General features: G+C 41.3%; 1 protein-coding gene and 1 long non-coding RNA gene across 2 annotated transcripts; both read left to right on the top strand.

Annotated features, from left to right (window-relative positions):
- Positions 1-377: 377 nt before the first annotated feature.
- On the top strand, positions 378-44,453 carry LOC309797633 (centrosomal protein of 78 kDa-like; the record flags this gene model as incomplete). The annotated part of the gene is made up of 9 exons (XM_082646097.1): positions 378-416; positions 28,044-28,358; positions 32,026-32,085; positions 35,482-35,665; positions 37,671-37,777; positions 39,959-40,168; positions 40,686-40,725; positions 43,606-43,719; positions 44,380-44,453. 9 exons carry the CDS (start codon positions 378-380, stop codon positions 44,451-44,453), a joined length of 1,143 nt encoding a protein of 380 aa, XP_082502223.1.
- On the top strand, positions 28,401-31,788 carry LOC309797635. The gene is made up of 3 exons (XR_014292741.1): positions 28,401-28,420; positions 30,557-30,653; positions 31,756-31,788. It is a non-coding gene; the product is annotated as an uncharacterized lncRNA (long non-coding RNA).
- Positions 44,454-60,948: the final 16,495 nt, after the last annotated feature.

Genomic DNA, 60,948 nt, shown 5'->3' with positions numbered 1-60,948 from the left:
ATCATGTGATCAGGTTTGTTGCCAGCTGCATAATGCTCCCACATGTGTAGATAGAGCCGCTCTAGTTCCATTGTGTATTGTTTGGTGTTGAACAGAGGGCTAGATGTTCTCTGCTTCCAGACTTTGCCACGAATTTTCTCCAGGTATTCGAGATCAGTTCCCAGTTTCACAGCTATCTCTTCATATTCTTGCCTATTTTTAGCAATCAGCTCAAGACAGCCTAAACAAGTGAGCTGGGAACCTGCAACTCGGGAAGCAAGAGTCTCTCCTGGCATAGTCACCATGGGGGTCCCTGCCCAAAGGACATCCATCCCTGTGGTGTGGCCATTACAGAGTGGAGTGTCCAAGCAGACATCAGCCAGCTGGCCTCTCCGAACATGTTCCTCTTTAGGAGCAACAGCGGAAAAAATGATACGGTTCAGGGGAAGGCCCACATTTTGTGTGTACTGTTGAATATTAGCTTCTCCTGCTGCTGGAAAACGCAACAGCCACAGTACACTATTGGGAACACGCTTCAGAATATTTGCCCACATCTGCAAAGTAGGTGGGTCAATTTTGTATAACTGATTAAAGTTACAGTACACAATGGCATCTTCCGGTAACCCGTACTGAGAACATGTGGTTGCAATAATGGTACGGGGAACCTCCTCTCCAGTGGCAGCCTTATTGTTGATCAGGGTAGTTGCCAGTCCATTGCTAATACTGAATCTATTCATTGTAATCTGAATTTGTCTTCTGTTAATCATTTCAATAACTGCTTCTGCAACAGTATTCATAGGAATGACAGGCATATTAAGAGCTGTATTACTGCTGTCTGCGTTGTCTTCTCCATCAGGACATTTCATCTTGACTATTTGCACATCTGATAGACTATCAAGAAATGCTTGGAGGTCGATGCCATTCAGCACAATCCGATTGTCATAAAGGTGCCCATTGGACTTAAAATCGATGACGGCTTTTTTCTTCAGGTGAGGGAACATATTAGCATGATCACCAATAAAGAATGTATGGGGCATATAAGCCAGTTTCTCAGAATACTGCTCAGCAACTTCAGCAGGTGACGTTTCCTGATCAGTGATGATATAATCCATGAAAAGCGCGCCACTAGTCCCAGGGTAACCCAGCCACATTGCCTGAATAGGAGCTGGCCTGAGAGCAAAGAGTTCATTTCGAGCACCCCTGGTATAACCATTCATATTTACAAGGATGTGTATACCATCTTGATGGATGCGATCGGCTGCTTTCCCATTGCATGGAATCTGAGAAAGATCAGTGAAATGATTGGCTTCTGCCATCACCTTCGCTCGGAAGTTTGTGCCATCATGTGGGCTCAGGGCATAACAGAATATCTCAAATTTATCAGAATTGTGCATGCCTGGAATAGACTGCATAAGGTGAGAAGTAGGATGATTCCCAAAGTCAGAACTCACGTATCCTACACGCAGTCGACCATCACTGAGCTTCAAGTCTTTTGGATGTTCATACGGTGGTTTATGAAGGACACTTATATTAGCCAAGCAGAGGTTCCCATGCCTCTCAGCAATAGCCTTCCTGAAGCCATGAGGAAGAGGATAGAGCATACTATGATGAGGCTGCACAGAAGGCAACCTATTCTTCTCCAACTGGTCAGCCACAATGCTGACCAACTTCTTCATTCGCTCATCATAGTCTGTCCAATCACAGACAACCTGCAGGCAATGAGCCAAATTACAATAAGCGTCAGGAAAATCAGGTTGAAGCTTCAGAACAGTGCGATAAGAAGCAATTGCTTCTGGAATATTCCCTGAATCCTGGTGAATGGAAGCCAGATTGCTGTGGGCATCCGCAAATGCAGGGTTGATCTGAACGGCACGAGTATAACACTGCAAGGCTCCCTGAACATCCTGCATCTCCCATAGAGTGTTTCCCATATAACAGTACGCATCAGCAAAGGTAGGACTGATTCGGATAGCCTCCTTATAATGCATCAGAGCTTCGTGCAGTTTTCCCTGCTGCTTCAATACACTTGTTAAATTTGAATGGGCATCAGCAAAGTCTGGGCAGAGCTCTAATGCTTTACGATACAAGCGAACTGCCTCTTCACTGTTTCCCTGTTCTCCTTTGATATTGGCTAGGTTATTCAGAGAGTCTGCATGGGTGGGACACAGCCGGAGAGCTGTATGATAACAATCTTCTGCTTCAGCAACACTGCCCTTCTCTTTGAGAGGGTTGGCTAGGTTGCAGTAAGCATCAGGGAAATGTGGTTGCAATTCAATAGCTCGCCTGTAGGTGTCTATTGCCAGATCCATCAGGCCTTGCTCATAGTATACACAAGCCAGGTTGCCATGTACCACTGCATGATTTGGACTCAAGCTTAGGGCACGAAGGTAAGCTGCCACAGCTCGGTCAAAAATCCGTGCCTCGTTGAAGACATTTCCTAAATTGATATAAGCATCCAGAAAATTGGGGTCAAGGGTGACAGCCTTTTCAAAGTGATGAATTGCAAGCCAAATCTCCCCTTGTGCATTGAAAACACAGCCAAGATTACTCCAAGCTACTGCAAAGTTCGGTTGCACCTCAGTTGCTTTCAAATAACATGCCTTGGCTTCTTCTAAGCCACCCAGGGCTTTGAGCAGGTTCCCCAGGTCACTGCGAACACAGTACCAAGAAGAGCAGAGACGTAAGCTTGTACTGCCCCTTCCATGTCGCCTGCTGCTACCAAAGCGGCTGCCAGGTTAATATAACCATCGATGAAATCTGGTTTGAGACGCAATGCATGCCGGTAATGCTCAGTTGCTTCCTGCAACTGCCCTCTTTCCTTGTACACATTCCCCAAATTCGAATAGGCTTCTGCCAGAAGAGGGTTCTGTTTAATTGCCAGAGTACTAAAGTGGGCAGATCTGTCCAGCCTTCGACACTGGAAGTGTATAGATGAAAGTAATAAAAGTACACCAGTATTGCCTGGCTCTTGTCTCCAGAGCTGCATGCAGTGTCTCTCAGCTGTCTCAAAATCTCCTGCCTGATATTCTCGATGTGCCAGCTCAGCTAACCCTTGGAAGGAAAGCATACGTTTCGTTGGTTCTGTGCTGTCGGCCACGTTGCCCACGGAAGACGCCATCTGGAGCTTCTGGAGAGAGTGAAAAAAGGGAGTAATTGAGTCCCGCTGCCGCCACTACTGGCAAGAATGTTTCTAGTGGTAGCAAACACGAGCGCAGCAGCCGTACCACTGCTTTGGCACGCTTAAGCAGCGGCAACAGTTACAGGCACCGAACCTTAGGAACTATGGTTGGCCATCTACCTCTCATGCTCTTGAAATCTTAATCCTTAACCCTGCCCTCTTCCACCATTTTTCTCCCAATCAGGGAATAAAAATTACCTATCCATTTGCCTTAGAAGAAATCAAAAGTCAGTAGGCCAAACACTTTTTAAAATATTGTTTTCTGTCCAGTTGGAAATGAAATACATGATTGACTTTTCTTCATCATTCATATAGTCAACGTGGAAAACATTAGGGTCGTGAATTTCAATACAGTAAGATGAGAAAATTTTAAATTGGCCTTCCCAAACCACTAATAAGTAACCGATGTTGTATAGAATGCTAAAATCTTAGAGACTGAGTTTGATATTTTAAAAGTTCTGCAAACATTAGCTAATTTCTCCTCATCAAATTTCTCATGCCTCAAACCTGAGTATTACTTTTTAAAAGATAAATTTATTTATTTTTATTTATTTATTTTTATCTTGGCTGCGTTGGGTCTTCAGTGCTGCGTGCAGGCTTCCTCTAGTTGTGGTGAGCGGGGGCTACTCTTTGTTGCAGTGCCCGGGCTTCTCATCACAGTAGCTACTATTGTTGTTCCACAACTCTATGGGTTCCTTTTGAGGTCCTACGAAGAACCCTAGAAATTAGTTCATGTAATTATAGGTTTTTGCAAAATTGTCAAAAGTGAGATATTTTAATTTCCATCAGGTAAGTCCAGCGTCTATTTCTTTGTCAATTTTCCTTCTATCATATTCTGCTATGTTGGATCATATTGGATTGGTCACAGGCTTTTTTGAAATCTGGATAAGGAGATGTTTTAAGTGAGGCTATTATGTGATTTTCAGACACCACCATATGTAATTGACTATATAATATCCCATTACAGGAATAACTTTCAGTACTCTTACTGACTACTCTACTGACTTAACTAGCACAAGACACAGAAGCATAAGGACAAAAACCACCTTACAATATAGCCATGTCTTGCACTTCACAGCTCTCAAAGCATGTGCGTGTGAAGAAGAAAAAAGAACTGAAAAGTATAAAACCAGAAGTTATTCTGTGGAAAATTATTTCAATCATCAGGCATGTGAAAGATAAGTCAAAGATTCAGTTTTCTTCAATGCTTAGTCAAAACGGAAATTTCCTTCTGTCAAGAATATACTCCAGGGCTTCCCTGGTGGTGCAGTGGTTGAGAGTCTGCCTGCCGATGCAGGGGACATGGGTTCGTGCCCCAGTCTGGGAAGATCCCAAATGCCACGTAGCGGCTAGGCCCGTGAGCCATGGCCACTGAGCCTGCATGTCCGGAGCCTTTGCCCCACAACGGGGAGAGGCCACAACAGTGAGAGGCCAGCATACTGCAAAAAAAAAAAAAAACCCAATATACTCCAGGGGCTTCCCTGATGGCACAGTGGTTAGGAAGCCACCTGCCAATGCAGGGGACACGGGTTCGAGCCCTGGTCCGGGAAGATCCCACATGGTGCAGAGCAACTAAGACCGTGTGCCACGACTATAGAGCCTTTGCTCTAGAGCCCGTGAGCCACAACTACTGAGCCTGCGAGCCACAACTACTGAAGCTTGTGTGCCTAGAGCCTGTGCTTTGCAACAAGAGAAGCCACCGCAATAAGAAGGCTGCACACCGCAACAAAGAGTATCCCCCGGTCGCTGCAACTAGAGAAAGCCTGCGCACAGCAACGAAGACACAACACAGTCAAAAATAAATAAAGAAAGAAATAAAAGAATATACCCCATCAATAATGTGTGTAATGGAATGGTGTCAATGAGTATTTTATCAGAATTCCTGTAATGCACAAACCTATAGCAGTACTGAAATCAGTAATGCATTTATAATAGTAAATACTTATGAGGAAGTAATCCATAGAGGTTTTCTCAAAGTTAACATTGAACATTAATGCGACATTATCAATAATAAATTGTGACGCTGAAATAAACTTTTCTAAACTATTAATAACTAAAAGCAAACTCTAATCAACCATGTGAAAAGAAATCTATGTCTATAAACTACAAAGTTTATTTCTTAAAATTTTATTTCTAAAACACATAAACTGTCATATGAGGAGGCAGTTAAAGAATATATAGCTACAAGAGTGGGGAAAAAGTTTTATAGAGACACATCTGGCAGTAGTTAATTTTCAAATGTCATTTTTCTAGATTTTGTGACACCTATAGTATTGATATTTGAAAGCATTAAAAAAATTGTAATTTGAAGATTAGCTACTTCCAGGTAAAGTAAAATATTTTGAAGCAAAACAACATTTCCACTGAGAAAAATTTAAAAAGCCAAATAAAATAGTCAGCATTCAATCAAAAAGTTCTAGACATACCAAGAGATAGAATCATATGACTAAAATTCTAAGAAAAGAACAGATAATACACAAATATTTATATAAGATATTGTGTATATTTATCAGGAAAAGTCTTTATCAAGAAAAGACTTTAAAATCATCAGAATTAATATTACATTTTATTTATTTGTATATTTTATTTATATATAGATATTTATATATTTATATAAAGAACTTAAAGATAAAGCCCTAGTTAAGGCAGTGACAAAAGCAGTAGCAGTGGCAGTGAAAAGAAATGGTTATATTCAAGGATATTTTGTCAGTAAAAGTCCAAGATCAAATGTCTGACTGCATACATGGGATGGATAGACGGAGTGGGAAAAATCAAAGTTAACTATAGAGGTTCTAGTGAAGATGGGGTTGCCATCACCCAACCCAAGGGGTTGCGATCATCCCCAATGTCTAGGAGACTCAAAGGGAAGGTCATGGTCGAGGAAAAGTTAATTGCTGGGAAAATAAGACTCCCAGTCTCTCCATCTCCTTATACTAGTTTTTTTTTAAAAACATCTTTATTGGAGTATAATTGCTTTACAATGGTGCATTAGTTTCCACTTTAAAACAAAGTAAATCAGTTATACATATACATATGTCCCCATATCTCTTCCCTTTTGCATCTCCCTCCCTCCCACCCTCCCTATGTCACCCCTCTAGGTGGTCACAAAGCACAGAGCTGATCTTCCTGGGCTATGTGGCTGCTTCCCACTAGCTATCTATTCCTTATACCAGTTTTGTTTTTCTGCTCATATACGTAGCAGCATTTCATTCAAGGGGAAAGTCATTGATCTGACTGGTCAAATTAAACACCATAGTTCAAGGCACATTTACAGTGGTTAGTTCCTCCACAATTTAGAAAGTAACGTTCACAGTTTCCCTCTTCCTACACTGTGGAACACATTGGCCATTCCTCCAAAGTTTCCACTCCATAGAGTGGACCAGAGATGACGTCAGCCCAGAACTGAGAGCTTGGCATGAGATGGTGTCAACCCCACCTAGAGCTCTGGCATAAGTTATGACCCAACCCAGCTCTACAGAGAGTTCTGCATGGAATCTTGTCTCAGCCATAATAATGTGATTCTGTTTTTCATTTGGTTTTCTTCTTTGCTTAACTTTCCCTGGCCACTCTGACAAACAAAATTTCAGGCAATCCTGGGCCACTCACTAACTTTATTCCATCTAATGTTTTCCAGATTCCCAAGAAAATTACTAACTATAAAGGGGGAAATTTGGAACATGGTGAGTTTTAGGTGCCTGAAATATACAGGTAACTGAATCCAGTTAAGTAGCAAATTATTTGGATCTCAAATATGCCAGTAGAAGAGCAGACTAAGCTCAATTTAATGTACTCTTACTGGAGACACATGTAAATTCTGGGTCAGTTTTGAAAATGTTAAAAGCACATAGCTGAGATTAAAAGAAAGAAAGGAACACCTGCATGTTTCAGAAAGTAACAGAGAAATTAAATCCAGAGAAATAAGAGCAGACTGATGTGTATGGTTTCCGTTCCTTAGTATAGGCCTTATGTACATAGGGGCTGGAGCTAGAAATCTAACATTACCTTGAGGCCAGGAATTTAGACTCAGGATGGAACAATATGGAGAAGTTAGTACAGATATCCTACAGAACTTTCATGAGGAACTGCTTAGTCCATTAAGAGGGCCAAGGGAGGTGGTGAGGAAGATTGATATTTCTTGAAATCCTTCAGGTACAGAAAACATCAACACCTCTGAAAAGTAGGCCTGTCCTTCCCAGAGTTGTGATGGCCAGGTTGTCACTCACCTGTAAGGCCCTGTATGAATCAGAAACTGCAAGGAGAGTAATTCAAAGAAAACCAGATGCAGGATGGGTGTGGCAATAAATCCTAGGACCCTATCAGAAACAAAATTAAAACCACTCTAGAGGGAAATTTTAACAAACCAGGGCAGAGAGTATCCTAACCAGAACAAAATAATAATTCTGAGGAAGTTACTTTACTTATTTAAGTAAGATTCAATGCATTCCCATGGCCAGGCCCTTTTGAAGAATTCTAAAACATATACAAACAATTCATTTACATCTTATATATCCCACCATCCAGAGCAAAATTCACTTAAGAACTGTACTGGTGGAAATTGGGCAGCACTATGGAGAAAATAAAATGTGTTTACCATCAAGAAACATGAAGGTAAGAAAGATAATGTCTAATTTTTTAATTATCTTGTGGTTTCTTGAAATCTTTTGGAAACCCAAACTAGAGAAACCTAGGAGGAAATGAAGATTTAAATGTTTAGAGATTTATCGACTCATCTATAAAAGCTTTATTAATCTCTTCTTTTAATAACATTCCTGAGAGGTATAAATGTGTCCAGTGATAGGGTTGAATAAGCCTGAGAGAATTTCAATTGTTTACTATTCTTGGTCAGCTCTTAAGACCTTTCAGGAGCATTTTGATTTTCATGGCCTCATCCAACAAAAGCAGGATATTTTACAGAAAGTCCTGGGCCACTTTTCGGCTTTGTTTTGTGTTTATGCTTTTGGTTTTTTCACATCAGGCGGTACATTAGGCTACCTATTGCATACTCCCTCATTCATGCATGCATTCATTCAAACAATATTGACTGAGTTGAGACATTTAATTAACACTCAATAAATGATGTTTAGATGAATGAATGCACTTTCTATCAAAGTAAGTGTAAGTACTGAGAAAAATTACAGAATGTATGATCCCAGCCCCACAAAAGCTTATAACTGTGTTGAGGATATAACATATACGGATGAAACAACTAATATATCATATTGGACAGTGTCTAAGTTCAAAAATGAGTTTTTATAAATAATCAGAGCCTAAGGAGCACAAAGAAGGGACAGTTCATTATGGGTTGAATCTATCAATAAATGTACATTTCAGATGAGATTTGAGATTGACCTCAAAGAAGAGGACTTAGATATATGAACAGAGAACAAAAAAGGCATGGTGATAGCATGTGCATAGATAGTGTGGCCAATATTTATGTTCTTCATTAAAGATAGTCAGAGATAACCCAAATGTAACTGTTTCCATGGGTCCATTCTCAGTATCCAAAGAAAACGGCAAATCCTATCTTAGTAAAACTAATGAAAAACACAGTCTTTAACAAAGAGATTGTGAAGGAAAGGGGGAGAGAAAGGCTTGCATCCCACACCACACAACAAAACTTATTGAATTATTTGTTTATCTCCCTCTGAAAATTTCCTCTCCCTCTCTCTGTATGCGTCTCTTCTCCCACATCTGGCCACACTCTACCAGCCATCTTTCCACATCTTTCCAGAACTCTCCATCCTAGTTTCATTAGGCCACAATTTAAACATCTCACAGGTCTCCAGGATGCATCCCCATCACTTATTCCACAAAGACAAACAAAGGACACTTCTCAGGATCACGTTTCTTTGAAGGAAGAGGTCATGAGGAGTGATTATACATAATATAAGGTGGAGAGCAGCGACTTAAAATACCATTTTTCACCTTAGAATGTGAATACAGGGAACTTTGGGAAACTAGAAAATCTAGAAAGGATTCACTGATAATTATTTATGTTCAATGAATAATATAAAATGTAATAATATGGCTAAACTCTGACAGATTCACTTTTTCAAAAGTTGCTTTCACACACCTTCACTATTGGGATGTTTGATAAACACACCTTTCCTTCTTTCTTTGCAGATACTGGCACCAAACTTTCAAACAATAACAACCTTCCCATAAGTCCCTTGCCAGGCAAGATTAAAGTATAACAATCCAAACAAAGTTTTGAAGAAGATAACTGGTGGAAAGCACAGGAAAAGAGCTGGGTTTCTCTTATTCAACAGTCACATAATGAGTAATGTGCGAATTGGTTTCAAAAGTCTCTCTGCATGAGGGGCTAAGGTTAAGATTAGAACTTCTGAGGCCAGAAGAGCAAAATGACTACAACAATCCACATATTTTCAAGAGCTGCCCTTTGGATGTGAGGCATTGATTTTTCCCACTATTTTTTCAGCAACCCAACTGGTGTCTTTATTAAACGACATAAGGGAATACAGTGTGGCCAAGAAGGCTTAGATTTCCTTAGCCCCAAGTCAGATATTCTCCAGTGACTGTCCACTCAAATGAAAAAGAGAGATTTACAAGAGGAAACTGGATACAACTGAGTGTACTTTAATTTTACCTGAATTATTTGTTTTGTTTTCAATTCTCCGCTGAAGTGCCTACATTAATATATTTTTAAGAACATTTCCTTAAGTTGAAGTATTCATTCAGTATATTCATTGACTATAATTTAGAAAAGCCAAATGATTTAGGCAAATTCATTTCTATATTGCCACAACAGTGTATTGTATTGTATTAATGACACCTGGCAGTTCTTTACGCAGATACTAACTCAATTAGAAGGCAGAACAAGGATACCTACCCATTCAGGGAAGGAAAGGTCACTTAGCCTCTGTAGCTCTCTTAGGTCTCTTATCATCACAGTAACAAATTGAAGACTAAAAACCATATGATCATCTCAATAGATGAAGAAAAAGCTTTTGAAAAAAATTCAATATCCATTCATGGTAAACACTCTCCAGAAAGTGGGCATAGAGGGAACATACCTCAACATAATAAAGGCCATATACGACAAGCTCATAGCTAACATACTCAATGGTGAAAAGCTGAAAGCATTTCCCCTAAGTTCACGAACAAGACAAGGATGCCCACTCTCACCACTTTTATTGAAGGTGCTTTTGGAAGTCCTAGCCACAGCAATCAGACAAGAAAAGTCAATAAATAAAAGGACTCCAAAATGGAAAGGAAAAAGTAAAACTGTCACTGTTTGCAGATGGCATGATACATAGAAAATCTGAAAGACACCATCCAAAAATTATTAGAGCTCAAAAATGAACTTGGTAAATTTGCAGGATACAAAATTTATATCTAGAAATCTACTGTATTTCTATACACTAACAGTGAACTATCAGAAAGAGAAATTAAGGAAACAATCCCATTTACAATCGCGTAAAAAAAGAATAAAATACAGAAGAATAAATCTGCCTAAGGAGGTAAAAGACCTGTACCCAGGGAACTATATGACACTGATACAAGAAATTAAAGATGACACAAACAGCTGGAAAGATATACCATGGTCACGGATTGGAAGAATTAATATTGTTAAAGTGACCATCATACCCAAGGAAATCGACGGATTCAATTCAGTCTGTATCAACATATCAAGGGCATGTTCCACAGACCTAGAACAAATAATTTTAAAGTTTGTATGGAAACACAAAAGATCCTGAATAGTTAAAACAGTCCTGAGAAAGAAGAACACAACTGGAGGAATCATGCTCCCTGGCTTCAGACTGTGCTACAAACCTACAGTAATCAAAACAGTATGGTACTGGCACAAAAACATCGATCACTGGAACAGAATAGAGAGCGCAGAAAGAAACCCATGCACTTATGGTCAATGAATCTATGACAAAGGAGGCCAGAATATGCAGTGGAGAAATGTCTGGGCTTCCTTAGGGATGGTTTCATCAATTAATTTGTTTTCTTAAATGGACCATACTTTTCCATGTCTTTGTATACCTTGTGATTTTTTTGGTTGAAAATTTGTCTTTCAAATACTATAATGTGGTATCTATGGAAATCAGATTCTCCCACTTTCCCAGGGTTTCCTGGGCTTTTGATTGTTGGAGGCTGTAGTAGTCTGTTTGTTTAGGGACCTTTCCAAACTATTTTTGCAATGACTATTTTCCTTATCATATGTACGCACTGAAGTCTCTGTTCCTTTAGTTCATGTTTAGCTAATGTTTTGACAGAGATGAATTCCTGCACCTAAAACAAACAAAAATAAATACACACAAGCACATCCACATGCACACCCAAAACCACACACCTCTGCCCATTGTGCAGACTGCTGGATCACTCCTTCAACATTTAGCTGACCTGCATTAAGTTCAGGGCTCAGCCCATGGTAAAAGCTTAGAGACTCCTCTGGTGTTTTCAGAACATGCATCTTATCTCGAGTATGCATGTGGCTTTCCTAATTTCTCTGGACACATGTGTACTTTTTGTAGGTTCTAATTTCCCAAAGAATCTCTCCCAACTTTGGCTCCTGCATCTTCTGTGGTCTATTGTATTTCAATGCACAGTCTTCTGCCCCAGCCATCTGTGCTTTGTTAGTTCACCTTGCACTTTTTTTGAGCATTGACCACTGCTTTTCCAGACTATGTTCCAAGTTAGCTAAGACAGAGATAAGCATCTTGTGTCAGTCCTTCAGGTAGCTCCCAGACAGGTTAGAACAGATACACATAATAATCTGAGAGTACGGTCTCTTCTGCTCCCTCCTGAAGCAGGATTGAGGGTCCCATACTAGGAATGGTCTGCTGTTACTTTAAGACTATCACTGCATTAAGACTCCACCACTTTAACACCATCACTACACTAACAGTGGATGGGGCAAGGGCAAGTAAAAATGCCACAAAGCTTTCCTGCCATTTTCAAATTGCCTCTTCCCTGGTTCACTATGTGTTTGGTTGCTATAAATCTTTGGCTGATTTCAGGACTAAGAGAAACACAAAGAACCCCACAGCAAAAAACAGTATAATCAAACTCTCAGAAGCCAAACGACACAGAAAGAATCTTTTCTCCCAAAGGAGAAAGAAAAAAGAAATTTGTTACAAAGCAGGGATCCTCAAAAAGATTAGAGCTAATTTCCTATATGAAACCACGGAAGCAAGAGGCCAGACATATTTAAAGTGCTGAAAGAAAAAAAATTGTCCACCAAGAATTCTATATTTGGCCAAACTGGTTTCAAAACGTAGGGAGAAATTAACGCATTCCCAGATGAACAAAGGCTGAGGGCATTTATTTTACAACTTCCTACCACTGCCCTATAAGAAATGCTAAATTGAACCTTCAGGTTGAAATGAAAGGACACTAGACAGCATCTTGAAGCTGTAGAAAGAAATAGAAATCTCCAGTAAAGATAAATACATGGGCAAATACTAAAGCCAGTACTGTGTTATTGGCTTGTAGCTCTACTTTTTATTTCTTACATGATTGAAAAAACAAATGTATAAAATAATCATAAATCCATGTTATTGGGCTCACAAAGTAAAAAGGTGTAATTTGTGACAATAATAATATAAAGAGGAGGAACGGAACTGTAGAGGAACAGAGTTTCTGTGTGCTACTGAAGTTGGTTTCAATTGAAATTATATTGTTTTAACTTTAGAATGGTAAATGTCATCTTCTTGATAACCACAAAGAAAATATCAATAGACCATATGCAAAAAGAAATGAAAAGGGAATCAAGAGTTCACCACAAGAAAATCAGCTAAGCACAGAAGTCAGTAATGGAGTAAATGAGGGGCAAAAAATGCATAAGACATACAGAAAACAAGCAGGAAATAGAGAGAATCAAGTTCTTCCTCATCAGTAATTTTTGAAAAAGTAAGTGGATTAAGCTCTCCAATGAAAAGATAAACATTGGCAGAATGGACTTTAAAAACAACCATAATCCAAGTATATGCTGTCCGCAAAAAACTCACTTGATTTCAAAAGACACAAGTTGCTTGAAAGTTAAAGCATAGAATAAAATATCCCATGCAAATAGTAACAAAAAAGAAGGAAAGAGAGACAGAAAAAGAAAGGAAGGAAGGAAGGAAGGAAGGAAGATAGATCTGGGATGGCTATGTTACTATCACAAAATAAACTTTAAATCAAAAACTATCACAAGAGGAAAAGGAGGCCACTATATGTTGATAACAAGTTCAATCTATCAAGAAGATAGAACACCTATAAACATATATGTACCAAACAACCCCCAAATATGTGAAGCAAACATTGACAGAATTGAAGGAAGAAATAGATAGTTCTAAAATAATAGTTGGAGATCAATACCTTGCTTTCAATAGTGGAAAACACATCTAGACAGAAGATCAGTAGAGAGGTAGAGGGACTGAATAACACATTTAACCAACTAAACCTAACAGCCGTATATAGATCACTCCACTCAACAACAGCAGGATACACATTTTTCTCAAGTACACATGGAACACTCTCCGGGAAAGACCATATGTTAGGCCACAATACAAGTACCAATACATTTTTAAGAAATTGAAATCATACAAAGTATCTTCTTTAGCCACAGTGAAATGAAGGTAGAAATCAATAACAGAACCATTGATAGCCATTTCCCATCATGCCTGCCACAGATGATATAAAGCAATGAAGGGAAAAACATAATTTCCCACTTAGAAAAGTGGGAAGGAGGACATACTATTGACACAGAGTGTGTGCTGTTTCCCATTGTCAGGGATAGAAATAAATTAGCATCATTTATTCATTAGTGTGTTAATTTCTTGGTCAATCATTGGGCAGCCAGTGTTTCTGCCTGATGGGAAGATTTCCTATACTCAGTGTTGAGTGGAGCCAACCTTGAAAGGGACATTTTAAAGGATTATACTGTGATGGGCTTCGCAGTACCCTTCCTCCTATGCCAGTATTTAGGCTGGGGTATTTCCATGGAGTGTGTACAATCGTAGGCCCCAGTTCAGCAGAATTTAGTTTGACTCGTTCGGTTAATACATTCCCTCAGTACTTTGTCTTTTGTATCCTTTTGCATTTACTTCATTCTTTATTATCACTGCGAAACAACTTTGTTTCCTGTTCAGATGTCAAAAAGTGGATATCAATACCTCCTGAGTTTTACACATCACAGATCAGTTTTGGATATCAGGGACAGAGACAACAGCTATTTCCAATGACTTTGAGACATACTTTGAACATGTGATTAACATGTTGAGTGTTGAAATGTGTGTCGAGCTCATTATACGTGCTCTAAAAGGTTTCAAACTGCAAATAGTTAAAAATCTCTATCTTTGAATAGTTTTCCTGTGCTGTCCCTTTGTGTCAGACTGTTAATGTGCAGTCTGGCACCATCAAATAATGTGGCTTTGTAACCAATTATTTACATGTTGTTTTATCCACGGAGAATCTTTTTTTAAAATAAATTTATTTATTATTTATTTTTGGCCATGTTGTGTCTTTGTTGCTGCACACAGGCTGTCTCTAGTTGGGGCGAGCGGGGGCTACTCTTCATTGTGGTGTGCGGGCTCCTCATTGCTGTGGCTTCTCTTGTTGTGGAGCACGGGCTCTAGGCGCTGGGGCTTCAGTAGTTGTGGCTCATGGGCCCAAGAGCACAGGCTCAGTAGTTGTGGCACACGGGCTTATTTGCTCCGCGGCATGTGGGATCTTCCCGGACCAGGGCTCGAACCCATGTCCCCTGCACTGGCAGGCAGATTCCCAACCACTGTGCCACCAGGGAAGTCCTCACACAGAGACTCTTAAGGTCAAAACATACAACTCGATTAACTACACTTCCTCCTGTTCACATTTCCCTCATCTTTTCTTCATCTTCTGTCTATGTTTCCTTGGCCCTGTTTATATTAAGTGCTTTTGCCATTATATTTGATTGTATGTATTCCGGTGAGTTACCACAATGCTTTATGGGACATGCTAGGATATAAATGCATTTAAGTTATATATATACACACACATATATATGTAGTTTGCTTGAGTGCAGTGTTTTTTGTTTTCTGTACTGAATTCATTAGCATGGGTCGGTATAATATTTAGCATAGGTCGATATGTAATTTGTAAACTAATAAAGTCTTAAAAGTGAGGAAATAAGTCTTTCAAATTTAATTATTTATTTATTTATTTATTTTTATTTTTTTTTTTTTTTTTGCGGTATGCGGGCCTCTCACTGTTGTGGCCTCTCCCGTTGCGGAGCACAGGCTCCGGATGCGCAGGCCCAGCGGCCATGGCTCACGGGCCCAGCCGCTCCGCGGCATATGGGATCCTCCCAGACCGGGGCACGAACCCGTATCCCCTGCATCGGCAGGCGGACTCTCAACCACTGCGCCACCAGGGAGGCCCCCTTTAATTATTTATTTTAAAGAGTCGAATAGCATACATAAACAGGTGCCTAATGAAAACTTGTATTCTAATTTGGAACTCTCATGAACACCTATTTTTTTGTTCTTCTAATGGTATGATCATAGGCCATTTGATTATTTTTATTTTTAGGGCTTTAACTTTGGAATAATGAAATATTCGTAAATTTTAAAAAGTATTTTTCTTTATTTGATGGGGGTGGGATACTGGAGAAATGAAAGGTCAAACACCTATTGAGGAATCCATACTTGTCTATATAGTGTGTACTTTTATTTCAATAACTGATTTAAAATTCCTAAAAGGATGCTATAATAAGTTATTATGCCATTTTACAGACTGAATTAAGTGAATTTCAGGGAGGTATGAAACTTGCCTAAGGCTATCCAGCTGCCAAGTGGTAGAAGTGAGAATTAAATCCAGGTATACCTATCGCCAAAGTTTCTGCTCATCTCTTTACATCATCCACTTTGAATAGCCAATGCTTTTCTGCTTACAAATATGACTGAGGTTTCCAGACAGTCAACATTGCTTTTTAATCAGATAGAAAAATTACTGTTGCTTCTCTAAAGACATATTCCTTTTCCATTAAGTGACTTTAGTTGTTCAGATAATACTTCCAGACAGTAGTCATCATACAGTTGGAGACTAAGAACAGAACTCAGGGATGTATCTAGCACTCAGTAAAGACCAACTGGGCTCACTGATGGTATTTACGGTCATTTCCTCTAGACTAACATAATCTTATTAATAAGACCCTAATAATTCACAGTACTGCCTTTGCCTGATTATTTGTTCTTCTCCCTCTATCACTCTCTCTTTCCCCATATGATTATTATTTTTGACAATTTTTGGTGAATTAAATTCAGGGATTAGTATTCAGGAGCGCTAGTCACAAAAGCAGAGAATCTTAGCTCACACCAAAGGAAGAAAATAGAGAAAAAGTATAAATTATATGAATACACACATATCACACATGTATCAACTATATGTTGCACTTCTCCAAAATCTATTCGATATCTGCACATTTATTGTATATTAGCAGTAAGACAAGAAATGAGTGTAACGCTCTGTTTACAAGATACAGAAAACAGACCCAAATATGGAAATTACTAGCGATGAGAATGGGGAAGAAAGACTACAACAAGGAATGTAGATGATATTTTTGTTTCTTAGCTATGATGCCAAATATTGAACTTTCAACTTGAGACAAGGAGGCCATAAAAAGTTGTATTAGTTTCCTAGAGCTGCCATGACAAAGTCCCAGAGACTGAGGAGGTTAAACAACAGAAATTTACTCACTCACGGGGGTAGAGGCTAGAAATCTGAGATAAGGTGTCAACAGGATTGATTTCTTCTGAGGTATCTCTTCTTGGTTTGTAGATGCCATGTTTTCCTTTGGTCTTCACATGGTCTTCTCTCTGTGCATGTCTGTGTCCTAATATGTTCTTTTTATAAGGACACCAGTCATATTGAATTAGAGCCCACCCATTTGACCTCATTTGACCTCAGTTACCTATTTAAGGGCCTTATCTCCAAATACAGTCAGATTACGAGGTATTGGGGGTTAAGACTTCCACATATTAACTTGAGCAGGACACAGTTCAGGTGATAATAGAAGATAAGAGTAATTTAAGCAAGTAAGTAACTATTGTTTACAGTGAGTTGCTTAAGGATATGTATTTACTCAAGAAAAACAAGAAGAAATTACATAACACTGTGTGTTATACAAAGATATTAAATTAATCATAACATCCTGAGAGATGGGCATTAAATTAGACTAAGCAAGAGTAAGCAACTTATCCAGAATTGTATAGTTGGTACTTTCCAGAATTTAAACCAGGTATTTTCCCAGTTCCATTCTATGTTATATATTCATTTCATTATTTGAAATGAATTTTGAGTCTTCATTTTGCTTAGTTCCTGAAGTTATATGGGGATAGAATGGAGTTGGATATTTTCAGTGACATTCACACATGGGGAAGGAAATTGAGTCCAGAAGCTTCAGCAATGTTTCCATGGAGAACGCTAACAACAGAACCAGAAACACCGTTATCCTTTTGGTTCAGTGATCTTTCCTATAGCACTACAAGAATCAATTTTAAGAAGCCCCATGTTTTCCAAACTTTCACCAATGGGCTCTGTAGGGTCCTCTAACAATATCTAAGAGACTAACTAGTTTCACATTCCAAGCCACTTAAGACAAGGAGTTCTGATTGTTCTCTGTGAGGAAATCAAGTGACAATCATAGCTGGTAATTTAGGATAGTTTCTTCAGGGCCCAGGCAAAACCCAATACACAAGTGATAACCATTGTTAAGTGCATCTTTGACAAGGACTCATCAAGTATCAAAGAGGTCCATAAATTGGGAGAAATTATGATCAAAGACAAACATAGACCACAGATATTTAATTAATGCCCAATTATTTATGAGTTTAACTTTGGTTAACCTCATTTTCCTTCTTCTAGACAATTTCCAATTCATCTCCACAAAGAGACCAGAATACTTACCTTCCAAAACAAGATTTATTGTGTTCCTTTAATTCAAAGCATACAGTGACTTCTACATTCACTCTACCAAGTTTTGCTAGGAGAGAAAAGGAGACATTATATTTTGTCTTGAATTACATATGCCACCATACTTGACTTAGCTCATCCTACTGGAAGCACTTTGACGGCAGATTCTACAGTCTTGTCTGACATCCTCTACGGAATCAAGCCAAGGGAATCACACATAGTTACAGCTGGAAAAACGTTTGTTCTGGGTTGATACTTTTAGCCTTTACCACCAAGACTTTATCACCAAGATCTATCTTGACAGTCTCTAAACAGGAGACCTTCTTGCCTTCCGTTTTCATATTGACAAGGAAGGTAAAGGGAAGAACTGAGAAGTACCCAAAGTCAGCTAGCAGCCAGCACAGATAAATCATCTGTGGAGATATTGTTTCTTTCAAAAGATATGAACATAAGAGGAAGTCCTAGTGTTTGAAACAATTGTGCATAATAAAAAATTCCATGAAAACCTAGAAATCCAGATGCAGATCAGTAACATATTGGCTAAATAAGCTGTTATGTTCATGCAATGGACAAGTGTACAGACATTAAGAAGAACGAGATACTCTTTTCTATGAGATTCTCTTTTCACTGAACTCATCAGTGCTGCAAAAACAATGTTACATAATACTTTTTCTTTAACATTATATCAGGCATCCTCATCTTGTCCTGCATTTATTGCCAGTGTTACTAAAGTTTATCATTTACCTCTTTCTCTTGTAGACATATAATTTCTTCTTATTTTGGAAGCATTCATCAATCCCTATTTTACTCTTTCTTTTAAATTACAAATGAATATTGAATTTTATAAACTATCTTTTGCGGGATATTTCAAGTGATTGTATAGTATTGCTCTCCTTGGACCTTGTTATATGGTAAATTATATTTTGTTATTTTATATATGCTATTTATTATATATCGTATTATGTTTACTAATTACATTTATTATATTATAATTACATTATAACTAAGGTAGCATTTTGTTTTAGATAGGCAAACAACCAGTGGAATAGGAAGCATCTTAAAATTAGATGCAAGAGCATAAAGGAATTGAGTTTAAAATAAAATTCACATTTTGGATCAGTAGCAAAAATTATTCAACAAAAGTGGGAAAATATGGCTATCATTACTAAATTCTAGATACAGCAAGTAGTTAAAAGTTAAAAAATAATGAAACTGTAAAAGTATCAGAAACCTGGAAGACATGAAATAAAGTATTCATGAGGAATACCTTTCTCAGATACAAAGAAAAAAGGATACATTTAATTATATAAGAAATAAAATTTGCCTCATGGCAAAATGCACTACAAAGGTCAGAAAACAAGCAAAAGAAATTGGGAAATATATTAAGAAATGGATATGCTTTCTTTACAACTTTTGAGGAAGCACATGTTTCTTTTTCCTTTAACCTGTTATGGGGGTATTAATCTATAATGTAAGTGCATGGTTCCTTTCCTTTAACCTGTAATGTGAGACTTAATCTATATGGTAAGTGCATGGTTCCTTTCCTTTCATCTGTAATGTGAGTGTCAACATGGGGCACTGTTTCCAAGCACAGACTTTGGATGTTCCTGTACTGGTCCCATCACTGACCATCCACAAAAACTTACAAATGTTGCTTCACTTTCCTGGGGGTTAGAGTCTTAGCTAAGAAATGGAAGCAAAATAGAACTTTCCCGCAGGGATGATAGAAGGTTTAAAGGAGTAAATATGTAAGTGACTTAGCACAGTGCCTAGTACAAGAGAGATCAATATAAGTACTTATCATTTTTTAAAGAGACAGATGAAAGAAATAAAATGTGGTGTTTTCAATCTATTGATATATATCCTTGACATTAAACTACCTTTTCATTCATTGGATTACCTAACTTGCTCATGCTTTTTCTTACTCTAGTGAACTTGGGTAGCTAATATCATAGTTTAACATTTTTGCTTTTATATTTACAAGTAAATTTGACCTGTAAATTTCTTTTTCCTTACAGTCCTAATCTATTTTCAGTATTAGGATTTTATAGACTTCATAAGATGAATAAAGGAGAATTCTTCCTTCGCTATCTCTAGAAGTTTTTCTTTGTTCATATTGATGTTATCTGTTTAATAGAAGTTCCATAGAATTCACCTCCCAAATGATCTGTCTGGGTCTGGTATTTTCTTGGTGAAAGATTGTAAACTATTGACATAATTCCTTTACTGGTGAAAGAACTCCAGCTATAAATTTCCTCTTGTGTCAGTTTTGGTAAACTTTAGGAGCTAGGAAATTGTCCACTTTACAGAAATGTTCAAATTTACGGGCATTTCATATATTCTCTGCTCTAACATTGTCCTGATTCTTTCTGTATATTATTTACTTATGTATTTGTTTTGCTTAATCAAAGTGTGTTTTTTAAATCTTTTCAAAGAATATTCTTTTGACATACTAAATCACCTCAATTTTATACTTTTTTCTGTTTTATTAAGTTCTGCTCATATATTTATTATCTATTTTTCTATGTTCTCAGGGTTTATTGTTTTACTCTTCTGATGTCAATTAAAACACTTGGTTATTAATTTTAAGAAATCTTTTTAGTTATAAATAGTTGAACTTTTTGAAGATTCCAGATTAGTTGTAAGTATCTAAGGGTCAGCTCGTCCACACTGTTGCTAGCCTAAGGCTTAGTTCACCCTACCACAATGTGTATATTGACATTTTTTCCCCTCGACTTTCTGTGTTTTGCTACTTCTCACTTTTCTTTGGAGAGAAGCCCTTTGAAATAACCTTAACTTATTTTACAGCCAATAAGTCTTTAAAATAATGTGTATTTTTTAAAGCTAAATCTACTTATATAATTAGGCAGAAAATCTGACCTGCCATATTTTTAAAAACAGCATAAATTCACACTTCTCCATGATTAATCTGCTGTATTACACAACCTTCGAGTTTTTAGCTTTATCAATGACATGTACTTGAAAAATGTTTTAAAGATCCTACCCAGTCTTTTAAAACATCCTTGTTCCTTGTTTCAGTTCTAGTTTTATGTATATTTTCTGCCTTGCACCTGATTATTCCAACATCTGATGGATGGCCTTGGGAATATAATTCTGGTATTGATTGTTTTTTGCTGATTCTCTCCACTTCTAGCTGATTTCTTCATTATTGTGTAAATTTAGATCATGAGCTCATGTTTAGCTAAACTTTCTCTGTGGGAATGCTATAGGCCTGTGTTGAAGGTCTACCTCTCCAGAAAGGGTTTAGTTTTGTGTTTGGAATACCACCGATTTGGGAGCATTTTAAGTTAATTTCTTAGCTTCTGTTTGCAAGACCGCACATAAATTTGCAACCCAAACACTGGGAACACAGATCTGGGGTTCAGAATTCTCAAGATTTCCTACCTGTTTCCTACCCAGAGCAGAGGCCAAGAGAATTTGGTCTTAGTCTCCCTTTGCCAGCAGATATTTTTTTCTCCTGGCACACCCTTTCATTGAAGGTGAAACTAGGGATAGATAGGTTTAGTTCTAACTTCCCATCTAGTAGGGATGGAGTCTTACCTCCAGCCTCTCACGTGGTTATGGCCATTTATAAACAAGTCTCTATGTCAGGTGTGTCATTAAACTATGGCCTGTATTACAAATCCAGACAGATGCCTATTTCTATGGCCTGTGAGCTATGAATAATTTTCACATTTTAACTGGTAACATTTTAAATGGTTACCTAAGTACCTAAATAATATCCTCAATTTTGCTCTTTGGTCTACAAAGCCTAAAATATTTGCCACTTGGCTCCATAAAAACAGGATTTCCAGCTTCTGTTCTAAGCTATCAAGATCTTCAATCCACTCCTAATATAGCTATAACTCTCACACATGTACCACCCTTCTTTCATGGGTCCTGGAAATTTCTACTGCATACTTCAAAAATCAACCACGCACTTAAAAATAAGTTGTGTACATTTAACCTAGCATACCTAACCGTTTTCCTTCAGGAGACTTTTTCAAGTAATCTTGCCCACCGTATTCTTTAGAGCTTCATTAATAATGGCAAAAAATTAAAACAACTTAACATTCAACAAATGGGAATTGTTCATAACAATTATAGAAGCACATACAGTTGAAAACTATAAACTCTTATTGAAACAGTGAGACATAACTAGTTTTATTCTTAGAGAACTATGTTTATTTAGGTCCCTTTTGTTTAAATAAGTATATTTCTGTGTATGTATGTATATAGTCATGTATTTATATACACATACATTATTTGTATGATATAGTTATATAAACGTATGAAATACATACCTATACACATACCTTTGATTTATATTTGTATACATACACAGGAATATAATTATATAAATTATATAGTTATATACATTGAACTGAAAACTGGTAGTATACATATATATCGTGTATAAATGTGTGTCGTCTATGTGCATGTGTAGAAAAGCAGGTTGAGAGATATGGAAGCATGAGTTAGACAGGGCTCACGATTATAAAAGTAGTTATGTGTAGGTAGTGAGGTTAAGGCCCATTTGATTGAAAATATTGCATATTTTTACATCAATTGTTAGGATGAACAGATTCCTATGTAAATAAAATTATAAATAGCTATACATACTTGTATGTGTAATGTATAATTAAAATATATATAGTTTTATAGATGTATTATATTTATATTACATAATATAATTGTCTTATACTAATACATTACGTATTGTGTTATATAGAATATATTGACTATAGTGTATTATATCAGATAATAATAATTATATATTTATAATATATATAAATATATATATTTATAATTTATATATTATGATATAATTGTTTTATAATCAATTTTACAGGATATATCCTATTAATATTATGAACATATTAACCATATAAATACATTTCATTACCCCTATATTTTGTATATAATATACGCTAGGCAAAAATATATATTAATATAATACATAATTGTTATACATTAATATAAATATTAGTATATTAAATTTATATATCAATATAATATTTAATATTGGTATATTTATGTTGTATTTAATATATACATAGCTAATGCTCTTTAAAGCCATCTGCTACAAGTAGAATAAGACCAGGAGTATGGCCAAAGCAAATTTTAAAAATATTAGATTACTTATATTCATTTATATGTCATTTTCCTGGAATCTGCATCTGGCTATTAGAGAGAACACACAGCAAAATCAACAAAAAGTGCCCAGGAGGACATAGGATCCTTTATTTATCAGAACCTCAAAGGAAACACAGTGCTATCCAGTCCCCCATCAAAGAGCCAAGAGCAAACCTTGAAGCACCCAGTAAAAGCCCATTCAAACAAAAAAGCTTTCCCACTTAAACTGGAAAAAGTTAAGTTCCCAAGAGACCCCCTACACCAACCACCGAAGCTCATTTGGCAGTAAAAACAAAAATGTTCACCGAACAACAAGAAACCCAAAACAATAGTTGTTTTAGCACAAACAAAAAAAAAGCAGCTAATTAGTGTCTCTCCTGTTTGAAAGAAGGGGGTGGGAAGTGGGCAGAAGACCTGATAGGAAAGATAAAAAGAAAAGGAAAAGGAAAATAAGTTTCCAGTTTGACACTCAAGCTGTCTTCTGCATCCATTTTGTCAAGACCACCAAGTCAATGTGGAGGCTTTTTCCTCTTTCCCTTTTCTTTTCATGAGACTGATCACAACCAGCACTGCAGATTCCATCGAATTAAGGAATGCTATTGCCTACATGTGTGAATGAGCTGTGAGTAAAGTACTGAAGTAGAGGACACCTGAAGTGAAACGTCTTCATGAATGTCCATGTGGCTGAGCAGGAAGTTAACCTTTCATAGATGTGCTAAAGAGGAAGAGTTGGCTTTTATTTTATTTACTTTTCCCTGGACTGTGTTGAATGACTATCATCTACAAGTTCAGGCTACTTCTTGCTGAGGATTAATGCACTGGGAGAGCTGAGAGAAAACTGAACAGTAGAGCTGTCTTTTTCTTGACCAGTTCACCTTACTTTCCCAAACTCTAAGTCTTTCCCTAATTCTTTCTCCTTTTTATTGTAGTAAAATGAACAGAACACAAAATTCACCATTTTGATCATTTTACAATTCACTGTACCATTCAGTGGAATTTAGTACTGTCACAATGTTGTGCAACTATCACCGCTGTCCAGCTGAAAAACATTTTCATCACCCCAAGAGGAAACCTACACCGATTTTAAGGAGTCATTCCCTATTTCCCTCTGTTCCAAACCCCTGGCAACCACTAATGTATAATATTTGCCATGTGTATGGATCTGTCACTGCTGGACATCTGGCATAAATGGAACCTGAGAAGTTGTGCAGTGGTAGGAAAAACTAAAATGCGATGTACTGTATGATGTATGTTTTACTGAAGTGGCTTGGTCAGATTATAATGATTTAGGATAAAATCACGTAAAGCAAGCATCACAATTCTCCAGGAATGGTCTGAAGAATACTAATGTTAATTATGAATATGTGAATCCCAAATCTTTCATTTGTATTGACCTTATCTCATTAATTCTTCTCCCAACACTGCTATAACTAGAGTTGAGTTCTAAAATGTACCTTCCTCTTTTCCCATAGAAATTGTCCCACAATTTCAAAAAGTTCTCAAAGGTGAAAAAGTGCACATGACGTTTAATCACGTTTGCAAATGCCAATGGAAATGCTAAGCTAACACTGTCCAAAATGCAATATTCTTCTGTGAGAGCACCCAACTTTAAACAAATACACATATTCTAAATACAGCTTAGATCTGTGACATGTTTTGGACACTGAAGTATGAGCAGACATGTTGGCCTTAAATGAGCAGAAGAGGCCTTAAATGGGCTTGTGCGGTTGGGCTCACGTCTTATGTTTCAGTGAACTTTTAGAGAAGACAGGGCCTGGGAGCTGCGGCCTCACAGTTGGGTTCCAGACGAAGAGGTGTGTGACAGACCTCAAACTGACCCAAAACATGGAGCAAAACTAGCCATCTAGAGGTCTAAAAGAGAGCCACTGCAGCTAGCCCATAGGTCCAAGAGAAATAAATTCTTGTTTATGTAACTGACTTTGGTGTGATTTGTTCCAAAGCATTATCACAGCAAGAGCTGACTAACACAACATCCTCCAAATCATTGTTATGTAAATGGATGCTACCATGCCTACATTTAAGGCAACTGTGTACTCAAATTGTGAGAATTCTTGAACTCTTGGTGCCTCTCCAACACAATGTACATGGCTAAATTTCCACAAATAAGTTCACTAATATACCACAAAGGTCTCTCTAAACTTTTATGAAATGTAATGCAAAGTTCTTTCTTTTCATTTTCTGCTTCTCCATAGTTAAAATGCTGTTTATCAATGTAAAACGGTTCTTGCCGTTTGGCTTCTGTCGTTAGAGTCTTTTGAACTCTTTGGCTTTTCAGCTCCTAGGCTGTAACATTTGAATCAGCAAATGCCCCAAGGAGAAAAGCTGCACCAAGTGTCAAGCTTGCGTCTGTGTTTCCCTTCTCTCCACAACTTGGCCCACATGTCTTGTGTCTCTCTAACATTCAAACGCCAGTGAACAGAAGTTTTTCTACTCTATCCAGCTTTTCTAAAATTTCTTTAGACTTCGCCTGATCTTATGTTATTATTCAACTATCATCTCAATTACCCCTAGGAAGAAAATTTACAATTTTTAGAGAAAACGGAACCCTGGTACACTGTTGGTAGGAATGTAAACTGGTGCAGCCACTGTGGACAACAGTATGGAGGGTTCTCAAAAACTAAAAATAGAACTACCATATGACCTTGCAACTCCACTCCTGGGTATAAATCCAAAAAGAACAAAAACACGTGTTTTCAAAGACATGTATTTGAAAAGATACGTGCACCCCAATGTTCGGAGCATCAGTATTTACAATTACCAAGATATGGAAGCAACCTAAGTGTCATCAACTGATGAATGGATAAAGAAGATGCGGTACATATAACCAATGGCATACTACTCAGCCTTAAAAAAGAAAGAAATGTTGCCATTTGCGGCAACATAGATGGACTTGGAGGACATTGTGGTAAGTGAAATAAGTCAAACAAAATCAAACACTGTAGGATATCACCTATATATGGAATCTAAAAAATACAGCAATCTACCGAATATAACAAAAAGAAGGGGAGACACAGATATAGAGAACAAACTAACGGTTTCCAGTGAGGAGGGGGAGGAGGGGGCAATACGGGGTGGGGAAGTGAGAGATGTAAACTACTGGGTGTACGATAGGCTCAAAGATGTATTGTACAACACAGGGAATATAGCCAATATTTTGTAATAACAGTAAATGTAAAGTGACCTTTAGAAAGTATATAAAAACATTTTAAAACAGAAATCATATTGAAAATTGGAAACAATTTAAATGTCCATCAACAGGAAAATACACATATAAATTATTGTACTTCCCTACATGGGAATCCTACATAGTGAGGAAAGTACATGAAGTAGACAGATCTTTACGTGTCAGCATGGATGAACCTAGCAAAGATAACACTAAAAAAAGCAAGTAAGAAGAGAAAACATAGTAGAATACTATATGAGGTTGAAGAATACTTAAAAATGTAGCCTAAATAGAAAGACATCCATGCAGTGATGGAGACCAAGTTCAGAAGAGTGGTTACCCAGGGTCAGCTGGGGAGTGGCTGTGTTTGGGAAAGTGGTCACAGCAGGCTCACTCTTCAACAGGAATGGTAATGTTTCACTTCACATGCTGGCTGGAGGACGGAGGAGTGTCTGCGATATTATAATGTGAGCATGCTGCATGTGAAAGCCATTGCTGACCACATCTAGGGGATCTGATACGCGGGAGCTGGTAGTGGGTGGAGGCATCCAGAAGGTGGTGGTAGAAGAGGAACATTGTATGCATAACGCCTAAGGCCTGACCAGAGGACGACCACTGTTCTAGAAACTGGACACAAATCCAACTTCTACGACCAATGTTAAAAGACAAACTGAGGCATATTGAAAATAAGACTTTACGTGAGCAAAAATAGATTCAATTCAGGCACCACCAAAGCGGAAGCGGTGAGGAGCACTCCAGCCACAGGAGCTGCAGAGATGTTTATTTTAAAAAGGGCAGAAGCAAAGCAAGGAAATGACTGACTTGCTATAACTTTAAATCCTAGTTAGTGGTTTGTGACTCGTTGTCCTCAGCAGTGTTCGCCACCCTGAGGCGTTGACAGGCTTAGATTTTTGTTGGTTTACGTAGGCGGCCGCATCACTAGAGCCACCGCAGGCTAACGGCCTCCTTGCAGGGTTAATTTACTAACACCAGTTGTCTGAGTCCTTACTCTTACTCAGTCACTTCACTTCCTACGCCTCAGTTTCTCTTCTGGAAAGTGGATATTCAGTAGTAAATTCTCTGTGGAGTTGTCAGTACCAAACAAAGTGATTATTAGTAACCACGATCATGTCCTGAATGCATGGAACACGTCACCATTTGCCAACTACCGTGTCAAGTTAGCAGAAACTACAGAAATTAAGAGCTCTCCACATAAATTCACACACCTGTGCACCAGGTAAAGGACCACAGGCAGACGTTCACTCAGCCTTTCGTGTGTCCCTCACGGAGTGCACGCTCTCTCCTGGGTGGGGGGAGCACAGACACTTACGGGAGTTTACTTTTAAAATGCGTTGATACAACCAGGTCTCAGTTTTGTTTGGATGAGTCAGTAAACGCTTTTTGGAAACCCCAAAGTACCCACACCTCGTACATTTCGCGCTGCCTTAGTCTCAGAGCTCAAGCCCCTACTCTTCAGGCCGTGTCACCATGGGAGACAGGGCTGCGTGCGGACGCACGGCGAGCGTGCTGACGTCCTCGAGCCCCGCCCCAACGGTCCCGCCCTCTGACGTAAACCCCAGCCCCGCGGCGTGGAGGGCATAGATGCCTGCGCCAGCACCAGGCCGCGCGGGGTCTCCGGAGCGTGGCATGGGGGGGTTGGCGTAGCTGGGGCCAGTGGCCCTATGTCTTCCGGCTGCGACGCCGGTCCAGCCGCAGCCGCCGGGCGGTGGGCGCCCGAGGGGCCGGGGCCCCAGGCGGGTGTGGCCATCGTGTCCGCAGCCAGCGTCCCCGAGGCTGTGCTCGGGCCATGATCACTCGGTGAAGCTGCGCCGGGACAGCGCGGCCGACTTCTTTCTGCGCTCTGAGGACCTGTGCGCGCTGCAGGACTTGGTGCCTCTGCCCTCCATGCGCGCTTCCCTGCGGGACGCCCCGCTGGACTTAAGGCCGACCGCCTGCGCGGGGTGCACTGGGCGCCGCTCCTGAGCACCCGCTGCCCCTGATCTGTATCCAGAGCTTCTTCCAGGCACGGCTTGTCGAGACAGGTTTGTACTTCCCGCTTCCAGGGCCTCTCGTGTTGGCGCTGAGAAGCAGGGTTTTCAATGGTGCAAGGTGGAGGGTGGGCACTAGAACCAGTGCCCAGTGCCCGGGTGTGCGTGCACTAGACGGGGCGTGCGGCCTAGGACTCCTGCCGGCTCGGTGACCCCGGCCGAGTGCCTTAAGGCTTCTAGGTCTCAGTGTTCTCATCTATAGCGTGGGCTTAACAGGTCCCAGTCTCTGTGGTGGTTACAAGGATGCACTGTGTTAATGCTTCTAGACTCTACAAAGTAGAACACTTAGCACAGTTTGCAGCATCGTTAATTGTTGCACAGATGTTACCTGCTCTGTTGAATGACTTTGCCTGGTACACACCAAAGCGATTAGGAAATGGATATATCCCAGCTTCATTTCCTTTCCATTCAAACAGGGTTCAGGAAAAAAAAATTTTTTTCAATAGTCATATCATATAGTGGAAAGAGCACTGGTGTGAAGGCAGTTTAGCGTTTGAATTCCAGGGCTTATGCTGTCTGTGGCCTGGGCAGGTTACTTTTTTTTTTTTTTTTTTTTTTTTTCCGTACGCGGGCCTCTCACTGTTGTGGCCTTTCCCGTTGCGGAGCACAGGCTCCGGACGCGCAGGCTCAGCGGCCATGGCTCACGGGCCCAGCCGCTCCGCGGCATATGGGATCCTCCCAGACCGGGGCACGAACCCGCATCCCCTGCATCGGCAGGCGGACTCTCAACCACTGCGCCACCAGGGAGGCCCTGGGCAGGTTACTTTTGAACTGCAATCCCCACACTTGTAAGATGACATTAAAAACCACTCTTTCTGTGGGTTCTTAGAATTAATTAAGCAGGTTATGTGTGTCAAGTAGCCTGGCACTTGAATGAGTTGTCAGAACCAAGGGCTGCTGGAGACGATGCTTCTGCCCTAGGTAATCTCCCCTTCTACTGGGCGGCAGGTAAACACAAGCACAGTAGTCAGTGCTCTGGAAGAAGTGAGTTCTGGTGCTACAGAGCATAGAATCTTTTTTTTTAATTTAATTATTATTTTATATTGAGGTTATTTGATGTACAATATTGTGTTAGTTTCAGGTGTACAGCAAAGTGGTTTAGTTATTCATGTATCCATTCTTTTTCAGATTCTTTTCCCGTACAGTTTGTTACAGGATATGGAGTAGAGTTCCCTGTGCTATGCAGTAGGTCCTTGTGGATTATCTGTTTTATATAGAGTCGTGTGTATATGCTAATCCCAAACTCCTAATGTATCCTTCCCCCTCCCACCTTTCCCCGTTGCAGAGCACAGAATCTTGGAAGGGAAAGTTCAGGGTAGGCTTCTTGGAGGAGGTGCCATCCTTTCTAAGGATATGTAGAAGCTCCTGGGGTGGCAGGAGGGAGCAGTGTGTGTCAAAGTTTGAGAAATATAAGAAAATATGGCAAAACTAAGGTATAGGACTGGAACTCAGGGTTTGGGAAAGAAATGAGAGTTGATACTGGAAACTTAGTGGGGCCCAAGAGAAGGGGGCCTTGTTTGTCCTGTCAGAAGTTTAGATGTTTATCCTGAAGGCTGTGGGAAACCCTAAAGAACAGTGAAATGGACTTGTGGTTTAGAGACTCACTCGGACATCCATGTGCAAGGCACTCGATTGGGTGCAGGGTGAATTGTAATCTAAGGTTCCCACTTAAGTTATAAAAGGTGGGACTGGATTTTGCAGATCTGAGAGAGAATGGGTGGGGCCTGGTGACCAGTTAGAAAAGGGAGGGCAGCAAGCGTGGGTGACAGTTTACAGCTGCATCTTTTTGAGAGATACAGAGCACAGTAGAAAGGGATTGGGGGTGGCGAGAGGATCTTACTTGATCTTCAGTGCTTTAAAGGGGCCTGGTAGACGGGTCTGGACCCAAGGTACAGATCTGGGCTTTTTGGGAGGACAGGTGTTTGAAGGCATGGTAGAGACTTAGGTTACCCACAAGAAGATCCAAAGAATCATAGGTCTGAGAGATTTTTAAGTGGGTATATTTGAGGATGTTTATAAGCTGTGAGAAAGTAACCAGCAGAGAAAGGGTGTGAAGATGTAGGAGAGGAAATGATTGTTCATTTGTTTTCAAAAAGCTGAATACTCATCGTGTGCCTGGACCTTTTCCAGGATCTGGGGTTCACACCATCTGTTATCTCTTCTGCAAGGATAGTTCAACTCATCCCCTGGTGAAGAGAAGTCAGATTATTCTTTGCATCCCATTCAGGTATAAGAACTGTTCTGTACCTCTGAAGGGACTTTACTTAACCAGAGTAATAAGTTAGAAATCAAAAGAAATTAGAGCTGGAAGGGACCTTAAAGGCCACTGTACTTAATTTTGCCTAATATTTTACATTGAATATAAGAAAAATTTATTGTAGAGCCCATTCTCTTCAGAGTTCCTTCACTGAACTTTCTTTATGTCTTGCATCCAGTGGGTCTGTCTTGTAAATTTTGGCCTCCTCCTAAATTTGCTTCTTCATCCATATTACATTTGGCCCAGACTATGGCAGAAACTCCTGGGTGGTTCACGGCCCCTGGATTCAGTTCCTCTAAGTTCATCCGCCTGCTCGGGTTAAGTGATCTTCTAACATAAAAAGATGTGCTTAAAATAATGCTGCTAATGGCTTGCCCACACAGAGTTACTGCATAGTAGCCGCCCAGCGTGTGCTCTGCACGGAGGCGTGTAGTCTGAACTGTGTGCGGCCAAGCCTCATAGGGCTCTTTGCCCTGAGGAAGGGGAGCTTTTTGTGATCACTCCCTTTATCTAGTCGGTCCTTCAGCAGCAGGGAGCCTTTTTCTAATCAGTGGAGGCACCCTTACTCAGCCAGTGGTAGCCCCAGGTCTCACCACCTGTGGGATACAAGCCATGCTTTCTCCCAGGCTTGCTTGGGCCAACATCTCTTTCATTTCTGTCTCTTCTCACACTTGGACCCCTGGCCTTTAGTCATCCCCACCTGCAGTATTTACAGTGCCCAGCAGGAGTCAGGCTTGAGTGTCTTTTCACAGATGTTCCCTCTGCAGTTAATGCACCTCCTACTCCAACTCTGCATAGCCTCATCTTTCTAGATTCCGCTTCAGGGTTATCATGAAGCCATCACTTGGATATAACATTCTGCCTCCAAAGGAGCCTCTGTGCATAAAGGTTATGTTTCTTTATCTCATGTGATTGAAATTTTCAGTTTACACATGTCCCTCCTTAATGAAGGCTTTAAGGGCAGGAGTCGTTTCTAATCCTTAGCACAGAGCAGATGCTTTTTTTTTAATGCTTTTTAATGATGATAAAATGTGTGTTTTAAATCACTTATTTTACAATAATTTTGCTTTAGCTTCTGGCAGAAATAAAGTTTACAGAAGTCGTGTTCCTGCGAAAAGAAATAAAGATGTGACCTTCCAATTGTGTAAAGCTCTTAAACGCTGTGTAAGTGCATCGGGTGCGCTAAGGAACGTGGAGCTAAGTGGGCTAGTTGTGAGAGAGAGAGGCTTAACTATGTTAACAAAGGTAAGCCTTCATTGTGTCCTGCCAACATTTGATAGTTGCTTTTGGGGCAAATTAAACCAGTAAAATTTTAAACTCTTCCTCCATATTAAAGGGATTGAATAAATTGGCCACTTTGGTGCACCTGTGTCTTGCGAATTGTCCAATTGGAGATGGAGGTTTAGAAAGTGAGTTTCAGTCTTGTTTATGTCTCTTCCCATCAGACTGGTCTCGTGATTTCCTACACACCATGTTACTTCCTGTCTACCTTTTCTTGGTGTTGTTCATGCCTGGATTGTCTCCTGTACCTGCTCAAACCTTGGTCCATTCTCATTTGTACCATGACATTTTGTCATTCTGGATACTGTCAGAACTAATTTTACTTAACTTTGTGTTAAGCCACAAACCACACATTTTGTATATTTTCTGTGTTTTGTGTTTGTCTATATATTTATGGTTTCTCTTCAAGAAATATTATGGGAAGGGAAATGGCAAGATGTAAAGAGCAAAAAAGTCATCATTCTCTTTAAATTGTTAGAACATCTATCTGCAATCATAATTATGACGCACTGTGTTATGTGTTAAAATAGTAAATACATATAACATCCCGTAGGAGCAGCAAACTCAGTGGTGTTGGTGAGGGTGTGTCATGGAAGTACTCACAAAGCAGGTGACTGTTGGTTGGGGTCCTGAAACATTCGTGTGCCTTCCCTGTGTCCAGTAGTGGTCTGGAGGGGTCAGGAAGCCTGCTTTTCAATTTGAGGGAACAGAGGGTTTGAGGTCCTCTCTCTTCTATTGCTCTAGTATAGTATACTGCATAGCAGCTAATAAAATACTGGGTTTATAGTTGACATTTAAATCACTGATTGATCATTAAGATTGGGATGTATCTTTGGAAATGAAAATAGGAAGAATCTTATGCTTTTTCTTTTTTTCTTTTTTTTTCCTATATCTGAAAACGTATGTAGTACTTTGCTGAGTGGTTGGGAATAAAGTTTGCAGTATTCAGTGTATTCAGTTTTAGTATCTAAATAGAATTAAACTGTTGATGTAAACTGGAATAGCACTTTGTTACTGACAAGTTTTAGAATGCATCTGTTCGTCAATTACCTGTTTGGGAAGATTGTAGTTAATGATTTTGAGAATGTGGCTATAAACCTCCAATTGACTCAAGAAAAGCAAATAAGTCAAGATTGACAAACGTATAGGCTCTTCATCTTATTGTGTATGTGGGTTTTTTTTCCTTTTAGTTATTTGTCAAGGTATAAAGAATTCTATCACACTTAAGACAAGTTAAGTAAACTTCACGGGGTGTATTCTGACATGGCAGGGAGCAGATCACATGGCCTAGATCTTAAAGGTGATTTTATGTTTAAACTTTCATGAAAACATATGTGATTGAAACACATTAATATATTGATACAGAGGGCAGTTAATTTTTGTCTTTTTTTTTTTTTTTTTTTTTTTTGCGGTACTGTTGTGGCCTCTCCCGTCGCGGAGCACAGGCTCCGGACGCACAGGCTCAGCGGCCATGGCTCACGGGCCTAGCCCCTCCGTGGCATGTGGGATCTTCCCGGACCGGGGCACGAACCCGTGTCCCCTGCATCGGCAGGCGGACTCTCAACCACTGCGCCACCAGGGAAGCCCTAATTTTTGTCTTTTGATACATGTGAGTGCAGCTTTCATTTTGCTGAAAGAATATGACCACTTTTCAGGTTGGGATTCTACCATTTAATAAAGATAGTCCACTTAATTTTAGAAATAAGAGATTTAATATATAATACCTAATAATACTTTTATGTATTTTTTTTACTGAAAACGTTTATTGTAATACTGTGAAGAAACTATGCGGTTATAGTCTTCAAGACTTAAATGAATCAAGTGTTTATTAGCTGCTGTAGTTTTTAAACTAATAAAAATCAGTACATCAGCAATTTGTAAATACAGTTTTTAAAATAATACCTTAAAACTTTACAGTGGTTATTATGACTGTATTTAGGCCTAAAGTTATTTAATAATTTGATATGAAGGCTTTTTAATAGTATGATGATGCAGCTCAGGGATAGGTAAACTCTGGCTGGTAGGCCAGATGCAGCCTGTTGCCTGGTTTTGTAAAGGAAGTTTTTTTGGAACATAGTCGCACCCATTGTTTACATGGTAGTTATGGCTACTTTCACCCTACGCCAGTGGGGCAGAGTAGTTGCAACAGAAACTGTATAGCCCACAAATCTGGAAATGTTTAAATTTAGATTTTAAAAATTGAAAAATTCTTTGAGCCTATACAGGGCAAGTCCATTGACCCCTGAGGTAGAAAACAGTCAAGAACTTGGGTGCCGAAGCCAAGTGGCCTAGGTTCAAATTCCCTTTCTCCCATTTCATAGCTAGTGACCATGGGCAAATCACTTAACCTCTATGCCTCATTATGAGGTGTAAATGCACTCATTTGTATAAATCGTGCCTGGCACATACTAAGCACTGTGTAAGTGATTGCTGTTGTTTCTCCTTGGAGCTTTGATAAGTTATTGTTAATAGAAAAACGACACTAATGATTTTCCTTTTAGAGTAACAAAGGCACTTTGAGTCTTTTATTTTTTCAAGAATGTAATAAGACTTTTTTCATTTACAGTCAGTGTTCCCTGTTACCACAATTTACTTTATGAATATAAAGAACTGAATGTCTCTAAGACAGTACTTTTGCTTAAATGTCAAACCATTATTTTTCCAAGGCACATCAAACTGGCTGTGCATAGTCCAGGCCTCTAAAGCTTGTGTGCATACCCTAGGTAGCATGTGAGATATACATTTTGTAAATATAGTTTTTAAAATAATGCTTGAGACTTCCCTGGCGGTCCAGCAGTTAACACTATGTGCTCCCAATGCCGGGGGCTTGGGTTCGATCCCTGCTCAGGAGCTAGATCCCACGTGCCTGCCATAACTAAGAGCCCACATGCCCCAACTAAAATATCCGGCATGCTGCAACTAAAGACCTGGCACAGCCAAACAAACAAATAAATAAATATTTATAAAAAATAAGTAAAATAAAATAATGCCTTAGGACTTAGGAAAAGAAAATATTAGAACATTTTTACCTTTGTATTATTTTAAAAAATCTGTGTAGTTTATCATGTACATAAATTATATGTATGGAACTTTGTGTATATAATTTGTTAGTAAATAAGATGTATATTAAAAAGTTTTCTTATGGTTTGCCCAGTCAGGTGTTTGGAGACCATTGGAGGACAGAATGATGAAATTTAGAGCCTCAGCAATGATAGAATTTAGAACCAATTCCCTGACTTAGAAGATAAGGAAAATAATTCACAGACTGTAATTGAGTTGTCCAACTTTACATAAGTGTTCAGAAACAGGCTATCCAGTGGCTAGAATCTAATCACTGACCGAGTAGAATCTGGGTCACTGGACTCGTAAACCAGAAGTGACCGTTGAATTTCTCAGGTTGATGCTCCTGGCATATATGCTTGATATGTGTGTGTGTGTAAATCTCTGACATAATAAGCCATACTCAGTAGGCACACCCTGTTTCCTTATTCAGGCATCTTAATTTCATCCCATTAAGTCTTTGACATATCAGACTACCAGAAAGCATGAAGAAACCTGGGCTGAGAGTCTTCGTTCCAGGAGACCTGATCTTGACTGTATGGCTGGTTTGAGGCGTATCACTCTGAACTGCAACACGCTCATTGGTGACCTGGGTGCAAGTGCTTTGGCAGAATCTCTTAGTGAGGATTTATGGCTTAGAGGTAAATTCTAAAATTGAAAATATTGAATTTTTAATATGAAATATGCTTAGCTTTTGGCATGGTACTATTGTGATAGGATTTTCTTAAAGCCTCCTTTTACTGATAGCTTTTATTTTGCTTTTAAACTTTCTCTAAGAGTTGCATATATCCTTTATAGAAAATACAGAGTAACAAGAGAACAATTACCCGTAATTTTAATACCCAGACATAATCACTGTTCATTTTGGTGTATATACTTTCAGTCTTTTTTTTCTACAAATATATTTGTACACTTAGGGATTACAAAAATAGAATTGTAGTATACTTACTATTTCATATTCCTGCTTTTTTCACTTAATGATGTATCATGTAGTATTGCGTCGTATTGATGTCCCATAGTTTAATCAATTCTTTGCAATTCGATTTAGACAGTTTGCTTTTCCCTGTCAGAAACAATGTGAATACGTTGTATATACATCTCTGTGTCCATCGGGATTACTTCTGTAGAATAAGGTACTACAAGTGGAATGACTAAGTGTGACATATTTTTAAGACTTTTGATACACATGGCCAAATTACCACCCAGAAATGCTATGCCAATTTATAGTCCACCCCAACAGTAGATGTGAAGCCTGCCTCTCACAAACAGTGGCTTGTAGCACTTGTAAAAAAAATGTAAAACTACAAAAATGAGTACCTCTCCATTTTCTATGCAAGTGGGATTACTCCAAATTTTATAACTTTTTTCAATTAATTTAGTATGAGCATTTTAGCAAGTCAGTAAATTTGCATCTCCTGCATCATTTTTTGTGATTGTTCAGTATTTCATTATATGAATATGCCACAGTGCACGTAGCTTATCCATTCTTGTATATAAGCTTTGTCCAGGTTTTCAGTTACAAATAGTACTCTGATATATATCCTTACCTATATCTCTGACTATTTCTTTTGGTTAAATTCTTAGAAAGAGAGTTGTTGGATCAAAAGGGTATAGACATGATTTAAAGGCTTTTCTTACAGAATCTTGGCTTAATCTGATAGGAAAATAACTACATTTTGTTTTATTTTGTATTCATTTGATTTACTGGTGAGGTTTACTGGCTGTTTGTATTAATTTGGCTATTTGGTTAATTATACCCTGTGTCCATTCTTCTGTAGTGAGAGTTTGTAAGGGTTGTATCATATCCTGTCAGATCCGTATGTCTTACTTGCTATTTCTGTGTGTCATGGGGGTGTTGAAAGACTCCAGTTATTTTAATGTGATGGTCCACACAATACTTAAAAAAAAGACTCATCGTAGTTTCCTTTCATGTAATATTTTTTAATACCTGTGCTTTGGTGATGATCCCTTTGGTTTAAATGAGTAGGTTGTTCAGCCCCAGAACTACTAGAATTCATGTTCAGTGTTTCTGGTTTTTGTCTGACTTTTTATGGAGAGAGTTCTTGACCATCATACTTTCATGATAGGTTTTTACTATGTACTCTCTATTCACACATTGTTTGAATTTGTTATTATTTGTATCCTCTTAGACTTGTCCTTTTTTCCTCTAAAACTAACAGTTATTACATTTCTCCTATTTTGTTTTCCCCTTTTAGCTAGTTTCAAGTGTGATTTGGAGCTGAAGATCATGATCAAAAGAATGCAGTGCATTTCTGAGCTCCACCAGGTTTTGCTTGTGAGGTTTACATGCCTCTGCCGCCCTTGCTAATTATGAACTGAGATTCATTTTGTGATGCTTTTTGCTCATACGTTATATACAGTTATTCTTCAGTTCTGTAATTGTAAAATATGTTGGATGATTTATTGATACTAAAGCCAGGGTTATCATTGCACATTCAAGAAGAGGTTTTTAAATTGGATTATGCATTATGTGTGTGCATATACGTTTCTGTTTTTTTCCATACCCAAAATTACAAACCTGCCATGACTTGTCTTGTGCAGGACTCTTTCACACGTGAGAAAATGAGAGTTGTCTATATGTTAAATCTGTAGAGTTAGGAAGTGACCTTTGTCTTTCATCGAAAGCACTTGACCTGCAGCAGTGTGGCCTCACCAGTGAAGGAGCAAAGGCTTTACTAAAGGCCCTTGAAACCAACAGAACTCTGCTCGTTCTGGATATAAGAAAAAATCCACTTGTTGGTATGTGGTCACTTTTTTGAAATTGATAAACACGTAGCAAAACAAAAAGAATTTGTTCACGTATTGACAGTTTTTTAAAATTTAATGTGTTTAACTTTCCTCATCACACACAGTTGGCCCTTGAACAACGTGGGGTTAGGGGTGCCGACCCCTACGCAGTTGAAAATCTGGGTATAAGTTTATAGTCAGTGGTTCCACATCTGTGGATTCAACCAACCTTGGATCGTGTAGGACGATAGTACATATTTATTGAAAAATATGCGTGTGTCAGTGGACCCGCGAGGTTCAAACCCATGTTGTTCAAGCTTCAACTGTACTTTTCTAGTGTTGCACTTCCCTTATGTTTTTAGCAGATAATGTACTAACTAAAGTGAATTTTACTTGTAAATTGTTCTTATCTCTACTCTGAATAGAGGTGAACCTAGGTACTAAGCCTACTTCCACCAAGAGCATTCTTTCTTTCCTGTGCAACCTCTGAATTCTTGCCAGGAGCACTTTATTCATTTGTCAGAATCACAAGCAATTTTTAAAATATCTTCTGTGTGCCAGATATGGGTTTAGGCACTAGGGATAAAGCAGTGAACCAGACAGACAAAAGTCTTGCCCTCGTGGAGCTTACATTCTAGTGAAGGAGTTCAGATAGAAATGAGTAAACAGATAAGTAATATAATTTTAGAGAGTAGGAAGTGCAAAAATATCTTAAAGTAAGGAGAGTGAGGGAGTTCAGATAGAAATGAGTAAACAGATAAGTAATATAATTTTAGAGGGTAGGAAGTGCAAAAATATCTTAAAGTAAGGAGAGCGAGGGAGAGCAGGTAGGACGCCATTGGATAGGTTTGTTAGGGGACAGCTTCACTGGAGAAGTGGCATTTGAACAGAGACATGAATGAAGAGAGGAGCAAGCCATGGAAGAACTGGAGTAAGCACATTCCAGGACAAGGAGGCAATGAGTATGCAGGCATGTAGGTGGGTGGAGTATTTAAGGAAAAGCAAGGAGGCCAACATGGCCAGAGTACCGAGTGAAGAAGAGTGTGGTATGACATGAGGTCAAGGAGCTAGCCAGGGGTCTGCTCCTGTAAAATCTTGAAGGCCAGAGTGAAGATGTGGATTATTCTAAATGAGTAGAGGGGTTTGAACTGGAAAAAGGCATGATCCAAATAGTATCTCAATAAGGTGACCTGGTATAGAGAATGGACTTGGGAGGATAAAGAAGAGAAACAGGGAGACCAGTTAGGAGACTGTCACAGTGCTCCAAATAAGAGACGTTTATGGCCTAGGTTAGGTTGGAAGTTTGGAGCAAGTGAAAAGTGGTTGAATTCAGGTTGTGTTTTGAGGGTGTAGCTATCAAGACCTGCAGATAGATTAGATGTGGGGTATGAAGGAAATAGTAACAAGGAGACAAGTCGTTGATGATTATGTGTGCAACAGGGTGGTATCACTTAGAAGAAGGGGGCTGATGGGAGGAGCAGCTTTTGAGGGACTATCAGGACTTTGGTTTGTTATCTTGGATGCCCTTTAGGTATCTAAGCGTCTGGATGGTGCTCAGACTGTACTTTCTATCCAAAGGTATCTAAAGCCACTTTAGATGCAAAATGTTTAAAGCTGACCTTTGCTGCTGCCAAAATAGTAGCCACTGGGGGCAGTCTGCAAGATGGCATCTTAGGTTTTTGAGGAAGAAATTAGAATACACAAAGGGGGAAATAAGTGTATAATTACATAATGTAGATTTCATATTTAATTTTATGGGAAAAGCAATAATTAGTTGGCTTTTGGTTTTAAATGGAAATAGCCACTCATTGGGAAATAATTACTCTAATTTCAATTTATTTTACTTTAAATCATTCTGTGCTGAAAGCAGTTACCAAAAAAGGTCTCCAGAATGGAAGGAGTGCCAAGTCAGAGGTATATAACATGTTTTAATTCTCTCGGAAGAATTTCTCTTTAATGGCTTGTTTTTCTTTCCTTCTTAAAAGAAAATTATCAAGGTACTTTCTGCCATCTTAAAACTAAGTTTTTAGTAAAATGAAATGGCTTTTCTGTCTTTGAAAATGTTGTGTGATGCTTTAATTTAGCTTCCCAGAAATGCAGATTGAAGACCTTTTATTAACTTAAAATATCTTAATTTCTAATGAAGATCAAACCCTCCTAAATTACCTGTAACTTAAATGGCATATTTATCATTTCTCTCTCAGTACCAGTGGATAACTTCTCCATCGGTGAAGGAACCATCCAAAGCTTCTAGACAGAAAAAGAGAACTATAATTTTGGAAAGTGGTCGAAAAGGAAAAGCTACTATTAGAATTGGTAACTCTTTTTTTCTTTTTTTTTTTTTTTGCGGTACGCGGGCCTCTCACTGTTGTGGAGCACAGGCTCCGGACGCGCAGGCTCAGCGGCCATGGCTCGCCAGCCCAGCAGCTCCGCGGCATGTGGGATCCTCCCAGACCGGGGCACGAACCCGTGTCCCCTGCATCGGCAGGCGGACTGTCAACCACTGCGCCACCATGGAAGCCCTCTTTCTTTTTTTTAATGCCACTAGAACTTATACCCCTTATATTTTCTGGTGTGCTAAAATTAAAACAGCTTTAATGGTTATTCCTTAATGGTTAATTACTTCCTTAACAGTTAGCTATTAATATTATTTGTGGTTCTTATGGAACGTACCTAGGATGTTCCTGACACATAGTGTTTAATATTTATTAGATATTAATTTTAATATGATAAAGCTCTTGAAGTGACAAAATCCATATCCAGATACGAGGTCACCTTTTCTCCCTTTCATGTGGGGTCCAGGCCTTAGGAAAGAGGGAAGCATGTGATGTGTCTGTTGACAACCCCAAAATAAAATAAAGTAGGCAGAGCCCTTGGCACTTTACAGATATGAATACCTTTTATTGTCATCAGAACCCTGTGAACAGACAGTGTTTTACAGCAGTGCAGACAGGTTAGGGTCAGGTGCAGCGGGGAAGTGGGATCAGGCAGGATAAGAACATGGGGAGATTGGTGGGGGGGGCTGTTTCCAGAGCCTTTACTAAGGAAACAACAAAAATCACAGATGATAATGACTGTTTTTTCAAAATGCAGCAATCAGTGGAAAAACTAGAAATGATCATGTTCAGAATTGTGATCAGTTGTGTCTAAGTATGTAGAAGTCAGTTACTTTCCCATAAGCCAGAAATAACACTGAAAAACAAGGAAAGATCCCATTTGCAATAGTCACAAAAATTAGTAAATATCTAGAAGCCAGTTCAGTGTTCTCCTGAAAAAGTTAGTGCAAAAGGATAGATGAAACATTTTAAACATATATGTTAACATTAATAAAATGTAATGTTAACATACGATCTATTAACATATAAAGCCACTGGCAGAGGGAAACAGATCGGAGGAGAAGTCCAGAAACAGGTCCCTGTTTACTTGAGAATTGTATTTTAACTTAGACAATTTTACAGTCTAACTTGACTTTGTCTAATTGATTGATTGAAGCATTGATAATTCATTTAAACAGAAATTAGATATTTGCATCACAGCATACACAAATTCTAGTCAGTCGAAAAGATGCAAAGGCAACTAAATGCAAGAAGCAAATATAAAATACAGGAGAGAATTTCTGTGTTAAGTGTAGGGAGTACAGAAGCCTTCCTAAGTAAGCCATAAAACTCAGAAGCCATAAAGTAAAAGATATTTAATTCCATGAAAATTTAAAACTTTTCTACAGTTCAAGACGTAAACAAAACAAAATGACAGACACCAAAGTTGGGTAGTGTATTAACATATAAAGGTTACTGTTGATATAGAGAAGAACCCACAAATAAATGAAAAAGGATAAGCAAATTTTCAAAAGGCAGGGGGTGGTTTCTACCTGTATGAGCAAGCAACTCAGAAGAAACACAGCTGGCTACTAGACAGTTGAAGAGGGGCCAACTTCTTTAGGAAATGCAGATTAAAACCATGGGATTTTCTTCCCCTCTGATGGGCAGAAATTCTAAAGACTGATAACATCTGGTGTAGACGAGGGAACAAACACACTTTGCCTATGTTAAGTATAATAAATGTGTTCAATTTTGGAGTGAGGTTTGCAGTGTCCATCAAAGTTCAAAACTCTCTTGCTCTTTGACCAAAGACTTTTACTTCTAGGCACCTGCCCTCTGCCAGTACTCTGCCTTGCACAGAAGTGTGCATAAAATCAGGCACCCGCAAGTCCAATGAGGGATACTGACATAATGGGGAAAATCTAGAGACAACCCGGATGTCCTTCGGGAGGGGTCTGATGAAGGAAATTAGGATCCATCCGTGGTATGGAGTAACGTGTGTGTGGAGAACGGGGAAGGTCTGTGAGCAAACTGGGAAGATGACCTGATACGTCGTGAGGTCAAAAGGAAAAAGAGCAGGTGTAGAAAAGGACATTTCTATGATTCCACTTAGAAACCCACAGTGTTTGTATTTGTAAATACTATGTATGTATATATGTACATACGGAAACACGCATATATACACGTATACACATTTGTGTATCTGATCCTGAAAATGCACAAAAGACTGTTATTGGCAACCACCTCTATGGAAGGGAATAGATCTTTATATTTTTACTCTAGTTTTCCTAATCGTGTGCAAATTTAGAGTTAATTTTTTATTTAAAAGTTAGGCAGTCAGGAGAGGCCTAGTGACTGTTTTGTGGGCTTCTCTCACCTCAGGATGCACTCTTCGCGCCCTTCTTGTTTCTGGTTTGTCTTTTGGAGCAGACACCACTGAAACGAGCGTCTTGTCATCGCTTGCCAGCTGCCTGCGGTTTTCTTGCGCCCTACTAACCGTCACCACCTTTGTGAGATGCTGTTTTGCGCTGAGGTGGTGCCTTTCCCCTCACACACACCCCTCTGGTACCTCGGGAAGTCCAGGGGTTTCTCAGTGGGCATTCTAGAATACTCATCCCAGAGATGCAGTGGGTTTTTCAGCCACATGCATTTGGGGAAAACTCTGTTCCTATATGAATTATCCTCTTGGGAGTTCACGATTCACTGGAGCTCTTGAGACGCTCTAGGAAGTTGAGTCCAGAAACCCGTGTAGCCCTGTTAATTCAGGATTTCCTAAATTTCTATGACTGACTGTGGCACCGCTTTTCCAGTCACAACCATCCTTATCAGCTTCCGTCCTAGACTCCCTGGGGAGTGCTGCTCAGACTCTGTCCTGGAAGCTTTGTAGTCCCAGGATTACCTGCTGCTTCCACACCCACCCGGCCCCCTGCTAGCGCTCTGTCAGCCTGGCACCTTCTCCCTGCCCCCAACTCATTCGGCCACAGGCCCTGCCCCTGCTGTGGGATTTAGTGATAACTCCTGGGAGCGGTGGCCCAGCACAGCCCACGGCAGTGCTCGGTGTGGCTCACAGGGCTTAAAACACACAATTTGAGCCCTTACTGGAACGTGGGAAGATGATTTAAATCCAGATGTCTTATTTCATAATCCCCGTGTCTCTGAAAGTGGGAGAAACAGACTGGGAGGGCCGTATGTTTCAAGCAAAAGGGAGACTGTTTCTCTGTGGAAGTAAAGAACGGGCCCTCACAGTTAACAGGTAACGTAGGGGGTTTGTGCTGAGTCTGTCACGTTGGGCCTGTTATACTCATTTATATGACCGTTGGGTCCTTATTGGCATTTTCACTTACTGCCCATGCTTGAAACTCCCCAGTGTCCCTGTCTTGATCACGAGCCCTAATTCTGTTGACCTAGAAAGTTCTTTGTGGGAACTTTCTAGCAGGCCTCTCCCCCAGTGTCCCCACCCTCCAGCCCCTGTGTCCTAGTGCTTTTTCTACAACGCAGAACTCCTTGTTGTGCAGACCTGATTGCTCCTCGTGCTCCAGGATCCGATGGATCCAGTTCCCAGGAGAGCGTGTCTTCAGGGCCCTCTGCGGTCTGCAGTCCTGCCCCCAGCCAGGCACCCAGCACCCCAGGTGCTGCAGAGAACTTGCTGCGGTCCCCCGTGCCTTGGCAGAGACAGCTCTCTGCCAGATGCCCTTCCTTCGTCTCCCCCTGTCCTGACCCTTCCCACCTCCCTTCCGCTGAAACCTTCAACCTTCCCTTGGGCAGAGGTACTTGCTCAGCTCTGTGCTTCCACAGCGCTTATCCTGTGGAATCTGAATTCCCTCCACAGCCGTCTTGCTAGGTTGGGAGCAGCTGATTCCCCTTCATCTTTTTCTTCCTTCCCTCAGCCCCACAGCAGGGACACTCTCAGGCACCGTGCAAATTTAATCTTCAATTTCTAGTTGTTATGACATTGTTGCTGTCAGGATACCACCTACGTTCACAGTAGGATGGGTAAATGTGTGGGGGACGACTGTAAAGACAGATTCTTTGTAAATCCAGGTTCTTAATTCTTCCCCCTTTTAATATTTTTTCCCCTTAAATCACGTGTCCTTCTTGCTGCTCCAGCTCTATAATTGGACTGTCACCTGGGGAGCCTGAGGCAGCAGAATATCAAAGAGGGTAGACACTACATTTTTAACGTCAGTGTCAACCAGGATACCTACTACCTGTGCAAAGGGGGGCCCAGAATTCAGGCTCAAAGCCTATTACCGGATACTTGGTTTCCCTGCTTGCGTCTCTTCTGTCAGTCGACGTGCACTTGACTCCTATTAACTTTAACAGGAATTATGTGTGTGCCCTGAGGGCCGAGCATAGCTTTTAATGGGGGCTTCCTCACACTGCTTTTCTTTGCTGTTTACTTTTAATGAATCCCACCCTGTAGAAGTGGAAGAATAAAATAGGATGTGCTTGAGAAAATGGAGAGAGTTATGACATATTTTCCTTGTAATCCAGAATAGCATGTCAGCTCTTCTTCTGTTTGTCTCCTTTGGTTGTCAGTGGAAGATAATTTTGGCTTGCTCACTCTCCAAATCAGAAACTGAAGTCCAATACTAACGTATCCTAGATGAAACTTGACCCATTCATTTTTGAGAGTCTGTATGATCCCTGTGCAAGGTGCGGAGAATGAAAAGACAACTCTGTTGACTTCAATTGATATTTACATAGCATTGAATGTGTTCCAGATGCTGTTCTAAATTCTATCAGTTACCTACTTTTGCATCATAGAACACTTCAAGACTGTGACTGAAAACCACAGCCATTTCTTTTTCTCAGGATTCTTTTCAGTCAGCAGGTGGGGCTGGGCTCAGTGGGGTGGTTTCTTCTGCTGGTCTCATCTGAGATCACTTATTCAACCAAAGTCATCTGGTGATCCACCTAGAGTCTAAATGGCCCCCCTCATCTGTCTGGCAGCTGGTGCTGGCTGTGGGCTGGGCCTGTTATTTCCAGCAGGCTAGCTCGGGCTTGCTTCCATGGCAGTGATGTTTTAAGAGGGCAGGTATAGAAGCCTCATGCCCCTTGAGGCCTCAGCTTGGAAGTTGCACAGCATCACTCTTGTTGCAGTCTCTTGGTCAAAGCAAGTCCACAAGGCCAGCCCAGATTCAAAAGGTGTGGAGCACTAGACCCCACCTCTTGCTGGGAGGGCTGCAGAGAATTTGTGGCCATTTAGTCCTCACATCAGAGAGGCACAACAGAGAGATTTAGTAACTTGTTCAAGGTCACACAGCTTGGGACAACACAGTGTTTTAAGTGCTTTGAAAGCTGCTGCTCATTATTTTTAAATCTTACTGCCACTATTCGGACCAACTTATTTTTTTTCTCTGCAGCCTTGTAGAGAAAGGGTCATTCACATTGCTGTGTGGCTGCCATGGGTTGAAAGCTTCATCTATGTTGTACCACTGAACTGTCATAACTAGTATGAAATGGAGATATTATTATTATTGCTAATATTCAGATGAGGAAACTGAGGCTCTTGGAAATTAAGTATGAGTCGTATAAGAGAATGTTAACTCACTGTTCCATATGCAAGAGTGATCTCCCTAAGTAAATGATAAATGTGCTGGCACAGATCTTTTTTTTAATCTCTTGTTTGCATCTGGAAAATGGTTTTTAAAACTTTTCTGTTGCTTTGTTAATGGCAGTTGCACATTGCAGAAAAATAGCTGGAAGAAAAAACATGTTTTTCAGATGTCCAGTGCAGGCCCAGGATAGAAGCAAGATGAATATTCCATTCCGCATTGTCAACACCAAAGGAGATGATGCTTTAGAAAAAAGATTTCTCGACAGAGCTCTTGAACTCACTATGATCTCCCTGAAAGGGCATAGGTGGTGAGTACGTGTCCCATCCAGAAGCTTGTCAGAGAATTGGTTTAGTTTTCAGACGCTGAAGGAGACACATCTAGGAGGCTGTCCATCCTGGAGTAGCAGTTATTGTAACTAGTTGGGAAAGACCGTTTGTTACGGGGGTGCTCCTGCTGCTGCTTACAGGCCCCTTAGCACGATTCCACGGCCGAGAGCATGGGGCGGGGGGGGGCACACCTTCTGGGAGCTTTGGTCAAAATTTCCTTTGAAAGTCTCTGCTCTGACAGCACAAAGGGTGCCATCCCATCTCTAGTGCAGCTGGCACAAGCCTGTTTGTTCAGTGTAAGAAGAGACACTGTTGCTCCCCTGAACATCAGAGAGAGTAGTTAATTCTGTGAGCTCCATGGAAGATGTATGTTTTCACGCATGAGAATAGCTGCCCGCTCCCTGCCCCCTGCACAGCAGGCTCATTGAAGAGTTGAGCTAACCTAGGTTACCTGTGAGCATGACGGTCCTTCACTGCCGTTGGAAAGGAATTTTCTAATGACTGAGATGTGTGACGCTCCTGGCCACCTGCAGGGGCTTTCAGGTGGGAGGTTGGACACGACGGCCTCAGGTGCCGTGACTCTCGCAGGAGCTGGTGACGGGAAGGAGGGTCATCCTGATGCTCAACCAGATGCTCCTGTTCTTAACGGCTGCATCGGTGGTTCTTCTGGGTCCGTGGGAGGCATTCAGGCCTCTCTGTGTAATGCTGTCACCATCGAAGATGTCAGAAGCTGGCAGCCTTCATGAAGCATTTTTTGGAGATGCACCAGCTATGAGCACATCCTAACTAATATACACTCTGCCCTTGAACAGTGTAGAAAATTGAAAGTCACCTGGGCATGGCTAAAAAACACAGTATGTTTTTCGAATGAACATACTTATGATAGATTTTCTTCTTTTTTCAGAGAACACAAAAGCATCCACAGCTATCCCAAGCTGTTGAAACTTAACCTTAATTCTGACTTGAACTGGAAGCTTTTAAAAAGTCTTCTCTTACTTTTCTACCAAATGCCAGCCACTGTTGTCTTTGCTGCTACTTTTTCTGCCTAGATCTCATATTCAAAGCTGCCTATGGGTTTAATTATATGCCAATTGCAGGTTATTATTTTTAGAGAAACACAGACACACAGCATGGAGGGTGGGTGGGGCCCTCTAGGTGCTGAATTTTGATCCTTTGCAAGATGACAGCAGTGGGGTCTTCTGGATCCTTTCTTTATACGGTTGTTCTCATAAAGCGGTAGAAGTGACTTACTATATGTTTGTATAGCAAGGTCTGTTTTTACTACCAAATAGTTTATATATCTATGCATTTATATCTCTGTGCCTTTATATTTCTAATAATATGGTTCTTGTTGGTATATGTTGAGACTTTGAGAATTTGTTAGGATCCTTGACCTTGTGCATTAGAGTGTTAGGTTCTCAACAGTCGTGTGCCTCCCCTTCCCCCTCCCCTCTCCCTTTTTAAGCTGCTTCACAAGACTTGGAAGCTCCCTGCTTCACTTTTCCTTTCCTTTCAGTGGGTAGAAGATCGGTTGGTTGGTTGGTTGGTTGGTTTTGTTTTTCAGTTATGCTGTTAAACTAAAAATCTGTGTTAAATTCCCTTACTGTTGCTTCACGTGATCGTTCTCCTTCTGGTGTTTGACCAGTGATGCCGAAGAAGGAAGATCTTTGCTGAATAGTCTTTTCCCCTATTGTTCATCCATTGTCAGTGTTTTATGTTGACCGTGTGAAGGACATTAAAGTCCTAAAACATCTAAACCTTTGTCAATGAATTTCTTTACATGCTTTTTAGATGGATTGTTCTTTTAAAAACTTTATGCTGGGAAAACTTGAGTCTAAAAATAGCATCTGTGAAGGGTATTTTTTTCAGAACCGTGTAAGACTTGAGTCCTGTACCTCCATGTTTTTAATGATTCAGCGTACTGGTAGCTTTCCGTTGGCTTTTGGAATGGACGTTATCAACAGACCACCTTACAACACAGCTCACGATATAAAGTTGTATGAACTTTGTCCCACTTAGGCTGGAAACATGCCACTAGGACAGTTTTGAGCCATCTTTGTGTTTCGCTGGATTGTGTAATGAGGACTACACTGATCTTTCGTCCCAGCTCTGCACCAATTAGTTGGGTTAGTTGGGTTTCCTGCTTAGGGCTAAACCTTGCCAGTCATGGTTCTCTCATCTGTAAAAAGGAGGATTGAAATAACTCCCCCACTTATCTCAGGGATGTTTGAAGAGCTTAAAACAAGGGCTCAGTGCAGGATGTGACTGTTTAAACACAGTAAATGTTTCAACAGCAAAAGCCGGCCAGTCCATGGACGCCATCCAAGTGTTCACATATAATAGTGCTCAGAGTCTATTTTGCCTACTTCCTCATCCATTCATATGATGGTTCCAAGTCCCTGTGGTTTGTACCGGCCCCAAATCTCTTGAATCTCCACTTATTTCCATTCCCATTGTCACAGCCAGCTCTGTCAGCCCTCAGTGGATCATTTCAGCAGCCTCATCTGCCCCCACCTGCCCCTACCAGCACCGCCAGCTGGACCGTCACTTCCCCTTCATGCTCCTCCTTGGTTCATAAAAATCCCAGACTTCTGAGCCCAACGGTCACAGCTTTGTGGTGTCTGGTCTGGCTTCTTCTTTCTTGTGTTTCTGGTTCTTGGAATGTGGCGAGCATATATGCCCGTGCTACGTCGGGTAAGCCTGGAGTTTCTGCCCCCCCTCAGCAAGACTGATGTTCCTTCAAGACACCTGCCAACCTCCTGAGCTTGTTTGTGTCTCCTGCATTGGAAGGATGCGCTTTTCCTTTGTTCTTATAAGCGTGACCCTTTTATCCCATCACAGCACCTCCATTCTGTGTTTTCCTGTGCCGAGGGTGTCTGCTTACGTGCCTTCCCCATCGGAGCAAGGAACAAGCCCTGTTTCTCCACCTCCATCACCTGGCATCCTGCCTTGCCCTTAGGAGGTGCTCAACGACTATGTGTTTAATGAATGGAAAGGCAGGGCTTCCTGAATTTTGCAAACAGCCTGCAGTAAAGGCAGAGGTACAATCTCACATACGTGGATGTTTTCATTTTTCAAGAGCTTACTATATAATTTCATTTTTTAACTAAAATTTAAAATCTTGGAGGGCTCCCAGGCTCTTCTTTACATATGTGTGAAAGTGTTTGGAAAACGGCGAGCAACTGCATTCATACCAGGACAAAGGGTAGTCACTGTTGTCTGGAGCACAGATCGCTGGAAGATACTCATTGAGCGAAAACCTTGACCTTTGAATGTCTCAAGTGAGTGAACGGACGCCAGTCTGCTGACCACGTGGAGAGTGGGGAAGGGGAGACAAGGATGCAGGCCCCGGGTCTACAGGCTGCGGGAGCCACAACTGGCCAGTCTTTAAGGTTAAAAGCAAAGTGGACAGGCAGGTGTCTTTCAGGCCTTGGGAAATCTGTGTAAGCCTTGGTGGCCTCACGTTCCTTCAGATCCTTCAGATCCTCCGGAGTGTCCTCCTTCTTCTCCCAAACTGTTTTTGTTTATTTTTCTCTTTCAAAATTTGACAACACATAACCCTGTTAATACCACCTAAGTGAGAAAAAACAGATGTGTTCCCTCGTTGCTTATGTTTACCTGCACACACTGCTTTATCCCCAGCACTGTGGCTCTGTTCTTTGCCTGCACAAGAAACAAAATTGTTCTGTTCGGCGCTAGTCTATGTTTATCTAAACGTCTAATGCTGTCTCATCACAACTTAGCAGATGCTGGAAGGTTTGGCCAGCCCTTAGGTGAAGTATGTGATGTAACAAATAATTAGTCCCTTTTCTCCCCTTTGGAGCTTAAGGAGCCACTAAGACCCTGTAAAATGGACAAGACCCATTGATAGATGTCCAGCTCCACCTAAGGCCCTTGCAGGTCTGGCCTTGTATCACTCTGGGATTAATGTTTGTTGTATCGTGTCCTTTGGATGGAAAATAAAATGAGGAAGAATTTTCTCACATTTGATCCGAATGAACATAATTAAAAAGTGAAATGCTACTGCGTCTGCAAAGAAATCAGTCACTTTAATTGCAAAGAAGATTCCCTGCCTCTGTTAGTAATGGGGCTCTTGGTAATTTAGAATCAGAATCCATGACAGCTTGTGATGAATTGGCTCCTTTTGGGCTAAAGAAGGTAAGAAGTTCTAATTACCCCTGGATTATTCCAGAGTGGGTGGAAAAGCTTGATCAAAGAGATATTGGGAGAGATCTCAAAAAGCTAGCAGTGAGCAAAGATTCATTGAATTTCTTTTTAAGAATCTACAGAATAAAATAGTTCATTTGTTGTGACAAAAACAAGAGCCTGTGGTATTTGAAATCCCAGAGCAAATTGGATTTTCTAAGAAAATAGGGAACTGGGCATATGAGAAAAAGTTTACGTACCCAGAAGTCCTATAGTTAGGTTATAGAAATTGGCCTTGCTTACTCGTTAGCACACGAGAATACTGACAGCCTTGTGCCTCGCTTGGGGAAAAGTATGGAATTCATCCTTTGAGTGTTTAAATGTATAAGTAATTGGCACTAAGCTGAAGGCAGTCCAAAATGTTTGATTCAAATGAAAGCATAATTTAAGTTAGTAGAAATGTACTCAGGGTCCTAATGAATGAATCTACTGACCCAATCCCTTTTGGTATCCTAGCCTTTGTTTCTCTTCAGATTGCCAACAATACCTGAAGAATAGGCTGGATTTTAGGTTGATGCATTTTATTTTGAATTGTGTGTGTTGATTTTTGTATATCTATATAGATGTAGATATATAGTTATAGATATAATTTCAAACTTAAAGAAAAGTTGCAAGATTAGTACAAAGAACTCTTGTATGTGCTTTACCTAGATTCACCAATGATTAATATTTAGCTTTATTTGCTTTGGCATTCACTGTCTTTCCATATATACATGTTTTTTTTCTCCTGAACCCCTTAAGGGTAAGGACACATTTTGCCCTTTTCCCTGGAAATAGTGATTACTTCCTAAGCGAAACAACATTTTCTTACCAAACCACAGCACAGTGGTCTAAGTCAGAAATTTAACATTGATACTGTTGACTGATCTACCATCCATATTCAAATTTTGCCAGTTATTCCAGTAACATCCTTAATGGCTAAATTTTTCAGGCCAGGAACCAGTCTACAATCCTGCATTGCACTTAGTTCTCATGTCACTTTGGTCTAAGTATGAAATAATTCTTCAGCCTCTTTGTTCCTCATATTATGAGAGTTTGTGACGAGTATAGGCTGGTTGTTGTGTAGAATGATCCTCATTCTGGGTTTGTCCTGTTTCCTCATGGTTCTTTCATGTTCTGTGCTTTGGATGGGGTTCCACAGAGGTGACGGTGTGTCTCTCTGTGCATCCTTACAGGAGCCCCTTGATGGTCATCTGTCTCATTAGCATCTTGGTTAAGGTGGTGCCCCCGCACTTTCTCCACTGTGAAGTTATTATTTGTCCCTTTGTAGTTAATAAGTAATTTATGGAGAGATATTTTGAGACTCAAAGTATTCTGTTCTTCATCAAACTTTTGAATTACATACTGGTTCACAGAACCAGTAATTCAGGTGGATTTATTTGATGAAGAAGGTGAAGTGATTCTTAATGCTTATTTTCCACTAGTAGTTTTACAAGCCACTCTTCTCTCTCCCAAAGGAAAAAAAAATCCTAAAATATAAGCAGTGGAGCTGTGCAGAACAGTTCATTGACAAAAGGCAACCATTGGAGGATATGTATTCCAGGAGCTCTGAGAGTAACAAACATATTTTGAGAATGTGAACAGTATGAGCAAGTGTGCTTTCTGGTGAATCAGGGAAGGAGGAAAAGAATCCCCTGATCAGGCTATGGGGACCGACTTGCAGACTTTTCCCTCCCTGAACTAGTCAAGGTTGTTTATTTCTCAATAGTTGTAGAACAGCCCTTTGGCCACACAGACCTTTAATCTAATAACCAGATCATGAACCACATAGCCTGATTATGCTTTAAAAGATGTGATATTTATAATAACCTGAAGTTAAAGTTGCTTCTAATGACTCTAGCCCAGCAGAATAGCCCCCAAGAGAAAAGTAAAATCTTGGCTTCCATCTAGCCAGGTGAAAAGCTGTAGGCATCCCGAGAAATGAAACTTGAAGTTGAAATGTAAGAAATGTAGGAAGTCACAGGTCATTCTGGGGGAAAAAATTAATGATCTTATCCAGCAGAGTAAAAAGCGGCTAGAGGCTGAATCATTCTTTCCTGTTCCCTTCCCCCAATTTAAAACCATAGGTTCTTTAGGTTGAAAGTCCAGGATTTGAAGCAGAAATCTTTAGGAGTTCTTAGGAAATGACAGGTGAGCAGGTTAGTAACCTCAGGTAGGAACAATTCTGCTGTAAAACACACCGGGGAAAATACTCCTGAATTTCTGATGAATTTAAATCTTGGGCAGTCTAACATATTTTCTAAAGAACTATGTTCAAATTAAGGCTCCAGCTGATGTTACCCAGTCACCTCCCCCATTAAGCCATCTCCAGTTCTCCCAATGGCATATTGTTCAAGATATGGTGTCTTCCATGAGCAAGGTTCTTGTGGATACAGGGACAAGATATATCAGTTAGGATTTTGTTGGTCACAATACATAGAAACCTTGGTCCCAACTGGCTAAAGCAAAAAAAAAAAAAAAAGAAAAAAAGTATTGGTTGATGTAACTGAACAGTCCAAACACAAGGGCCAGCCCAGATCTGGTTTACTCGAGAGGCCCATGTTGTGTACCCTTTGGAGCCACCTTTCTGGGACTCTGCGTCTTTGTCCTCCTTCGTGTCATGCTTCATGATAACCACATTGGTGACATTGCCTCTTCAGAACGGGTCTGTAGCTCTGCTTTCCTCGCCAGAGTGTCCAGCCTCACTCTGCTTGGGCTGCCTTAGATCAGGTTCTCGTTCCTGTGCCAATGAGTAGGACCTGGAGGAAGGGACATGCTAACTGGCTGGAATACAACAGGACCCATCTTTGGAGCTGGGTAGGTGGCCAATCCCACGTAAACCATATAGAAGCCTGTGCAGTTTGCCAAATAAGTTCTGCTTTTTGTTGCCCTTATGGAGTTTACAGCTTCATCAGGGAGGCAGACAAACAAATAAGCAAATGGATACAAGATGTGAAGTGAAAGAACAGAGCTCTGAGAATAAATGTCAGGGAGACACGGTCCAGACGGCGAAATGGGAAGTGACATTTGAGTTGAGATCTGAATGGTTGCGCAGGAGTTAATCAAGAAAAGAGGTTAGGGAGAGACAAAAGCCACGTGAGCATTTGGGGGAACCTTTATCACTTGACTTTCTCTTTGGAGAGTTGGTGTGTGATGCTCAAAATATTGAACAACTAGTATGGTACCCTAAAGAGGGTCAAATTACAAGTGGCCAAAGGAGGATGACTCCAGGAAAGCACCACCTTGCCGTAGGTGGCCACAGATGAGTGGCCCACTGCTGGGGTCTGAGGCCCACAGGGCTAGGGCTGGGGCAGAGACTGTTAACCAACTAGGATGGAAGTAGTAGATAAGTATATAAATAACTGGTATGGCAGCAGAGGCGTGTACCTGGTGGATTTCAAGCCTGAGTGTACCCCCTTTTTTTCTGGGCCTCTTTCCACTGTTTACTGACCACCAAACCTCCCCATGCGATAGTCAATAAATGTTGACTAAACATATAGATGACTGTATCGGTAGCGTGGGAAAATTATCTACATTCATGCCTGATTGATATTGATAGAAGATTTCGCCCCAGAGCAAATTAGCAAATGCTTCCCTAGATTCCGCAGAGCATCTCAGACATTGATTTTCAACTAGAGGCTTCTGGGATTTGAATCAGCATCTGCCTGAGGTTTGCAAGTTGAGGGGAATCTCAGCCTGGAGACACATGTTGATTCCACGTAAAGTGTTGGAGGCCCGCACGGAGTAATAAACTTATAGTTGTGTTCTTTTTGAACCATTTAATACTTATTGACTTAATGGGCATGTTAAAAAAAGTCATGAGATGAAGCATTAACATCTTGATTCCTGTCTTTTCTTGAAGGGGGAGAAAATTTGGGCCTGCATTGCAGCATGGAGGTTTGTCTGCAGCCAGTAGAGGCTGCCTCTTTAGATGGTGGGCTCTAATTTGCCTTTCTTCCACCTTTCTCACTTTTTTCATATTTGTGACGTACTTGCCCTTGGGTACCGGGTCTGAAAATAGCAAGATTTCAGCTTTCTATTAGAAAACCATCGCGAGGTCAAAAGAGTACGATGATCCTTGGCATCACCCTTCTGGCCTTTTCCACTGTTTTAACCCCAGCAGCAGGAGCATAAACTTTCCAGCTGTGTGCAGGACTCAGAACTGAGCCAGGGCAATCCCCAAACCAGCTGAAGTTAGTCTGTTAGCTTTGTGCAGCCTGAAAGCTTTACATAATCATTGCCAGTCATACCTTCTGGTCATTTCCCTTTAGTGTACAGTTTCCACCTCCAAGTTCTTCTCTTACACCCTGAGAGGCTGGCCCAGAACCAACCTAGGAGCCTCCACTTGGGTGAGTAATTGTCATTAGCCTCCCTTGAGTCTCTTAAGCATCTCTCCTGTTTAGGGCTGAAGTCTAGTTCTATACGATTTCAAGTAAAAACTCCCATCCACAAGTCACTGATCCATTCATCCAACCTTACCTAGTTAGTTAGCAAAATGGGGAATCGTATTGACAAGATCATTATCCTTAAGCGAGTTGGAGCCTAGTAGGGAAATTAAAATGTCAACATGCAATTGTCATACTCTGGAACAAGTGCCTATCAGGTAGGGTTGCAGATAAAAATACAGGACACCCGGTTAAACTTGCATGGTTTATTTGTTAAATCTGATACCCCTACCACCGGGGAAAGTCTTGGGTGCAAGGGAACACAGGTGAGGAGGACCAGGGACGTCTTCCTAGAAGTACTGCCATTGAGGCCAACATGAGAGGGCTTAAGTCAGAAGAGGTGCAGGATAGGGGAGGGCTCTGTGAAGACAGCAAATAGCACGTGTGAAGGCCCTGACTTGAGAGCCGCTCCAGGAAATTCAGGGGCCTGAGGTTCAGGATGTGGGAATGTGGAGGATGGAAGCGTATGTCAGGGGAGGGGAGACTGGAGATGTGATGAAGTCCTGCCATGGAATGTGGACTGGATCCTAAGCACAACGGGCCAGCCATTGTAGGACTCGGAGCGGCAGAGTGACGTAGGATAGGCATTTGAGAAAAACCCTTCTGGCTGGAGTGTAGTGACTGATTAGAAGAGGGAGTCTGGAGACAGGAGAAGGCAGAGCAGTGCTTGCTGCAGTAACGATAGTGAGTGATGGCGGTGGCTGTGAGGAAGAGAGAGGAATGGATGAGCTCCTTAGAGGATGGATGGGTAGATGTGGGAGATGAGGGAAGAGAAAGGTCACGCATGAAGATGGTTCCACTCAGTGGCACAGGAGAGGTAGGGAGAAGTGGGTACTGCGCTGCCATTGGCCTGTTTGCCTCAGACCGGCTCCCTGTCTTTCCACTGCTCTGCTCCGTGTCACAGGGCTGATCCTGCAAACCCCATCCCCCAGATTTCCTCGCCAACTCTTTTCCAGGTAGGTTCAGCCAGTGGAAAACATTGGCCAGAGGTTGGAGGGCAGGGGGATGGGAGAAGCCAACGTATTTTTCCCTCGCCCTCCACTCTCTGTTCGGGCAGCTGCAGCAGGGTTGGTGGCCGCTTTGCTCTGAGTGGCTGCCCCAGGCACTTCACAGTGCTTAGTATGATAATCTCGAGGTCCATCCACGACATTGCTGCAAATAGCATTATTTCATTCTTTTTATGGCTGAATAATATTCCATTGTATATATGTACCATATCTTCTTTATCCATTCATCCATCAGTGAACATTTAGGTAGCTTCCCCATCTTGGCTATTGTAAATAGTGCTGCAATGAACATTAGGGTGCATGTATCTTTTCTTTCTTTCTTTCTTTTTCTTTCTTTCTCTCTTTCTTTCTTTCTTTCTTTTTTTTTTTTTTTTTTTTTTTTTTTTTGTCACACGGCATGTGGGATCTTAGTTCCCTGGCCAGAGATGGAACCCATGCTCCCTGCACTGGAAGCACGGAGTCTTAACCACTGGACCACCAGGGAAATCCCAGGGGTGTACGTATATTTTTGAATTAGAGTTTTTTCTGGATCTATGCCCAGGAGTGGAATTGCGGGACCCTATGGCAGCTGTATCTGTTGTCTTCACATCTCACATCAACCACCTGCACTCCAGTCCTTGCTCTCAACGTCATCTTTGGGGAACCCAACCTGCGACAGGGACCTTGACAAGAAGAAATGGCTCAGGGAAAAGCTACCTGCACAGGGAGGAGATAGAGGCCATCGACCCTGGGGTGCGGCGGGGAGAGTGGGCACAGAGATTTGTCATTTCACCCCTGATACTCAGCCCTCCTGGCTGCCCCACTCTAGGTCACCTCGTGATACAGAGATGACCCGGTTAGAGTCCCTGCCTGTGCAGGAATCTAGGGGCACCAGCGGGTCTGAATAATATCAGTGCAGGGTCTCCCCCACGGCACTGGGGTTATTTGGGGCGGGTCATCCTCTGCTGGGGGCCCCTTCTGGGCACTGTGTGGGGTTCAGCAGCATCCCTGGCCCCACCCATTTGATTCCAGGGGCCCCTCCCACCCAGTTGTGACCACCACAGATTTTCCCCAGACATGACCAAAGAACTGGGTGAGGCGGGGGCAGGATGGCCCTGGGTGAGGACAGGTGTGTTGAAGCAACCAGCCTGTCCCAGGGCAAGGTCTGCCCCAATCCCGTCAGAGCCTGCATTTAGAACTGCCCCTTCCCTTTCCCAGCTCCCCTGCCCTGCAGTGGTCTCCGAGACATCATCCCTATGTAATAAATCACACCTTCTCAGTTTACTGTCCCCAGCACCTAGAAGAGTGTCTGATGTGTAGTAGATGCTTCATAAATACTTGCTGAATAAAGGAGTTGAATAAAGGGATGAGTGGATGAATGAATGAAGGTTACAATGGAAGGAGGGGCGAGATTCCCTTTCTGGCTCTCGGGGGTTGGGAGATCAAGTGAGAGATCCATCCTAAATAGGCTGACCAGCCTTCTGGGGTTCCCCGGGAATGAGGGTTTCCCCACAGTTCCAGCACTCAAACCTGAGCGGTCCTGGGCAAACTGGAGGCGGGTGTTGGTCACCCTATGTAAACACAGTAACAATTCCAACTGCAATAGCAATGGCCAAGGACCTCTAGGGTCTTATTGACCAGGCAGAGTTCTTTACCTGGCGGGGAAAGTGGCACAGGAGGGAGGGAGGAGTCTAAGGAAGAACATCCCACACGACAACGTGTGCCAATGGCCCTGGGCCCAAGGTCACACCTGACCAGGGCTTGCTTTTTTTTTTCTAATTTACTTTTTCCCACATGGATATGCAATTGTCCTAATGCCATTTATTGAAAACTCCTTAATTTCCCCACTTTCTGTCATATCAAGTTCTCATATATCTGTTTCTGGACCTTTATTCTATACCATAGAGCTGTATGTCCCATCCTATCACCACTAGGGCTGTTTGATCACTGTAACTTTATTTTTTATTCATTTATTTTTTTGGCCGTGCCGTGCGGCATGTGGGATTTTATTTCCCTGCCCAGGGATCGAAACTGCGCCCCCTGCAGTGCAAACTCGGAGTCTTAATCGCTGGACCTCCAGGGAAGTCCCCAGGGCTTGCTTTGACATCCATCGAATGGTGGTGGGTGGACACAGGGAGCAGCTGTCTGTGAGCCATCCTGTGTAGAAATGCAGGGTGGAGGGCAGGCCAGCTGGAGCGGGAGGGGAAGAGGCGGAGGAGGGAGGGAGGGCGGGCGGGCGAGAGACAGAGAGTTTCCGGAGACAACAGCTCTGGCCCTGTCCTAGGGCATGAAAGCTGAGCTCCTAGTGCCAGGAGTCTTGGAGCCGCAGCCTGTGAGCCAGGGTGACTGGCTCTCCTCCCTGGTGTGTGTGTGTGGGGGGTGGCTCTAGGCTTCTCAGGCTGGGAATGGGGTGCACGGAGCAGGGACGGAGTAGGGACCCTTCTCTCTGGGACCTCGCGGGCCATCCTTAGCTCACAAAGCTGAGGCACTCCTGGCCCTAAGGGTGGGGGTCTTATCCTCCCTGTCCCCTGGACTGCACCCTCTCACACACAACTTCCCCGTGTGTGCTCCCAGCAGCCAAGAGAATCTGTTTTTAAAAGATTTGGGGGAGGGGGGTAAACATACAAACAAGAGCAGAATGGATACTTTTTCAGAATGGGAATGGCTCTGTGTAACCCCACCCCCAGGGTAACCACAGTCCTGACCTCTAACACCCTTGACGAGTCAGCCTTGGTCTGGGCTTGCGGACCCACGGAAGCTTCCTCATCCCCTCCTTCAGACCCAGTCTCTCCCTCGGCGTCTTTGTGAGAGCACCCGGGGAAGTGGGACTGCTAGGCTGTACTGCTGCTAGAACTCCACCTGGGCTCCACCAGGCTCCAGCCCCCCACGCTGTGCACCTCTCTGACCCTGAGGCACCTCAACTGGTAGGAGCGGCATCACCTTCCCTCCCGGGACTTGTGACACTTAAGGCAGACACCGAAAAGACAAGTGTTTGGCTCCCTGGCTGGCAAAGGGCAGGTGCTCAATTGTCATAAGTGTCCGTATCAGTAAGGGTTCTCCAGACAAACAGAACCCATAGGGTTTATGTGTGTATATATACACACACACGTACATATGTACATGCATACAAAAATATACAGCTGTGTATATATGCAGTATGCATACAGACATATACACATATAGTATATACAATACACACACATATACACACATATAAAATGCACAGTTTGTATATATACAGTATGTATACACACATATACACATATACAATACACACATACATATACACTATACATACACACATAAAATGCATAGTTTATATATATACAGTATGTACACATATGTATAACATGCAATAGACACCTAGGTACATGTATATCATACATATATACACACATACAAAGATATTTAGGTGTGTGTATATATATAGTATGCATACATATATAATATATGCAATACATACACGTACATATAGACACACATATACACCTACATATAAAAGCATGTAGCATAAAAATATATATGTACTGTATATATAAATTCATCATATATATACATATATCATATATATAAGATATACACACATACATATACACAATGTATACACACACATACACACCTATATGTAAATATGTGCATGTAAATACACATATAAATACATACACAAGTGTGTCTATATATAGTATATACATATATACATATAATACCTATACAACGTATACACATACAGGTATACAACATATATACACACCTATATATAAATATACACTGTATACATACATACATACAGTGTACCTATACTGTATATATACACACACCCATATATCAATATATGGGTGTGTGTATATATACAGCATGTTCACATTTATAATATGTATACTATATATATATACACATACATACATGCATACAATATATACACACACATATAGGCTTGTATGTGTACTGTATATAGTACTTACACATATACTACAAACGCACGCACATATAAACGTGTATACATATATAATATGTATACACACATATACAAATTAATAGGCTTGTGTATATTCAGTATTTTTACATATATAGTTTTGTTTTAAGGAGTTGACTCGTGACCGTGAGGCAGGCAAGTCAGGGCAGGACTCTGGGCTGGAGACACAGGGAAGAGCTGATGACCCAAGGCCATTGGAGGAACAGTTCCCTCTTTCTAGGGAACCTCATTTTTCTCTCCAGTCCTTCAACTGATGGACGAGGCCCACCCACGCCGCGGCATTGACAATCTCCTTTACGCAAAATGGACCAATTTCAGTGTTAATCTCTTCCGAAAAATACCTTCCTGGCCACATCTGGAATAATGTTTGTGGTTGCCGGGGCCCCACGCAGTGCGCACATGAGATTAACCATCCCCGTGGCGATGATGACACTTTATTTTCTCCCTTGACCATTGTCACTACTATTCCAATTAAAATGGCAGTGCCACGAGGGCAGGGCATTTCCTTTTTTGCCAGTACTGAGCGTCCGCGGTCTGGTGCCTAGCATAGGCTAAATACACGGCATTTTTGTGAACAGAAGCCGGGATGCCGGCTGTCATATTTAATGAGGAATTATAGTCTTCTTATTGGGGGGGAGGGGGGATGTGTGTGTCACGGTACGTCAAGGGCGGGAGTCGAACCCGCCACCCCAGGCCCCGAGGGCTCTCCTCGGGTCCCCACTTCGGGCCGGTGGGGGTGGCCGGGGTCAGCCGAAGACGTGCGTGCGTGCGTGCGTGCGTGCGTGCGTCGTGAGAGCGGGCGAGTCCACGGGGTGGGCCGCGCGTGCCGTGAGTGGTTCGCCCCGGCCCCCGGCTCACTGTGCTCGCCTCACGCCGGCCCGAGTTCGCAGCAGCGCTGGAGGCCCCAGGCCTGTGACCACAAAGAGGGAACCGGGGGCCGGACGGGAGCGCGGCGGCGGCGGCGGCTGAGGCCCAGGCCAGGCCCCCTCCCCTCAGCCGCCCGCCTGCCCGCCCGTGTGCCCCGCCCCCGCCGGCGGCGCCGCGCCCCTCCCCCAAGCGCCAGACTAGCACGGTGCGGGGGCCGCGCGCGAAGACATGGGGGAGAAGCTGGAGCTGAGGCTGGAGTCGCTCGTGGGGGCCGAGCCCGCCGTCTGCCTGTGGCCGCTGCAGGTCTACGTAAGTGCCACCCGTGCCCTCCTCCCGGACCCCCGCCCCTCTTCCCCCACGGCGCGCGCTGAGCCCACCGAGAAACGGAGCGACTCGAGTCGCCAGACCTTCTTTGGAGCCCCCCTTCCCCCCGCGCCGTGGTTCTCCGCGGCCGTTTCCAGCCCCCGCGCGCAGGGTGGGCAGAGGGGAGCCGGCGCCGGCCGGGGGCGCAGACT

Source organism: Mesoplodon mirus (genome assembly GCF_964341445.2).
Source record: "Mesoplodon mirus genome assembly, contig: HAP1_SCAFFOLD_810, whole genome shotgun sequence".
NCBI classification, from domain to species: domain Eukaryota; kingdom Metazoa; phylum Chordata; class Mammalia; order Artiodactyla; family Ziphiidae; genus Mesoplodon; species Mesoplodon mirus.
This window is presented reverse-complemented; position numbering and strand designations above follow the sequence as displayed.